The sequence below is a fragment of the Hyperoodon ampullatus genome (genome assembly GCF_949752795.1).
Source record: "Hyperoodon ampullatus genome assembly, chromosome: 1".
In the NCBI taxonomy this organism is placed as follows: domain Eukaryota; kingdom Metazoa; phylum Chordata; class Mammalia; order Artiodactyla; family Ziphiidae; genus Hyperoodon; species Hyperoodon ampullatus.
Genome location: NC_136914.1, coordinates 12,009,326 through 12,081,414, shown reverse-complemented (window position 1 = coordinate 12,081,414; position 72,089 = coordinate 12,009,326). Strand labels below are relative to the sequence as shown.

General features: G+C 37.5%; 1 protein-coding gene across 2 annotated transcripts; it reads left to right on the top strand.

Moving 5' to 3' along the window:
* Positions 1-11,933: 11,933 nt before the first annotated feature.
* IL15 (interleukin 15) lies at positions 11,934-71,383 on the top strand (the record flags this gene model as incomplete). Of its 2 annotated transcripts, XM_079716063.1 has the most annotated exons (6): positions 11,934-11,999; positions 52,309-52,406; positions 53,732-53,816; positions 59,083-59,127; positions 61,234-61,371; positions 71,273-71,383. In XM_079716063.1, 6 exons carry the CDS (start codon positions 11,934-11,936, stop codon positions 71,381-71,383), a joined length of 543 nt encoding a protein of 180 aa, XP_079572189.1. The 2 variants fall into 2 exon arrangements, with proteins under 2 accessions (XP_079572189.1, XP_079572190.1); XM_079716064.1 differs by lacking the exons at positions 11,934-11,999; positions 52,309-52,406 and adding an exon at positions 52,979-53,007.
* Positions 71,384-72,089: the final 706 nt, after the last annotated feature.

The window sequence follows — 72,089 nt, the reverse complement described above, 5'->3', positions numbered from 1 at the left end:
TGTGGGGTGAGCCTGCAGTGGCAGAGGCTGGTGTGACATTGCACCAACCTGAGGCATGTTGTATGTTCTCCTGGGGCAGTTGTCCCTGGATCACGGGACCCTGGAAGTGGCGGGCTGCACAGGCTCCCAGGAGCGGAGGTGTGGAGAGTGACTTGTGCTTGCACACAGGCTTCTTGGTGGCTGCAGTAGCAGCCTTAGCGTTTCAAGCCCATCTCTGGTGTCCGCGCTGATAGCCATGGCCTGCGCCCTTCTCTGGAGCTCGTTTAGTCTGTGCTCTGAATTCCCTCTCCTTGTGCACCCCAAAACAATGGTCTCTTAACTGTTAGGCAGGTGCAGACTTCTTCCCAGTCTCCCTCCCGGCTAGCTGTGTTGCACTAGCCCCCTTCAGGCTCTGTTCACGCAGCCAACCCCAGTCCTCTCCCTGGGATTTGAACTACGAAGCCAGAGCCTCAGCTCCCAGCCCCCACCTGCCCCAGCGGGTGAGCAGACAAGCCTCTCAGGCTGGTGAGTGCCGGTCGGCACTGATCCTCTGTGTGGGAATCTCTCTGCATTGCCCTCTGCACCCCTGTTGCTGCGCTCTCCTCCGTGGCTCCGAACCTTCCCCACTCTGCCACCCGAAGTCTCCGCCCACGAAGGGGCTCCTAGTGTGTGGAAACCTTTCCTCCTTCACAGCTCCCTCCCACTGGTGCAGGTCCTGTCCCTATCCTTTTGTCGCTGTTTTTCTTTTTTCTTTTGCCCTACCCAAGTACATGGGGAGTTGCTTACCTTTTGGGAAGTCTGTGGTCTTCTGCCAGCATTCAGTAGGTGTTCTGTAGGAGTTCTTCCACATGTAGATGTATTTCTGATGTATTTGTGGGGAGGAAGGTGATCTCCGCGTCTTACTCCTCCACCATCTTGAAGACCTTCCCCTTAACATAGAACTTTAAACAGTATTTTCTTTCATCTTGAGAAATGATGAGGACATTGGTTTCTAAGCAACTATTTAAGAGAGTATTGAAGACAGAGATAAGAGTAACAGCTCATTTTCACTGAGTTCTTACTACGTGCTAAGCAGTATTCTAAGTTCTTTATTTGTTTTGCTTATTTAAACAGTAGTAGACTCTACGTTATTTACTTATCTTTGCTTCCTATATCTTTCTGCTTCCTCCAAAAATTATCTCAAGCAGGATCAATGAAGGGTGAATTCTTCAGAGATATTATATGCCTGTGGCTGTATTAATTTTGTCTGCACATTTAAATAATGGTTTCCCTGGATATTTAGTTCTAGGTACAAGGTTATTTTTCTTCAACATTGTAGGGTCTCTGCTCCATTGTCTTCTTGCATCTGTTGTTTCTTTCAAGAACCTGATCTCTGTCTGATCTTTGTCCACTTTCACGCTAATGAATATTTCTGAAGTTTCTGCTTGGCTTGACTGTTCTTGAATGCCACTAAAATATTCCTGACTGAGTTTGGGTTTGTTTTTAATTTATGTTCTTTGCCACTCTATTGTCTTCTTTATTTTGAGGTCTTATATTTGCAATTTTAGAAAAAAAATTGATGATTATTTTCTCATTTATGCCCCCCTCCCTTTTTTTTTGCCAGACCACAAGTGGACAGATGTTGAAATTTCTGCTTTCATCCTCTATGTCATTTGAGTCTTCCTTCATTTTCCCCTTCTAGTCGTTCGTCCCTGAAACCTTTGAGGACAGTGCCTGATCTAACCATGTAGCTCATTCTTTCACTGTCCAGCAGTATTCATTCTGGCATTCAAGCTATTTACTTAATTCCTTACTTTATCACTTATTTTTAAAATATTTACTATACCCAGTTATTTCTTCATCATTTCTTCCTCCTGATTCATGTTTCCAAAATACTTCTTACTGTTCTACAGGGAATTTATTATTTTTTAAAATTCTGGTTTAAATCCTTATCTGTTCCAGTAGGCTTTCCCCATCTGGCTTACATTTTTCCAGTCTTTGTCACTCTTTTATGGAGTTCCCACTATATATTCTTCCCTATAAGTTGATCTTTCTTCAATTGAGATCATTGTTAGCCTAGTATTATCAGCCAAAAGACAAAGCCCTTGGCTGTAGCTGTGGTTCTCCAAATGTGTTGGTTGGGGCACCCTTCAGGTTGAAGACCCTTTACTGTTGCCTTCTGGATTTAACAGCTCCACAACTCTCCACTCTTCCGATACCTTGTTACCAAAGGATCCTTCCCAGTCTCTTGCTGTTGGTGTCCCACTGTCTGGTAGTAGTGATGGAAAGAGCAATTACTTGGACTCAGGGTATGGGCTTGTACAATTATGTTGACAGTTTTCTGAGTGCCCCACAATCCAGGCCCAGCCAGCAAGTGTCAGTCAAGTGAAGCAGGCATCTCCTAATCCTATCTTTGAGGGAAGATGAGGGAGGGAACAGGATACAGCAACTAGAACCTCCCTCCTCATCTCATCCTCCACTTCTGGTCCCCAACTGTCTAGCTTTGGGCTGCCAAACTGAGATCCAATTTCCTTCTCTCTCTCAGGGGATTTTCACAGTTGTGGCATTAGTTCCTGAGCATGCCTTGGCATTCTAAAAACCATCTGATTTCTCCAGAACCCATGAGGCAGATTTCCAAAGAGGGAGCCAGCTGCCCTTGCTGATTCTTAATCTAACTAGGAACTGCCTAAGATTAATCATTCTCCTTTCTCCCAACTGATTTATTCAAGAAACAGTAAATGTGTAAATATATAATAATATTTGCCATTATTATCATGAAGCCACATTGGACCAAGATCCCAGAGGTCCCAGTATAAAAGCCAGAGTGTGATGTCGTGGCCACAGTGTAAAGGAGATTGTGAAATTTCCATCTTCCCCATTCCTCAGAGGTAGAAAGCTGTTAATTAGGTGACAATGAGTTAGAATGAAGCAGAGTTTATTCAGAGAAGTTATTGGTGACATGTTTACCTGAGTTGTTCTGACTCAGAAAGTAGTTATTTGGAAATAAGTGGAGCGAAGTAAGTGGCATTGCAGCAACATTTTGCCAGTGGTGCTGCTGGTGTTAGATCTAAGATGTGAAATTAAAACGATTCAAAATCTACCAGTACTTCCCTTTAGTTATCATCATTACATATGGAGTTGAAAGCCCCAAGCGTATTGTAACCCTAGATTTTAGGGATGAGTAGACCTGTTTTGTAATTGAAGCTAATATGTCAAAGCAGCACAGTGCAGAGCACATGTCTCGTGCTCCCTATTAGCTGAATGAACTGCTGGTGAGGGATTAAACTGGGCATCCAAGACACATGGTAGAACCCAGTTTTACCTATTTGTGTAACACTGGACAAGACATTCAGTTTCTCTTCACTTTTTTTTCTCTTCTGGAAAATTAAGATGTTTAGACCAGAGGAATTCCTTCAGGTTCAAATCAGATGGTATTGAGGATTAATATAACATGGAGGAATTTGACAATATGCTGGTAACTGACCTGTGACCTTTATTAAGGTGTACTTAGGTACTGGAAGGGACTTTAGACACCATCCAATTACACCTCCCTATTTTAAAGATAAAGAAATGAAGGTTAAGAAACATGAACTTCCTTGCTCTGGTCACATAGCTGTCTACAGACAGAACCAAGACCAGGGCTGTAGTCTGTAGGCTTCCAGTCCATTCCATGGTTTTGATAAGTTTAGAGAGGCTCCAGATTTCATCAAGGAGCCTTCAATCTCAATATTACATGAACATCATAACGTTCTAATGATGAATAGAAGGAAAAGATGGTAGTGTGCATCGAGTCTAGTAAAAGAAAAGATGGTGACCACTGCCATTGTTTACACGAGTCCAAAGAGACAGATTCTATTTCTATAAAAATTAATGTTGTGGTCCCAGCACATGGTAGTGACACATTTAATGCTAATTGTTTAGAAGGCTATGTCCTATAGCCTAATGGAGATAATTTTCTTTCTTTTTTTTGGCCGCGCCATACGTGGCTTCCGGGATCTTAGTTCCTGGACCAGGGATCGTACCCATGGCCCTTCAGTGGAAGTGCAGAGTCCTAACCACTGGACCACCAGGGATTTCCCTGGTGATAATTTTTTATGTTGTAGATATATTCTGCAAGACTTTACAGTTTCCTTTGTTCTCATTCCATGTTTGTCAAACTATCTTCTTGTGAGTAATTTGGTCATTTAAGTTAATAGTGCAGCCTCTGTTATTTAGGGATGGCTCTGGTGCAAGAAGCACCTACCCACATTTACCTCTTCATAACCCCCTCTGAAAACAAACGAAAAAGCCCTCAAAAGAAATCTAACACTTTACAAAAATGCAGTCATCTTGGGCATCCTGAACAAGTACACCCAGCAAAAAGGGTCAGAATCTTAAAAGACTATAAAAAATATGTAATCCCATAGAAATAATTGAGTATTTCCATCCCGTAGAGGCACACTGAATATTTGATGATGTCTATACAGCCCGTTTTCTTGGCACAAAAGCTGAGGAGCATGGAAGAAGTAGAAAGCAGAGAAAAACGGAAAGCAAAGATTAGAAAGAATAAAGGAATGGCAATCTATTCATAGTGGTAGTTTTAGTAACTAGTATTTAAATAAGAATAGTTAAGGAGACCAATGAAAGAAAAGGTAAAGAACTAAAACTGATTAAGTCTCCCCATCTGGGGGTAGCCATTCTGTTAGCTGTGTCCCAGGTAAGGACACAGCCCTGGTGGAGAAGAAAGAACCAGTGGTGCTGAAAAGGTAGACAAGTTCTACCATACAGTCCAGGGAAAAGAAGGCCAGCAGCCACATGGACCACACTAGAACTCAGGAGTGTAAGCACTCTGTCAATTTTTTTTTATAAAGGAGACACAATTACATGCTTTTAAATTTATTTTATTTTATTTTATGTTTTTGACCACACTGCGTGTGGCATGTGAGATCTTAGTTCCCCCACCAGGGATCAAACCTGGGCCTCCTGCAGTAGAAGCCTGGAGTCTTAACCACTGGACCGCCAGGGAAGTCCCTCTGCCAATTTTTAAATAAACTTTATTAATAGAGACAGCCAGTTTCCTAGGAGTTTTGTAAGCACTACTGCTTTGCTCTGTAGACTTGAGAAGTTTAGTCTGCTTGTCAGGAAGGAGCCCACCAGCAATGCCGTAGAAACAAGACATTTGGGATTACTATAGCAAATCTATGGCCACGGTGTTGATTCAGGGATTCAAAGTTCAGGGTGAATCATTTGATCCATTTCATAAAGAGCCAAATATTTGGAATGAGAAATACCAGAGGCCTAATCAGCAAGAAAAATAAAACAATAGGAGAATGGTAACCAGCTCTAGTGAACTGGAAACAGGGTACTGAGGAATTATTGGTCTAAAGTACATCTGTATTTAATAAATAAAAGAGCAACTTTGCCTCAGCTTTTTAAAAAAAATTTTTTATTTTTGCTTAATTGTAAGTGTTGTTTCTGAGGATTGTGGTAATCATACCTCTTTGCTTCTGTTAGGGATTGGTGAGAAGCGAGAGATGTTTGAATCCAGTTATTTGCCAGCGAGAGATGTGCTATATAATTAAGCTGTGGTTTTCACTGATAGGTTATTATCAGTAGGTAATAAGAAATTGTGCATCATTATAAATTGTCATATGGCGCATTTCATGCTACAACAGATGAGGTATGTGTTCCGTGGCTGCACCAAGCAATCATGTAGAGATTGGTGCTGTTATGGCGGTTATAAATCACAACATACACATTAATAGTTAAACAAGTATCTATAGAGGCAGAACTGGAAAACTGTTTAGTAATGATTGGCTTATTTTTATGATGAAGAATAATTTTTTATAGAGCTTTTTATATAAATACCTGAAGAAGGCAAAAGCAGAACATCATTTTTAGACACATACTTAGGAACTTTTTGGTTTGGGGCTCATTTATCTTTAACTGCAAATATTTGAAGGATCAGAAAGTCACCAAAATAGCTTTCCATGTATAATTTTAGAGTTTAAAATTATATATATTTCATATTCCAGTTATATGAAGATACTGCATAGTAGGACTAAAAAGGCCCACGCTGGCCACTACTAAATTCAAGTCTATCTGGTTTTCTCTTTCGGAAGCCACAAGTTAACAAGGGAATGTCTTGGCTTCTGGGATACAAGGAAAATATTGCTGTGTTCTTGAAAGGCTAAAGCTACAAGTCTTCTCTCCCATCTTTCTCTTTCCTTTCTCTTGGTATTATTCCTTTGTTATTCTTCTCCACTTCTCTTTCTTTCCTCATCATGATTTTTCTGTTCTTCAAAACTGAGCTCAAGTATACTCACTATAAAAACCTCATCTGGACTGACCCAGCTGTCTTTTCCCCTTCAATTCTTTTGTCTTAGATTTTGCCCTACTCATGGAAAAGTTTATCAGACTTCTCTGTGAGAATTTAAAAATCCTATCAAGGGGTTTATGTGTCCCCAACTAGACCACTGCAATCTAACGTATGAAAATGTTTGTTCCCAGAATTTGACCCAATAAAGAGCTTGCCCCAGAATGTAAATTCACCACATCATTAGCACATGTTTAGTTCATCCGACTAGTTCATCCGACATTTCTTTTTTCCTAGTAAGACTTTTCTGAAGAAGGAATTAGTGCAAGCTTTTTTTTTTTGCTTTAAATTTAATTTTTTTTTTTTTGGCCACATTGCACAGCTTGTGGGATTGAACCTGGGGCCCCGGCAGTGAGAACGGAGTGCTAACGCTTGGACCACTAGGGAATTCCCAGTGCAAGCTTTCTTCATTGTAAACTGGCACTTGAATAACACTGAACTAGACTGTGAGGAAGTTACAGGCCACTTTGTCTCTTTCTAGTCCTATGGGAGGGGTGGAAAACCTGATTGTGAGGAACGAGATGACTGGTTCTTGGTGAGGTGTTACATTCACAGTAGTGATGACGGCTGAGAGGTAACATTTTACGTGTTCACTGTGTCCTATGTAGTCTGCATGAAGGAGCTCACGTGAACCTCACAATGACCCAGTGAGGTAGGTATTCTTATTTTCCCTATTCTACAGATGAGGAAACTGAGGCTCTGAGAGATTAACTTTCCCTAAAACTTACCATTAGTAAGTGTCTAAGTTGGAATTCCACCCAGATATGTCTGAAACTAATTTCTGTACTATACCTAGGTCAGTGCTATCCAGAAGTTTCTGCAGTGATGAAAATGTTCTCTGTCTGCCATGTCCAGTATGGTAGCCACTAACCACGTGTGACTTTTGGGCACTTGAAATGTGGCCGTCTCAACTGAGGATGTCAATTTCTAGTTTTATTTTACTTTAATTGGTTTACATTTATTTTAATACAGCCACATATGGCTAGTGGCTATTGTATTGGACAGCACAGCTTCAGATACTTTTTAACTGTTTCTGGCTATAGGCTAATAAGGGGAAAACCAAACCAGGAAAATACATTAAGAGAAAGTGCAGTTCTTTCTCCATTTCTAGAGCTTCCCTGGATCCCACATTTTTTAAAAAAATGTTGTTTTTAGAAGGAAAGGAAGGAAGGAAGGAAGGAGGCAAGGAAGGAAGGAAGGAGGGAAGGAGGGAGGGAGGGAGGGAGGAAGGAAGGAAGGGAGGAAGGAAGGGAGGAAGGGAGGAAGGGAGGAAGGAAGGGAGGAAGGGCTGTTTTAAATCTATTGCTGTTTAGAAGCAATAGGATTCAATTAAAAAGCAAACAAATGATTGGCTCCTCTGGTTCAGGCACTCTGCTAGGCTTCAGGCCTTATGAATAAATGAATAAGATATGGTTCCCATCTTGAAGGAGTTCACAGTCTCAGTAACTTTGTAGAGGATGTTATACATTTTTTTCCAGAGTTTCTTCATATATGACTAGACAAAATATTTAAATGTCTGCTATTTATTACTTTACAGTGTTTTGCTTTTAATTTTTAATATGTTAATTTTTTGAAGAGGTTATCCATTTCTATCGTTTAAAATTCAAAGGTCAAAATGCTTTTAATTTCCTCCTGTAGAAACAACTAGCGCTATCATTTTCTAACGTGTGTCTTTACAAATATTTTGTGCACACACAAGAAAATGTACACATATATTTAATCCTTCCCCTTTTTAAAAACACTTACATACTTCTGCCTAACCTTGCTGTTTGGACTTGAAAAATATACCTTGGATATTTTTTCATTCTAGTACTTAAAGAATTTCTCATTTTCTTTCTATGGATGCATAATATTTCATTAAATAGACATATCATAACTTAAACATTCCTCTATTGTTATTTTTGTTTCCTCTATTGTTTTTTATTGTTTATTGTTCCTCCATTGTTATTTCCATTCTTTCGCCATTACAGGAAATACTGACATGAGTAACTTTAACAATTATATTCTCATGTGAGCTAAAGTGAACTGCATTCATGTTTCCCAGAACATATTCCACAGAATACAAGTCTCAGAAGATGTTCAATATAAAAAGTGGCTTCTGAGGCTACATAACTTCTGGTGACTCTGTGTATTCATTGGAGGTTCACAGTGCACATTGTCAAATTAAAGGGGGTCCCGCCATAATCTATGTCAGATTAATCCAAGTGTTTCTCAACCATACATTTTCTCAAGAAAGAGCATATACTCTTTTTGTAGGTTGGGTTCCCTGGGAAGCAGACTCTGAGATAGAAATGTACATGCAGGAGACTCAATGGGGCATGTTCTCAGGAACAACACTTGATGGAAGTGAGGGGGAATGGAAGTAAGTGGGTAGAGGGAGAAGTTGAACTGGAATGCAGTTGCAGCAGAAGCCTCAGCCAGTCAGTCCCACGGGGAGTGCTGTGAAGCAGTGATGACCCTTCAGGGGTATTCCAACTCCAGGGAAGGAGGCCAGGCCCCCAGGGAGAGGTTGTGACCTTGTGCTGGGCAGCTGTCTTCCACTGAGGGCATTTCTGCAGAGAGGCTGAGCTCTGAGCTCTCAGCTGGGGTAATGAGTGCCTCAGTGTTCACTACAACTCTGAATAGCATCTTTGCATCTTTTATGAAAATGTGTATCAATTCTTAGATACCCTTGCTGGTCAGAGAAAGGCATTTGGTCTCTTTGGGACCTTTTTTTTTTTTCCTCTATGAAATATGGATGCCTGGCTGGATGTTCTTTGGAGTATCTAACATTCTTTGCTTCTAATTCCATTTAATATGTACTAATTAAAGTCCAAGATAGATAAAAGACAATTTTCCCAAACATGTGGTTGGCCACATAGAGGCCAATAATCTGATTAAGTCAGCCTTAATCTGTTATCATGGCTGTGCAGTGATGGAGAACGAGCATGGTTATAGCACTTTCAAGAATTCTGTCACTTAACTTGAGGCAGATTATTAGGGCAAAATGGCAGCAGAGCTGAATTGAAGTTGTTTTTTTTTTTTAATATTTTGGTTACCCCTTGTTAGGTGTTTCCTGAAGAAGCTAGACAGCTATCTTCCTAGAAATATTAACCCTTATTGCTAATAATTGAAAGATTAAACTACATAGGGTATGGAAGGCAAGAGTCCATCTAGCTTTAAACCACAGACTTAGGTGCTGGTATTCATCCTCCCTTTTGAAGCTCAGGGTAAACAGGTGTAGCCAAAAAGCCATAGCAGTTCTCAGGGTCTTTCTATTTGAGAATCAGATGGGTCTAAGTGCCCATCCTGTGCCTTTCAGGGTATTTGCTAATTTCATACTCATGCCTCCTGCAGAATTCATCAGTTGTGGTGGCTATTGAAAAAGCTTATTTCTTGGTTGAAGAGGAAAAATGTCCAAGGAAGAGGTCTCTCTTAGGTGTGCCTGATAGGGTTGATGAAGGTTTGTAGAGAGGATGGAAAAATATCCAAGAAAAATCTCAAAGAAAAAGTTCTTATGAGATAATAGAAGTGGGAAGTAAAACCAGGACTAAGGAGTTGGCTCTTATATGAACGTGATGCAGAGAAGAAAGCAAAAAAAGAAAAAAAGAAAAAAAAAAGCTAGGATTGATGGCTGTGTCTAAGATCAACTTTTAAACTGAATAAACATTTTTCTCAAAAACCTTAATCTTTTTTTCTTTCAACAAAAAGTTTCATACGTATTCTTATTATTCTTCTCATTACTATATAATAGTAATGAATGAGGTGAGAGATTGTTAAAAAGAGAGTTTGAAAGGGAATAAACTAGAAAAGTCATTGCTAGAGAGTGGAGAAATGATGGAATAGGAATTTGCCTTAAATTGATCCAAAATGAGTTACTCTTTTCTGAACAATCATTGCCTCTTCCCTTTTCCTCTGTAACAGGTGGTATCAAAGACCTATTTGTGCTAACTCTTCAATGTTTCTGGAATGACTTCCCTCATAATCCATTTGTAATTATCCATTTGCAAAATTGTCAGATCCTATAGCATTTTGGTCGCTTCAAATTATTGAATTGTCTAGTCCATTTAAAATTCCAGTCTCATCTCCGTATATTCCCTCAGCTCAAGTTGGGCCTGTGGGACCAGTTGGGGGAAGAGGGTGTGATCTATGTCTTCATGCTTTCTAACCTCCTTCTGATTTTAACTGCAGGAAGTTGGGGACTGAGAGGGTGGCATAGGGCAGACAGGCCAAATGGCTCCTGACTGAACTAGGCTATCCTCTGTTGGTTGGTGCTTCTCTTCCTGGATAACAAGAATGAATCATTAAAAGCTTCTGTGTAGGAGGTTCCAAAGTTGGGCTCTCCTGTGGGCCATGTGTGTGAGTTCTTCCACACACCTGTAGTGGCCTCCATACCAGCCCTCTGTAGGTGATTAGGCTTAACCTCTTCCTACCCTCTCATCAGTTTCCCTTGGTGGTACAGCCCACCAGGTCTGATTTTGAGTCCCCTTGCAAGGAGGCCAGTCTTGATCCATGGGAAACTCACACAGTTTTGCTGGATCAAACCCTGGAAACAAAATTTGATACTTTTCTTCATTGTTTTTTTCTTTAGTCATGTAGTTTTAAGAACAAATCAACCATCTCATGAGCTGATATGATGTCTAGTCAGGGGATATGATGCCAATCTGTATTATTCAGCTCAGACTGCCATAACAAAATAGCACACCTGGACTTCTGGAGGCTGGAAGGTACAAGATCAAGCTGCCAGATGATTGAGTTCTCTGGTGAGGACTCCCTTCCTAGCTTGCAGATGGCTCCCTTCTCACTGTGTCCTCATGTGGTGGAGAGAGAGAGGAAGGAAGCAAGCTCTCTGATGTCACTTATCATAATGGCACTAATCCCATCATGAGGGCTCCACCCTTATAACCTCATTTAAACCTAATTACCTCCCAAAGCCCCGTCTCCAAATACCATCACAATGGGGCTTAGGGCTTCAACATAAGAATTTGGGGGAGACATAATTCAGTTTCTAGCACAGTCTTTTGTGTATAATCCCATAGCACTTTCCGTCATGTTCCTCGCTGATGATTCCAATCATTTCCTTTCCTTTCCCATACTGGTATTTTAGTCCTCTGTATATGGACTGGGAATGGGGTCTTGGGGTGGAGTTGATGGTTTGGAGGTAGTAGAAATAGTAAGGGTTTGCCTACCTCTGAGTTCTCCCTGGAGCAGGTGGCTGGACCTAACTACAAAATTCTTTTTAGAATGTGGGAAACTTAATGCTTCTTTATCCCCAACATTTGGTTCTGGTCACCAGTTCCAGGGCAAGAGTAAAAAAATCTTTATTTTAAATGATGTATGATACTTTCTTTTCCCAAATGAAGCAGCTATAGTCAACATGGATGTGAGTTAAATTCTGAGGAAGACTGAAGATTTTAGGAAAAAATAATTTTAAAAAGTTTCTATTGACTTCTGAAGCTTTCTCCATATGAGTCTTCCTGTCTTTTCTAGCATCATCAGATGCAGAAGTAATAATAAATTCAAGGAAGTGAAGATTATTCAATACATAATTTTTAATCCTTGTATCCTACCTTTGATTCCTACAGAATCCATTCCTACATATGGTCATGTGGTTCTTTAAAACAATGTCCCATCATGTGCTATGTTGGTGACGTCACCGGAAGCAAAGAAGTCAGTGTTAGAAGAGAGCAAACGTACAGGAGGTCATGTAAGTAAAGGTTTTAAGAATTACATCATACAGTATAGACCCATTTATGTAATAATGTATAATTAATAATACTGAAGATCTGGCAAACCGGGGATGTTATATATATATATCTGGAATTTTAAAAAATGAGCACCTTAGTTAAAAACAAAAATGCCATTTGTTATAGAATGTTGAAAACATTTTCTGAGGACAGAGAACACTGCACATAACAGAGGTGGGCAAATTTTTTCTGAAGAAAACCAGACAGACTTTGCCAGCCAAATGATCTCTGTTGCAACCACTAAACTCTGCCCTTATTGCCGTAGACATGGATGGGCATGGATTTGTCCCAACAAAACTTTATTTACAAAAACAAATGGCCAGTGAAGTTTGGCCTGTGGGTCGTAGTTTGCCAACACTTGGCATATTAGATGAAGACATTCTGCATCTCACTTTTTTCTATTATTAAGTTAATGTTAAAGGAACTGGGGTGCTTAAAATTAAATAATAAATGTAATGCAACTATCAAATTTCTGAATGTTTTACAAGTGTAAGGAAATTAGAGAATAATGTAGATTAGAGTTGTTGAATGACTATTTGAAACTTTTGAAAAATGTTTGAGAATGATGTAAAATCAAGTACAGTCTCAAGAACTAAACAAAATAAAGCTGCAGAAATGGAAATCCAAGGAACTGACTTCTTGATAAAGCGAACACATGCATTTAAATTTTACTTTCAGTTATAATATTTAACTCCTTTAGAAAAATTTCTGAATCATTTGTATAGATCAGGATAAGCAGTAGAGTAAATACAGGGGTTTATGAAAAGTGAAACTCTTTATAAGAATCCTAAGAGGAAAAAAGTAATTCCTCTCTTGTGCAATCATTTCTGGCATCAGAAAATAATGAAGTAAATATAAACTGGAAGAAAAAGTGCGAAGAAAATGTCCTCTGCTTATAATTGCCTACAAAGTAAAACATATCCTCTAACTTCATGTGCTTCTTTGAAATTGCTCTGTTTCCTAGATTTTTTATAGGGAATCCCCTAAACTCGAGAAACAACTTACTGACAGTCTTAGGGTTAAACACATTTTATGTATTTGCTAGTGGCTCAAAGAAGAAGCAGGAGGGCATTTTTGATGTTGAGGAGTTTTTGTAATAGCAACATAGCAAATAGCAACATAGCTCTAAATCGTCTTGTCACTGTCTGTGAAAATAAATAAACATATTATTTTTTAAAATTCCATTATGATCAATTCTGGGGCAAAAGCCAGGGGAATTTTCTTTAAGTGGAATCATACTTGAAATGTGCAAGAAACTAAACAGGAATCTCCCCTCAGTTGTTTTGAAATCATAAAAAAGTGCTTTCTCTTTTTCAGAATTCTCCTTGATTCCTAGTTTTTGAGTAGGTTGTTTCTTGAGTTTAGGGATTCTTAATAAAAATTCAGAGCAGCTTCCTTTGCGGTACTTAAAAACAGAAGCTTCCTTTTGGGTACTTAAGTAATCATATTATGTTGTGGTTATTTGTGGAGGCCTGTGATAGCTGTTCTTATCTGGTGTGAGGTAGGGTCTCAAGATTTTATTTTTATTTTTTTGTTTTATTTCTTATTATCTTTCTGATTATCAAAGTAACATGTGCTCACTATAGTATGAGTGAAAACTACAGAAAAGTGTAAAGTGGGAAAAACATCACCAGTAATGCAATAACTAAGAGGCAGCTTATTACATGATTCTTTCCAGGGCTATTTTTTCTACATGGTTGATATAAAAATTATTGAAAATTTGCCTTGTACTTTTGTCTATTTAACAATAAACTGTGACATTTCCCTGTGATATTACATAAGTTAATATTATTTTTAATGTGTATATAATACTCCAATTTAAAATATATCACAACCTATTATAATCTCATTAATTTGTGGTTATTAAAATAATACTTCAGTAAATATATTTTTGAATAAATCCCTGACCAGATTTCTGAAAATTTTATTAGGCAAATTTTCTAGGAGGAGAATTAAAATGTTTAAAGTTGTAAATATTTTAATGGTGCTCAGAACATACTCCAGAAAATATGTACAAATTTATATCTTTGTCATCCCTTTGTGAGTCTTGGTGACATTGCATCCTCATCAGTGCTGGCATTAACAGCTTTTTTTTTTTAACATCTTTATTGGAGTATAATTGCTTTACAATGGTGTGTTAGTTTCTGCTGTATAACAAAGTGAATCAACTCTACATAAACATATATTCCCATATCTCCTCCCTCTTGAGTCTCCCTCCCACTCTCCCTATCCCACCCCTCTAGGTGGACACAAAGCACGGAGCTGATCTCCCTGTGCTATGTGGCTGCTTCCCACTAGCTATCTATTTTACATTTGGTAGTGTATATATGTCCATGCCACTCTCTCACTTCATCCCAGCTTACACTTCCCCCTCCCTGTGTCCTCAAGTCCATTCTCTACATCTGTGTCTTTATTCCTGTCCTGCCCCTAGGTTCTTCAGAACCATATTTTTTTCTTTTTTTAGATTCCATATATATGTGTTAGCATACTGTATTTGTTTTTCTCTTTCTGACTTACTGCACTCTGTATGACAGTCTCTAGGTCCATCCATCTCACTACAAATAACTCAATTTCATTTCTTTTTATGGCTGAGTAATATTCCATTGTATATATGTGCCACATCTTCTTTATCCATTCATCTGACGATGGACAAAACAATCCTTCCTGGTTCCATAATGAGCAGTGGATTGGACCAAATGTAATTCTCTTGGAAATCATGTAGAATGGGATTGTGGAAAGACCCACAAACTAGGTCTAAAGCAAAACTCAGAGATAGTGAAAAGCTCTAAAATCCAAACCATGTGGAGTATAGGCAAAAGCAACTGAGGCTAGAGAATTTGCACAGGAAGTTCCACAGGAGGGACAGAGAGGAATGGAAGTATGGAGGGGGCCCAGTGATGACAGCTGTCAACAATCACCAACAAGAAGGAAAGAGCCCAGTTCTGAGTGGGGACTAAGGTTGAACAGGGATTCATTGCTGGGAGAAATGGAGAAAAATTCTTTGTGCCCATGGGTGGAAGATCTCAGAAAGCACATCTTTCTAAAAGGAGGGAAATACGTTGGTAGGAAGGGGCTGTGTCCCTCAGTGGTAGCTTCCAGTGACAAAGCTGGAAGAGGTCAGAACTGGTGCGTAGCAGCTTCTTGTAATCTCTAATGGATTCCACAGGGTACATCCTGACAAGTGGGGTGGGTGCACTTGCTCACATCCTGAGTTTCCTGCCCGGGGTTTCCTCCTGACATGGAAATGTGGACAAGTTAACGGGCTGTCTGGCTAATCTTTGACCAATGGGATGCAGGAATTAGTAACACATTCTCGCCCCTTCCTCTGTCTGGAGGTGACTCTTCTGTAGCTCTGTGCACATACGAATGGCAAGCCCCATGACACGTTCTTCTATGGGTTTCACCCCTTTCCTGCTGCTTTCCCATTTTCACCTTCTCTTGCTTTCCCGGAATTGCACTATTTAATAGAATCCTTTTTCTGTGCCTAATGATGATTTCATATCTTTATTGTTTGCCTGAATTCCATTGGAATTTCTTCTCTGATTCCTGAGTTATTCAAAAAGTGTATCGCTTATTTTTCAGACTATTGAGAATTTCACACAATTGAGAATTGAGAAAATAAATTGAGTTAATTTTTTGGTATTGATTTTACAGCCAGAATTCTGTCAGATAATAAACACTGAATAATTTTAGTCCTTTAACTGTAATGACTTGCTTTTTGGTCCTTCCATTTACTTTCAGCCTGTCTTTGTCCTTATGTTACAAGTGTGCCTTCAAAAACCACAGGTTTTACATTTTTGTTTTTAATTTAATCTGGCAATCTTAGCCTTTTACATAGAGCATTTAAACCATTTTCATTTAATATAATTACTCATATAGCTGTGTTTATATCTACCAGTCTACTCTTTGTTTCCATTTGACCCATCTCTTTACGTAGTTTTGTTCTTCCTTTCTTGCCTTAATTGAGATTAATCGACTTTTTACTATCCCTGTTTCCTCTACTAATTCATTAATTAATATTATTTTACACTTTGTATTTGTTACCTTAAATATTACATGTATCTTTAAAATTGTAACTCAAGATACAACTCAAGATTAGGTGTTACCTAGATATTACAGCATGCATCATTTGCAAGTTACATCCTATCCAATGATTCTTTTTTCAAGAAGAGATTATTTCAGTGTGATTTAAACCCTTCCAGAGGAATACAAACTCAAATTATTTTAATGAAGGGAGACAATCACTGGCACCTAAACTTGGTCAAAATTTCAGAAGAAGAAAACTATTCCCAGTTTTATTTAAGAATATCAATGAAAAACTCTTCAGAAAATTATTAGCAGCAGCTCATTAAAGGGGTTATATATCATGATGAAGTAGGATTCATTCCAAGGATGAAAGATTATGAATTCTTTTAAAATAATTCATCATAATAGTTGATCTAAGGGGAAAAAATCCCGTGTTAATTTCTACTCATTTGACAAAATTCAACAGCCATTCTGGACGTTTCAAAAAAAAGAGACAGCTCAATAATGAAAGAGCTAAACATTTTATAAGCATGGCAGACTGACAGACCGTGTGTTCACACATACACACGCGTAAACTCAGCCCAGTGATAGCATTGTAAATAATGACCAAACTCTAGAGACACTTCTGCTACTTCTGCTCAAAGTACAAACAAGATAAGTGTGTCCACCTCTCTCACCCCTGCTGGTGATGCTGTACCAGTGTTGTTAGTTAACAAAGCCAGATGAGAGAAAGAAATTTGAGGTATGAAACTTAGAAAGGTGGAAGTAAAACTGTTATTTGTAAATGACTTAATACTTAGAAAATCCAAAAGAATCTAGCTGAAAATTTTCTATTACTCAATTCCACCATCTAAAGGAGAAAGAGAGAGATAAAAAGATAAATCTGACTCATTAAAAAAAAAAATCCTTTTGCTGGCAAAAACCAAACCAAACCAAAACAAAAACTCTGGGGAAATGCTAAAGGAGAATAATAAGCTGGGAAAAAATATCTGCTTCTCAAATCACCAGGAGTTTTCTCTCTAAATATATTTTAGGAATTGTGGGAGTGTGGAGAAATACAAAGCAACAGAACAGTGGGCAAAGATGAATGAACAGTTTGCATAAGAAAATACAAATAGTATTTTGATTCATAAAAAATATTTAACCTCATGTAAAATGCTAGTTGTTATTTAATTTTATTTAAGGAATGTGGGAATATAAGTATATATTTCTAAATTTGCTTGCATTTCATAAGGAAACTTTTAAGCATTTGCAAGAACTAAAAATGGTTGCCTAAATCAAGAGCGGAGGTGGAGGGAAAAATAGGTTAACAGGGACAAGAATCAGGGTACAATTTCTAAATGAATACCTTTTCCTATTGTTTTGTTTTTCAACCGTGTAAATACATTACCTTTACAAAAAATATAATAAACTATTTTTGATTATGTTTCAGCTGTACAACGTTATAATTTGACATCTGTATACATAGAGATCACCCCCAAAAGTCAATAAAATGTAATTTTTTCCCAAATTTGAAAAGTGAGAAATGCATTTCATTTTAATTTGCTTTCTTGATTACTGTAGGTATTGGATTCCTTAAAGTGTTCATCTGTTGTTTGCATTTTCACTGAAATTATTTGTTTGTTATTTATATTTAGATATATTTTTGTTTTTCTTAACTAAATTTTATAATCCTTTCATATATAAGGAACAAGTACATTTTAACATATTTATTTCACTTTTTTCACTCTGTTCACCCTATCATTTTATTATACTTTAACTTATAGAACATATTAATTTTTATTTTGTCAAATTTGTCAATTTATTTTGTTGATTTTTTTAAAATTGCTTTAAAGCCTATCCAGAAATCAGATTCTTACTTATATTTTTTTTTCAGATGTCTTTTTTTTTCACCATATGAATTTGTCATATGGTGAGATGAGAATATAATTTTTCTCCTAAATCGCTAACCAATGCCTTCATAGAAACTTTGTTAAATAATAACTCTTTCCTCACCTGCTGCTTTAAGATTCAGTGTTACGATATTTCATTGAGTCAGCTATCAGTATTTCAGTAAGAAACTTATTTTCATTTTGTGATAAATTTTAACATCCACTAGGTCTAGTTCCTCTTTATTACTTTTCTATTTCAAAATTATTCTCGCTATTTTCACCAGTGGATTTTCCCAGATGAACTTAAAGATCGTAATGTCAATTTCACCTCCGCTTTCATTTCTTGTGAAATAATTTGGAAAAAATGATATCTCTGTAATACACAGTGTTTCTATCCAGAAATAAAGTACACTTCTCAAATTATTTGTCTTTTTTTGCTTTTTAATTTAGTTTTATTGATTTTCATATAGCTCTAGTATATTCCTTAACATATTTATTCCTAAGTGATTTAGATAATTTCCTTTATATATTGCTAAGATATAGAATGATGAATATGAAAATTATTGGTTATTTAACTTTTATTTATCATTTATTTTGTTCCAAACCATCTCAAAGAACTTACCATTTCAGTCCTTATGGTGTCTTAGGTACTATGCTTAGTTTTTTTTTTTTTTTCCTTTTTTTTTTTTTTGTGGTACGCGGGCCTCTCACTGTTGTGGCCTCTCCCGTTGCGGAGCACAGGCTCCAGACGCGCAGGCTCAGCGGCCATGGCTCATGGGCCCAGCTGCTCCGTGGCATGTGGGATCTTCCTGGACCGGGGCACGAACCCGCGTCCCCTGCATCGGCAGGCGGACTCTCAACCACTGCACCACCAGGGAAGCCCCAGCTGAGGTTCTTTTCACGTGAAGTGAGATCTCTTTCCAGTTCTAGTCTCTGCTGTGCTGTATTTTCCAGAAATTCCTTGAAGTGGAATGTGAATGATACCTTCTCTTAGTTTCTAGTACTAATAATTTACATCTATTTTATACGCTTAGTTTTGTTAAGCAGTTGTACAGTTTATAAGTAATCGTCTTATCATTTTGAATGGTTATAACTAGAGTTTCTTATTTTTCTGCTTTATGTTATTAACCAGAAATTCCAGAAAGTTCCAAAGAAAAGCCACCAGGGTATCTTATTCTTTCTCCTGAATACAACAGGGACACTTACAGTGATTTATTAGTAGGTCTGAAGTTGGTATTAGTTTAAAGAAGATTTGATTATGTTAAGAAATAATTATTCTATTCCTTTTATTAAGAATTTTTTTTTTTTTTAGAGAATGGATGCTGAATTTTGTGAAATGCATTGTGAAGCACTGTTGGTGCAGTGTTTAAGAGATTGGGCTGGGGGCTTCCCTGGTGGCGCAGTGGTTGAGAGTCCGCCTGCTGATGCAGGGGACACGGGTTCGTGCCTTGGTCCGGAAAAAAAAAAAAAAAAAAAGAGAGATTGGGCTGGCTGGAATTTGAAGCCCAGATCTACCACTTAGGAACATTGTATTTAACTCAGGCTAGCTACTGATGTTCTCAGTTTCGTCATTTGTAAAATGGAGACAGCAGATGTTGGAGCACCACTGGTTTAATTCACACCCTATTTTTTTTTTCAGTGTGCCACTCTCATGCACCTTCAAAAAAAAATGTATTTGCTTCGTCCAGTCAGCATGATTAAGGAACAAGTTTGTCTTCTGCTTTTTAAGGCTCTGTTTATTCAGGAAGGAAAGGTGGAGTTGAGTTAACTACTAATTTAAAAAAAAATTTTTTTTAGTTCTCATAGTAGGTGATAATGTGGAGCGTGTTTATTTTTGTCTTGGTGTCCTAATGTGCATAATATTCAAAAAGTTGTCAAAATACTTTGATTGGTTAGTCATATGCACATATATACTGAGGGCTAGTCATGATGCATATAAGCATGAACTTCATTACCATCACCTACCATTAGTAAGCTTACTTATTTAATCCTCTATCTTATCTTAATTTTAATTTTCTGACACAGTAGTTTATTTTAATTTTCTGTGGAAACCTAACCTTACATTGTTCACATTTTTATGGGACAATTGAGCTTTCTCTGTCACTGTTATGTAAAGCTCATGCTACAGGACTATAATTTGTGCATTAAAAAAGTATACAGAAAGGATATATACCTTTTAATACATATTAAACCACTTTGTGGTTTTATTAAAATTTGTTAAATGATTGATTTTGTAATAGAGATAATGCTTAGTGCTAAATATGCCAGAAAAATATATGCACATCCTTGTTAAGAGGTATTTTCTTTAGAGTGGAGGACATTTTGAAAAATAGATACTGCAGGTCCTCTGAGCCTCAGTCTACCTATCCAGCCCATGCTTTTAAGCTATCTCTGCTGTACTTGGATCATCTGCCTTTATGCCACCTCACCACTACCTCTCCCCTGCAGGTCTGGCTCTCCTTAGCCATCCTCTATGTTCTCTTGTGGATTTTGGCAGAAACTTCCGGGTTCCTTCCAGTGAGGAGGCTTGGGTGTGTTAAGTCAATCCTTCTCTCTGCCTAATTACTCCTCACCTTTATTTTTCTCTCACATTTGGCTGCCTGTGGAGTGGGGCTACCCTTCCTGTTGGTATCCATCAGGAATTCCAAAGTTGGGGCACAGGACTAAGCCTTGCCACCAAACGCACTCTCAACCCATTCCACTACGGGCACCGACCCCTAAAGGGAGAATTTGTTGCACACCTGTCTTCTTCTACCTGTTTCTCTTAGCTTTCCCACCCTCCTGGCTGAAACATTTACTTACATCACATCTTTCTGATCCTGAGGGCAACCTGTTGCCTACCCTTCATAGACAGGTAGTGTTTTCACTCTCTACTGTAGAAGAAACTGTAGACCAACTTTCATTTTCAAGGAGCCTCAGGAAAGCCAGGCAGTAGGAATTTTCCAAACAGGAGGTCACACTGGTTTAATTCTGAAAAGAGTAAAGTACAGTGCTAAAAACATGGAAATAAGCCAGGCTGCCTGGTTTCCTGCCCTGGTGTTGCCACTCAGTAGCTGTATAACTTTGGCCCAAGAATCTCTGTTCCTCAGATTTCTCATATTTAGAATGATGATAATAACAGTCCCTTCCTTATAAAGTTGTTGTAACAAAAAATTGGTTAATACTATGTAAATAGCTCAGAACAGTAACTAAGTAGTCAGTACTTGATATTTGTTAGTAATTACTCTTTTACTATGATTATTAGTAATAGTAAAAAAATCCTTTTATATATTTGAAGATGTAGAATGTTAGTAGAATACAATAAAGTGATGGGTCTAACTGCAGGGAGATAAGTAACTTCTAATTGGCAACCATTTAAATGGAAAATAAAGTTGGAAATGCATGTGCCTGATTAAGTAGGACTTTGAAAATGCCATATAATTTAGACATACAATAGTAAGCAATAGGAAAACTTGATAAAATTTAAGTGATTTATGATGAGAATAAAGTTGTTTTAAATTAACCCATGAGGAGCACAGACAGAATCAAAGAGTGAAATAGAGAATGTAGTTATGGGAATTCAGCCTTAAGGTGATGCAAACCTAGATTAAATTGTGGCAAATGGCAGTGGTGACACAGAAAATCATAGAAATAGTTGTCAGGGCTCAGACAGAGACTCTGGCCATGGTTATTTCTGACCCAAAGGTCATGGTTTAATTCAGTTGAATTTAAGAGAAATGGAGAGTTAGAAGAGGGTGTTGTCTGGGCAGAAAAACTTTGATTTTAGATTAATTAAGTTTGAGATAGTGATAGGCTATTCAGGTGGACATATCCATTGATCAGGGATGGGCAAACTTTTTCGTGTAAAAGGTCAGATAGTAAATATTTTAGTCTTTGTGGGCTAGATATGGTCTCTGTTACATATTCTTTTAAAAATTTCTTCTTTTACGAATTTTAATTTTTTTAAGTAAAAATGCAGAACAAAAGCTGCAACCTGATTTGCCCCATCAAGCCATAGTTTGCAAACCCCTGCTAGAATTTATTATCAAAGAACAGAACCATAGCAGAGATGTCTGGGCTAGAGATCTAGAATTCTTAATCTTTAACATATATATGTTTTGAAAAGTCATTGCTGAATATGGATACTATATGTAGTATTCTAATTAAAATCAAATTGTATGGTGAAAATAAAATGACATAAATATTTAAATTAAAAGTTTTTCTCCCAGAAACAGATTTTATAAAATCATGTCCTACTTCTCGTGAGCCCTGTAAAGTTACTTTCTAAGGACTTCTAGCGACTAAATACAAAAGTAATTTCAATAAAATTAATATAGATATGTTTTTTAAAATATTGGTTAGAATTTAGCATAATAGTTTCTGAAAATTTCTAATTTCATAATTCTAAGGAAATTAATGCAAATAAAGTTTCACTGGGTGTCACAGAAACAAAAAGTGCTACTTTTTTTTTATGAGAGCATCATGATAAATGATAGAACAAAACAGCACATAATTGTAGCCAACTGCACTTGGCAAGGAATAGGGATTATTTATGTTTTAACTATGGGATTAGAGGGTGTTATATTCTTTTAAAACTGACCTAAATAAATGCATTATAGAAAGAATTTAGTAAAACAACTTGAGTTCTTTAATTCTATCTAAATTAACCAAAATCAATGGCATAATTTAAAGAAGCCTCTTAAACTAGCTAAAATTAATGAGTCCATTTATTTCCCTCAATTCAAGTAGATCACTGGAGAGTAATTATATTTTCCTGACTGAATTTTTTTGATCTTAAGTTTAGCCGAGGCATTTTGCTTCTTACAACAGATTTCTAGAGAGATTTAATCTTTCCCCATTAGAACTAAGACATTATTTTATTTGTTTTCTTAAAATGATACCTTATTTCAGATAAACTTTTGATATCTACGAAGAGTATTACTTTCTTATAGATGCAGAGTTCAGATTACAGAAAGTAGTTTTAAATTCAATATTGTGTTTAGTTTTAGGTACTAAATTTTGAGAAAGACATTGATGAATTAGGTTTTACTTAAAAGAAGACAACCAGGAATATAAACTATCTATGTACTAACTTAAGTGAAAAATAGCCAAAACAACTAGCATCGAAAAGAAAGACTTTGGAGGGGCTGGGCATGGGGGTGGGCTACATGTATATCAGTTTTCTTAAATATTTAAAATAATAGAGGAAACAACAGGTTTATTCGTCCATCCATTTATCCATCCATCCACCCACCCATCCATCCATCCATCCATCCAACCTTTTCAAAATTGACTTTCTGTTTGTCATCTTGCATGCGCTTAAGATACAAAGATGAGTAAGACATCCCCCCCCAAAGTAGCTCACAGACTAATGAGGATACTCACAGTTTTGTGGGCAGTTATTAGCTAGGTAAACTAATCAGCCTTGGTTTTCTTCTCTATAAGTCTGGATAATAGTAATAACTAGCTCATAAAATTATGGTTAGGGAAAAAATGAGGTTGTGAAAAGTACTGCAAAGTGCTATAGAAAGTTAGATGATTTCATATTATAGACTGAGGGATATATTGGCAAGAGATTACTAACTCATATTTTCTAAATCTTGTGATTTAGAAATTTATATATGGTGAATCAGTTATGTATTGCTGGGTAACAAACCATCCAAACTGTATTGACTTAAAGCCACAGTGCTTTATTCTCATGATTCTGTTTGTTGACTGGTCAGTTTCTCTGCTGGTCTTGTCTGCGCTTATTCAAGATTCCTTACTCACATATCTGGGACCTTGGGGCTGGCTGTGGTCTGAGTTTTTCTCTCTGTGTAGTTTTTTCATTTAGCAGTCTAGCTGGATTTTCTTTCAAGACAGCAGAAGCATTCAAAAGATGGAGAAAACAGGGAGGCAAGGCCTCTTACAACCTAGCCTTGGAAGTTGCATTTTATTTTTGTCACATCCTCTCAGTCACAGCAAGTTATAGGGACAGGGCCAGCCCAGGTTAATGGGAGGGAAAATAGACTTCACCTTTCTATGGAAGGAGTGGTGATGTCATACTGTACAAGGGCACAGGGATGGAGGGATTGTTGTGGCCATCTTTGCAACGTGGTGAGTTTTCATTTCACATTTGACAGAATATAAGTCTTTATACAATGGCTGGCAATTGCATTTTCTTTTTTGTATTTCAGTGATCATTAATAGCAAATAATAATATGAAGTAAGATAAAGGAAATATTGCAGCATCTTCTAACTGATGCATTATGAGTAAAGGTTCTGTCTGTATCTATGAGGAAAAAATCTACTAATTTGAGAGTTTTGAAGTCTCATTAGTTGATCTTCAGTGGTTCAGCAATGGAAGTAAATCTTGCCTATTACTAGCTATCACTTTTATTCCTTCATGACAAAAAGATAAATATATTTTAATTCAATTTTTCTTTTATTTCAGTGCATAGCTGAGGCTTAGAGAGCACAGAGTGGTGATGGGGAACAATTTTGTTTTATTTTTTTGTTCTAATCTAGTAGTTTCAATGTCATTTCTAACTGGTTAGTCTCCTTACTTTTTAAATGACATAACAAAATATCATTTTATTGCATTCATCTATCTTTGTTGTTTTGTGGTCTCAGTGACTTTATAATTTATATACCTCATCTTGAGGGTATGTATAACAAAAGAGAAACAAATTTCTCCATTTTGCTAAAAACAAAGATTTCAAACATTTGGAAGTGGCAATAATTTTTCTGAAAAGTATTAACAGGATACAGATTGAACAAAAGACTCAGTATATAAAAGCAGGAGTGCTCCTAACCATTTCTGGTTTGGTGCTGCCCAGTTTAAAAAAAAAAACACATAAAAGCAGTGATAACAAAGTAAAAATATTCCAGTTTATAGGCAATTATATATGTCGATTATAGTCTCTCGTTCTAGGGAAAGTCTTTCATTTTCTTGAAAATGCAATACAATTCCTTATCTTCGGGCCTTTAAATATTCTGCTGCTTTTGGAGAGAATGTTTTATATATGTCTGTTAGGTCAGATGGCTGACCTAACATGTAGTTTAAGTCAAGTGTTTCCTTATTGATTTTCTGTCTGGATGATCTATCCGTTGATATAATTGGGGTGTTAAAGTTCTCTACTATTACTGTATTTCTTTCCTTTTCTCCCCTTAGGTATATTAATATTTGCTTTATATATTTAGGTGCTCCTATGTTGGGTGCATAAATATTTACAAATGTTGTATCCTCTTGTTGGATTGACCCCTTTATCATTATGTAATGACCTTTCCTTAACTCAAGTCCATTTAGCTCATGTATATAAAATACTTTGCTGTCATCCTGACAGCAGTCTCATATATTCACTCTCTTTTCAATTTTATTATATGGTTTATCCTCTTTCAAAGTACTCTAGTTTCTTATCCCATTCCTAATATTTCAACATAATTAATTTTCTGCCCTTTTCTCTCAATCCACATTTCCACTTTCATAGCTATGCATTATTTTGACCAAACAATGTAAGCAAATTGAACATTCACAAAGTACTTAATCTTTCCTGTTTGGATCCTAAAATTTAGAGAGTTTTGCTGAAGTTGATATTAGATTTGCACAGGTTTAGGTAATTCTTCAGCTGTTCTTTATTGTAATAGAGAACTACAACCTAGAGCACTTCTGACTTTTATTTTTCAGCATTCTAATCCTGTTTAAGGATATCTAGTTTGGTTTTTAAATTATTATTATTTTTTATGCTCAGCTGACATGGAGCATGTATAAGATGAAAATACAAATTAACCAAAATGATTTTCAAATATATTTTGTGAATCATCTGATTATTTTATTATGTGATCTCATATGAAACTTCATTTTAATTTCACAGACCTGTTAAGTCTGTTCAAGGTGTAGGGGACCTAGGCAGAAGTAATATCCAAACAATTTTGCAGAGGATTTCAGAAAGGCTGACTTACAAAATGTGTCAGATATCTTTGAAGTTTCATAAAATAAAGTATTTAAAAGCACAGTGATTGCATCTTAAATTCTTACTGCATGCCAAATACTGTGCTAGGCACATTGCATGCATCCTCTCTTTACTCCTCATTACAACTTCTTATGACTTATATTATCATCTTTGTTTTTTACAAGCTTTGGAAGTTAAATAAATTGCCCTATGTATTAGTTTTCTATGCTGTGTAATAAATCATTACAAACTTAGTGGCTTAAAATAATGCCCATTAATTATATCACAGTTATGTAGATCAGAAGTCCAGACAAGCTTTACTGGGTATTTTACTCAGGGTCTCACAAGGTAGAAGTCAAGGTGTTTGCCAGGCCGGGCTTTTATGTGGAGGCTCTGAAAAAAATCCATTGCCAAGCATAATTCAGCATAATTCATTGTGAGCATAATTCAGTTCCTGTGGTTGTACGAGTGAGGTCCTTGTTTCCTTGATAGTTGTCAGCAGGGGCTACACACCACTCCTAGAAGCTACCAGTATTCCTTCTTACATGGCTCCCTTAATTGTGGGAGGCCAACAAAGGCATGTGTAGTCCTTCTCATGACTTGAGTCTCTTTGACTTCCCTTTGTGCCACCAGCTAGAAAAAGTTCTCTGATTTTAAGGGCTCACATGACTAGATTAGTCATCCTCCCCGCCTCCCCCAACCCCCAGTATAATCTCCCTGTTAAGGTCAACTGTGCTGTATAACATCACATATCCACAGTGGTGATATCTCATCATCTGTGCATTTAAGGTGGGATTTTGTGGGGGTGAGGCGTATAATTTTGCTTGCCATGCCTTATTGCTCAAAATAGTAATTGACTGAGTTGGAGCTCAAGCCTGGGTTTGGTTGAACTACAGAACTTGGTCCCTATACCACATTCATCAGAGGGCCTGATTTTATACATGGACATTATGGAAATGAGCCTTATTGCTACATAGCCAGACTGTGTTGGTACTACATACTGCTGTGAAAAGTACTGCATTAGAGGGTGCCAGTACAAGCTTTACATGTATGCTGGTCCTGTAAAATAGGAGATCCAGATGGTCAAGAATCACATAAATTATGTTTTGTTATGCTCTGCATATTTCTGTGATTTGCACTTAACATCGGTTTTATTTCAAGCTTTGGTTTCTGCTTGTACCTTGTCTCCCCTCTGCTTATCTTATGAACATACTTTAAAGACTTGGTTATCTAAGTGTCAAGCTCATTTCAGTTTCTTTGTGAAATTTGAGTGAAATTGTCGTTTTTCTCCTGTATTCATACTCTTTTCAGAGGTAGCTGAGTTGAGTGGCTATAATTCCTATAGCAATGTGCTAAGGGAACTGCAAAAAACATAAAGTCAATTAAGAAAAATCCCATTCTCGAGCATACCAAGCTACCATTAACTAGAAACCACATGGAATTTTATGAAGTAGAATATTTGGTACACACACACACACACACACACACACACACACACACATATGCCAGATAGTGTTATTTTGGTGATTTTAAATAACATAAGCTAATATATGGTATATATACCCCTAGGAATGTTGAGTGTAACTTTTTCTGAGAGAACTATTGAGTCCTTTGTTGACAGCTTTTGAATCTTCTTTTTTTCCCCCATTAAGACAATGAGAGAATCTGTTTTTCCCACCCATGATTTATAGATCAGACAGAGCCTCACAGACTATAACCAGCTCAGCTGTATTACAAGCAATGTAGTTTATGAGTGAAACAGAGTCCAACCCTGGTTTACTCAATAATTAAGTAATTAGGAACAAGTCGCTAGATATCTCTGAACCTCATTGTCCCCAACTATTAAATGAGCAGTTCCAAAAATTTTTTTTCTTTTAAACACATTTGTGACATACTTTGGCCAGTTTCCAAGTTGCTAGAGATTTTTAATTTATTTTGGTTTTACTACCTAGAAATTTGTTTGTTAGATCTCAAAAAACATATGAAAAAAAAATTACAGATGAATGTGTGTGACTAGTATAATAAAATTGATTGGAATGTGCATGGGGCTTGCCATACTTAATCGAGTTACAGGATTGTTTTTCTTTCTTCACACAATGAAACTCTTTCTTGGCTTCCAATTTTGCACACTCTGCTCTTCTCAAGTGTTTTGTTTTCTCTTTCTTTTTTCTTTTCTTTTTTTGCTTTTTCTCTCATTTCACCAGAACTCTCTTTTATTTTGATTGTTATTTGGTCATGATCTAGACATGATTGTTTTTACTTTGATGAGATGTTCATATTTCTGCTATCTAAGAGAAATTACCAAAATATTAAAACACAGGAATCATGATAGCAGACCACGGCCAGAGTGGTTCTTACACATTGTCTTAGCAAAGTTGTTTTTGCTTTTCTTTGTGAAATATGTTGTATGAAACACCAGTATTGTCATTCTGATGGGTTCTCCCCCAAATTGATGGTCCAGTTGTGACAAGTCAAAGCATCCGTAGGATGTTTTAAACTTTTTTAAAAAATTAAGTGAATGGTTAAACTAGAAATGGGCTCTGAGCTATAACTTCTCTCCCTAGAAGGGAGGATATTATGAGCTATATGCACCTAGGGAATTATTTTTCTGGTAATAAAGTTTGGAAAATTGCAATCCAAACAGAACAAAACTATTCATGCTGCCATTCAGTATGTAGGGAACAAAAAGAGTTTTCACTAGGCAAGAACCTTTACTACTATATGTTTGCAGTGATGCCTTAGTGCAAGGGGAAGCAGCTGTTTATCTCTTTTTCTTTTGGTTTTATTTTCATTTTACACTGCCATTCTGTCAGTGCATGGCTTCATAAAGCTGTAGGATTCTGATAGGAAAACTACCAAGTCCATGTGCTTTGCAAGTCAATGTGTTGATTTTCTGGCTGGATAATAATATTTTATTGTAGCTGGAGGGAGCGTGTGACTACATGTGTTAGAGGCAGGAAACCTAATGCCACCAATACCATGTCCAGAAGTGAGCTATCTCCTGTGTTTTATGTGCTTCACTCTACTGAATGAATATTGTGTCACTGCTTTTATTTTTTGTTGTTGTTCTTTGACTATCGGAGACTTGTCAGATGGTTCTGTTTCTGTCGAACACTTGATGGAAAGTTTTGCTGTAAAGCTTCCTGCATGGAGATGGCTTTATATCTTGGCTATAAAGGAAAGTCCCATAAAAGTTGATCATAAATGGTCTTTATGAGTTGCTGCCCTGTGTGCTATTAAAAAGCTCAGAACCTGAGAGTTAGTTTTAACTCAGAGCTGTGTTTGCCCAGTGTATTTGGATGCATCCTTCATCTTACCACTTTCTTCCTACAGAACATACATCCCACCAGCCTTTCTTCGGGGCTCAATAGTCTCATTCAGCTCATCCTTGCTGCACATTGGAACCAAGCTTTTGGGGTGTTTGCCTTGGCTATTTGCATTGTCAAGGACCAAACATCATTTATGTTCAGTAATTCACCTCTTTTATTACTCTAGGCATAGCTCCTAAGAAGTGTTTCATGCCAGGGAATCCCCATGAGTATTCATTGAACATTTGGGGGAGATTTTTAAAAATTGAAATGAGCATAATTTAATGCCAGTTTTCCCTTATTAAAACTTCTCCTTCTCCATTTACATTTTGTGGTTATGTCACCTGGCTTTGTATCCTTACTGGCTGACATCTCTGATACTCAGCCTAGCCAGTGCACACCCATATTCTCCCTGTAATTCTGTGACTATAAGCGTTCCTGTTTTGCCATAATTAAGCAGAGCCTGAGAGAGTGCCTGGTTCCATCATTGTACATTTTCCTTCTTTCCCCGGAACACCTTTTGATCCTTACTCTGAACGCTTACGTGAGATGCACTGTGAAACATGATACCTTTCCTTCCTTTATTTTCTTATGAGTTGGCATGTCTAAGTAACCCAAGTAAAAAGAAGAAGATTATTTTTTAAGAGGGTAATAAAAGTCATAGTAATCTTTTGCTTTTCCTGGAAACAGATTGCCCAGCATCCAAAGGGAATCTAAACAATACAGATATTTCTTGACTTTTCCTTTAAAAATATAAAGGGTGGGTGGCAGTCCGGACAGTCTATTTCCTTGTGCCTTAATGACACACGATAGCCCAGATGTTGAGATTCTCTAAGTGGGAAAAGAATTTTCTTTCATCTTCTTTTCTGCTAATGGTGTTTATTTGATGTAAATGTTCAGTTTTAGCACGATAATGGGTGCCCGAAGGAATCAAAGTGAAATAACAAGATTCTTAACATATTTTTCATTCCCGTATAATTTAAGTTTTATGTACTTCTGTTGGAAACTGAGAAAACATTTTTTTTTTCCAAAGGCCATTACTCTGCATGGCCTTTTACCCTATTATGAGGCTTTCCTTCTTTTCAGATAATAACCCACAGACTCTTCAGGTGCTTAAGTTAAGTCATTAATTGCTTGATATGAGATTGTTAGTTCAGAGAGCTTATTCTCTCCATTGGTTTTTTATAACTCCCCAATATTAAGTGATCCATTTTGTTGTTTCTGAGGCCAAGAATCATTATTTTCTTTTGGCATCATACAGATTGTGTATTTCAATTGAATTCACAAATTTATAGCTCATGTTGAAGTAATTTCTGCTGAAGAGTGATTTTTTTAGACAGTTGTTCAAATTTTTTAATTAAGAGTCAACATTAGATATGTTTGATACATTTGAATGGGTATAATATACTCTAAGGATTATTAATGTAAGACTCTGTTCTTTAAATGTACTTTTCTTCCTTCAGAAATAGTTTTTGCCATATTATGAGTTTTTTCTGAACACTTGTTAATGTTAACAACAAAGAAAGTTCAACAAAGACAAGTTCAATAATATAGATATTATCTTGCTATATGAGTGACTAACACAGTAATATCTAGCTTTGTTCTCCTTATGAATACCTTCTTCTTAAATGCAGATCCATAAGAAAATGTGAACAACTAGAAAAACTTTACTTAATAATGACTCTAAATTTTCTCTGTTAAGTCTAACCTTGGAAAATATTGACAATTGAATGCCACAAAAATTTTAATTTTATCTAGTTACAAATTTTTCCCCATCAAACTTTTTTAAAATTTTAATCCTTAATTAATGATGCTTAATAATTCTATTAATTTATTAGATGTGTTTGTTTCTTTTTATTTTTTTTTTTTTTTTTTTTTTTTTTTTTTTTTTTTTTTTTTTTTTTTTTTGCGGTACGCGGGCCTCTCACTGTTGTGGCCTCTCCCGTTGCGGAGCACAGGCTCCGGACGCGCAGGCTCAGCGGCCATGGCTCACGGGCCCAGCCGCTCCGCGGCATATGGGATCCTCCCAGACCGGGACACGAACCCGTATCCCCTGCATCGGCAGGCGGACTCCCAACCACCGCGCCACCAGGGAGGCCCTCTTTTTATTTTTATTTATTTATTTTTGGCTCTGTTGGGTCTTCGTTTCTGTGCGAGGGCTTTCTCTAGTTGCGGCAAGTGGGGGCCACTCTTCATCGTGGTGCGCGGGCCTCTCACTATCACGACGCATGGGCCTCTCACTATCGCGGCCACTCTTGTTGCGGAGCACAGGCTCCAGATGTGCAGGCTCAGTAGTTGTGGCTCACGGGCCTAGTTGCTCCGAGGCATGTGGGATCTTCCCAGACCAGGGCTCGAACCCGTGTCCCCTGCATTGGCAAGCAGATTCTCAACCACTGCGCCACCAGGGAAGCCCCATCAAACTTTTGATCAAAACTACTTAAGGTATAAGATACTAGCTAGAATTTTCTTTCAGAAAGTCAGTGCTGGGACTTCCCGGCTGGTCCAGTGGTTAAGACTCCCCACTTCCATTGCAGGAGGCACAGGTTCTATCCCTGGTCGGGGAACTAAGATCCCTGCATGCCACGTGATGCAGTCCTCCCCGCCAAAAAAAGTCAGCACTATTTATCTCTGCATGTCTACAGCACACTTCCACAATGTATAGTCAAACTAAAAAACATATAAGCTCTATAAGAGCAGAGATTTTATCACAGTCTGTGCAACGGCAAAGATGAGTGTGTGCGTGTGTGTGTGTGTGCTCACACACACACACATACACACACAGAAACACACCCGCAATGGAAAGCCAACATTGGGAAGTTCCCTGGACAGTTAGGGAATGGTGAGAGACACTGTGATGTAATAGAAGCAGTGTGGGAACCTGGCACAAATTGTTTAATAACTTCTGGCTCACTTTTATCTTATCTATATATTAGGACAATATTCCCAAGTTGACTTTCACATTCAGTCATTGGAATAATAGCTGTTTGCAGGTGGAGAAGGTGATGCTGAAGGGGTAGAATAGGCTTTAGGCTGGAGGGGGGTGGTACAAATTTTCTGGAAAAAAAACATTGCTTACTTTTCACTTTTATCAATAGTTAGAATTCTAAAGGGGATATAACCCAAACATACTGTGAACGGATTTGTAGAGAGATTGAGTAAAGACTAGCTTTAGTAGGCCAGTCAAAATAGAGAAATACCATGAATATTATATAAAGCAAATTATATATATAATAATATATATAATATATATATATATATATAAATATATATATTATAATATATATATATTTAAGGAAGCAACAGTAACAAAATGGCCACAAGCCAGATGGAAGCTCTTATTGGGCATATGTTCTGGGGAGGCTGGGAAATTTTATGCTAGGATCTCAACTAATTATGACCCAATCCTCTGCTTATCCATCTAATAATTAACATGTGGGTGCAGCATGAAATCAACTACAAATTCTCACTCTTGAAGAATCAACAGTCTCTCCTGTAAAAAGAATGACTGTTACAAAAGACAACCCTCAGAATGGGAGAAAATATTTGCATATGAAACAACTGACAAAGGATTAAGCTCCAAAATTTACAAGCAGCTCGTGCAGCTCAATATCAAAATAAACAACCCAATCCAAAAATGGGCAGAAGATCTAAATAGACATTTCTCCAAAGAAGATATACAGATTGCCAACAAACACATGAAAGGATGCTTAACATCACTAATCATTAGAGAAATGCAAATCAAAACTATAATGAGGTATCACCTCACACTGGTCAGGATGGCCATCATCAAAAAATCTACAAACAATAAATCCTGGAGAGGGTGTGGAGAAAAGGGAACCCTCATATACTGTTGGTGGGAATGTAAATTGATACAGCCACTATGGAGAACAGTATGGAGGTTCCTTCAAAAACTCAAAATAGAACTACAATATGACCTAGCAATCCCACTACTGGGCATATAACCTGAGAAAACCATAACTCAAAAAGAGTCATGTACCACAATGTTCATTGCAGCACTATTTACAATAGTCAGAACATGGAAGCAACCTAAGTGTCCATCGACAGATGAATGGATAAAGAAGATGTGGCACATATATACAATGGAATATTACTCAGCCGTAAAAAAAATGAAATTGAGTTATTTGTAGTGAGGTGGATAGACCTAGAGTCTGTCATACAGAGTGAAGTAAGAAAGAGAAAAACAAATACTGTATGCTAACACATATATATGAAATCTAAAAAAAAATTAAAAACTGGTCATGAAGAACCTAGGGGCAAGACAGGAATAAAGATGCAGACCTGCTAGAGAATGGACCTGGGGACATGGGGAGGGGGAAGGGTAAGCTGGGACAAAGTGAGAGAGTGGTAGTTTATATATGGACATATACACACTACCAAATGTAAAATAGATAGCTAGTGGGAAGCAGTCGCATAGCACAGGGAGATCAGCTCGGTGCTTTGTGACCAGCTAGATGGGTGGGATAGGGAGGGTGGGAGGGAGGGAGACACAAGAGGGAAGAGATATGAGGATATGTGTATATGTATAACTGATTCACTTTTTTATCAAGCAGAAACTAACACACAATTGTAAAGCAATTATACTCCAATAAAAATGTTAAAAAAAAAAAAGAATATCTGTTGATGACTATAAACAAAACTCATTTATTATAGTCGAAGGGCTGTCTCTCAGGTTAGGGTAACATTTTATCTAATATGTAAACAACTGGCTGAGTGTCATAGTAGCTGATGTTAAAAAATGATATGTGAGGGCTTCCCTGGTGGCTCAGTGGTTGAGAGTCCGCCTGCCGATGCAGGGGACACGGGTTCGTGCCCCGGTCCGGGAAGATCCCACATGCAGCGGAGCGGCTGGGCCTGTGAGCCATGGCCACTGAGCCTGCGCGTCCAGAGCCTGTGCTCCGCAATGGGAGAGGCCACAACAGTGAGAGGCCCGCATACCGCAAAACAAACAAACAAACAAAATGATATGTGATTTGTTTCCTTCAGTTATGGATTTAATTACTAATTCCTGTCAAGGACAATTGTTAGGTAACATCACTCTCTAAGAATCTAAAGTTGTATTCCACCTCCCAGATTCTTTACCTTGAATTTGAAGGTTAAATGCAGTGCAGCTCCAACCCGCCTATTTAAATGTATTTTCTGTGACTTCCTTCAATACTTTCCAGTTGGTGGCTCCTCTTAAGTTTTCTCATCCTTGGATGGTATAATTTATGCTGGGTCTATATTAGCTGGAATAGCCTCCTTCTTCCTATTTCAGTTATATTCACTCTTCAGAACTAATCTCAATTGCCATGCCATCCAAAAGCCTTCTCCATTTGCAGCAGCCTTTATCCATTCTTATTTATTATTCATTTATTCATTTATTCATGTATTCACAATCACTCCACAAATATTTATTGAGTACTCTCTATGTTACAGGTGCTCTCCTCTCCTAAACGTGCATTTTTATTGCACGTATAGTCATATCCAAGCAGTTATACTGAGTTTGTTGTTTAATGTTTATTTTACCTCCACCATAAAACTGAACCCACAATGGCAATAATTAGGTCTTTTTTAAAAAAAAGTAAAGCATGAAATAGTGTAAGACATGACCAGGCATAAAATTATGAGGATGGTTCTGTGTCTCCTGTTGGCTACTACCTAGTTCTTGGGTAATTCAAATCAGTGAACATTTATTAAACTTCTATTGTGTTTATTGCAATGTTAGGCACTATAGGAGATAAACAAATGTATTTTCTGTATGTGTTATGGATATGCAGTAAAAAAATCATTTTATGAAGCCAACAATCTAGAAGAAAGGGATCCTGAGACCTCTAGAGGATTTAATGTTTTAGCTTCAGATGATTTCATCTAAATTTTTGGATATGTGTTTATGTGCATTTTCCTGAGGAGATAGTGCATAGCTTTTAGATGTTAAAAGTGTCACTGATCATTAAAAAAAAAGGTTAAAGAGCTCATGTTTTCAGTTTGTATAAAACAAGCTCCCAAATAAAGAACAAGAGCCACCGAAGAACAACAATATTCTAAGCTGGGTTTTTGTCTGCATACACTCAGATTTCCTCTTTCATATGGTAATGATTTTTAATATTTTCTATAGAGAGAATAGAAGGAAAAGTTATTCATTTCTCTAGCAAAGTAGATTGAAATTTCTTTTTTATTATTGATGGTTTAGGAAGTATTCATTTACCTTCAGAACACATTACTGGAAGTACCACTTTTCTAACTTCCTCCAGGGCTTCATGCTCAGGCAGTCCCTCTTGTTTGGAGGGAAGCCTCAGAGAAGTCCAGCTTTGGGGTTTCACTTGGCCTGATCTCAGATGGGCCAGTGCCTCTGCAGTTGGTCCAGCCTGACCACCTCCTCACTGTTCCTCTTGCCTCCCCATTCCCACCCCTGTGGGCAGACCCAACTGTGAGAGGAGGGAAACGCTCATCAGCACATATCTAAATAAAGTATCTATGTAAAGTAGCTGAGAGCCTGAGACATAGTGGCCTTGAAACATCTAGGCATCAGGCTTGGTATTCATGTCCTTAGAGTAACAGATAAGGTCCAGATTCTCCAGGAGGTCTGCTGGGGTTAGATTGTCATTGGAGTCCAGATAGATTGAGGGGAGTGCTGGCAGCCTGCCTGCTGATAGGACCTGCTGCAAACCCAGGATGACAACTAGAAGGTAGAACGTGACTACCAGGCTGGGGCCACCCTCCATGCCCCCACTACAGGGCTGCGGCTGTTGCTTCCTCACTAAAGGCAATGTAGGATAGAAGCATTAGAGCATAAGCACCACTAATTTCATGGTAAATCTGACTCATTCTCAGTGCTCAGTATGTTAGCACTTAACCATTATTATTTAGTCTTTCATTGTCAAATAATTTTTCAGTAAATCCTTAGGAATTTTGCAGTGAATGCCTTTGTGTGTGTGTGTGTGTGTGTGTGTGTGTGTGTGTGTGTGGTACGCGGGCCTCTCACTGTTGTGGCCTCTCCCGTTGCAGAGCACAGGCTCCAGACGCGCAGGCTCAGCGGCCATGGCTCATAGGCCCAGCCGCTCCGCGGCATGTGGGATCTTCCCAGACCAGGGCACGAACCCGTGTCCCCTGCATTGGCAGGCGGACTCTCAACCACTGCGCCACCAGGGAAGCCCTGAATGCCTTTTTTGATCTTACATAATTTTTAAAATTTTCCAGAGTAGTTCTCCTTCTCCACTTTATGCCAAACAGGGTAGGACTCCAGATGCCCTAAGCTTTTACTAAAACAGATTTTGAAATGGGTTGTTCCAGGGAATACTTATGTGTAATACTTCATGACCATATTAAGATCAAATCACATTGAGATACAAATGCTGTATTTCCTTTATTCATAAATATCATTTGCAATAGATGCCATGCTATGGCCATATTCTCCTTCAGGAATGACAAATTTGCTACCCCGACGGCTTGGAGTGCTACTTGCTAGGGTCTTCACCTGACAGTCCTCTCTGGGAGAACCTCTCCTTGTCCAAGGTCACACCCACTCCCAGGGCAGTGTGCATCCAGAGTTCTTTGCAGGGAGCGGAGTGTTACCAAGGCCCTCTTTTCTCCAACTTGGACAACAACAAGGGCCATCCCAGCTTCAGAGCTCCACAGAGCCCAGAGAGTGACTGCATAATGAATGGCCTTACTTTTCCTTCCTTCCCCCAAAGAGAGCAATCTTGAAGGCACTTCCCAATATACACCCTGCACATAAATCTGTCTCAGGGTCTCCTTCCCAGAGAACTTACCTTGAAACAGCATCATTTTCTTTAAGAAGCACAATCTTTTTACTAATAGCTTTTCTGGAGATGAGGATAGAGATCATTTATAAGATGCGACCCTATTTCAGAAATGTGCAAATTGAAAAAATGTGTTTTGTACATTCAAGGAGATTGTGCTGAGTCCACGAGGGGGCTGTAATTGCTTGCTGTATGATCATGTTAGCTGTGACCAATAACCCCAAGCAATTAGAAGCCTTTCACCGAAGCCATTATCTGAAGAAAGGTTGAAGATTGTTGTTCTTCCCTTTTCTCACTGCAGTTTTCTCTTTACATGCTCTCCTAGCTTGATGTTGTCTGAACTTACGGTTTTAAGCCCATGCGTTACATCTTCAGCCCTGCCATGTCTTGAGCTTCTAATTTGCATATTCATCTTTCAGACCATTTTCTTTGATATCCCACCAGCCTCCCAAAGTTAACATGTCAAACGCTGGGTGAGTCATCTTCCCCACAGATCAGCCCTGTCTTGTGTCCAGGCTCAGTTAGTGGCCCCACTACCCTATTATTTCAAAACCCAAAACCTGTGAGTCATTCTAGACTCTTCCCCCTCTTCACCCCGCCCCATTCTACATACCCAGACAGCCAACAAGACCTGCCAATTTTGCTGGAAAATATTGCTCCAATCAGTAATACTACTACTACTTCTCAATTCCTATTACTGCTTCTTCAGTGTAGAGCCTTCTGTGAACTATGTAGTATAATAATGTTTGATTTGTTTTGCTACCTTCAGTCTTGCTTCCTTTATATATATTCTCTGCAGGGTGGTCAAGATGATGTAAATCAAATGCAACCTTGATTGTGCATTGAACTCATGAGCACAGTGAACAGCAAATTCTCCTGTCAAGCAGGGTTCTCCATGACAACCCATTTATCATTGACCATACTACTTTCACTCCCTTTCTCCAACTTGATGGGCTGATAAAATTGAAGTGCCTGGAGTCTACCTGAATGCTTCATAGTGTTTCATGCCTCCATACCTTCGCCCATTATTTTCCCTCTGCCTGGAAAGCCCCTTTCTCCTTTCTTAGATTGGCTAATTTTAATTATCCTCTAAGGTAATCAATTTTTGTCATCTCCTCTAGGATGCTTTCTCTACCTACAAATCTGTGGTACCCAGACTGGTTTAGCATTTACAGTATTATAATGAAAGTATGTGTGTGTTTCTATAATTTCTTCTAGGACAGGGACTGCTTATTCACCTTTGTAACTCTAGTGCCAGGCACACAGAGGATGCTCAATACATGTCTGGTGAACAGAGCTGGATAATGAAGACAATAGGTCTCTGGTTCCCTTTGCATTTACTTACTTATTGCTCATTTGGTATATTATCAACATTCCCATAATTATTTCTAGGATCTTTATCTTGAAATTCAGCTCTCTTCTCAACATCTTGATAAAATTGGGTATCTAATAATCGTAAAATTTAATCTTTTCAAAACTGAACTCCTGACTTTTTCCTCAGATCATCTCCTCTCCCAGTCTCCCTCATTTTAATAAACAGTAACCCGGATCTCCCCATTTCGGGCCAAAGCCTTCAACGTCATCCTTGACACTTCTCTTTCTTTCATGCCTAGCATCCAATTCATCAGAAAATCCTGTATCTTCAAAACATACACTTTTCTCCATCTCCATTACCATTATCCTGGATTATTGTAGCAGCTTCCCACTCATCTCCCTATACCCACACTTGCCCATGCAGTCTTTCTCAATATGGTAGCCAGAGCGTGGCTTTAAAAATTGAAGCCATGGGACTTCCCTGGCGGTCCAGTGGTTAAGACTCCGAGCTTCCATTGCAGGGGGCACGGGTTCAATCCCTGGTTGGGGAAGTAAGATCCCACACACACAAAAAAAATATCAAAGTCAGTTTACACGCTATCTGTGCTCAACATGCTCCAGATGGGTTTTCCAGTGAAAGCCTAAGTCCTTACCTGATGGCATACCTCCTGCCACTGTCCCCTATTCTCCTCTCGCCTTGCCTCCCGAATTTCTGGCTGAATTAGAGCCTCCTTGCTGTTCCCAGCATGCCTCTCCCACAAGGTCTTTGTATTCCTTGTTGCCTCTGCCTGGAAATCTGTTTCCTCAGACACCATTTTCTTATTCTCTTCCTTTAGATCTCTGCTTCCATTTATTTATTTATTTATTTTAACGTGTTTATTGGAGTATAATTGCTTTACAATGGTGTGTTAGTTTCTGCTTTATAACAAAGTGAATCAGTTATACATATACATATGTCCCCATATCTCTGCTTCCATTTAATGTCACCTTATTGGTGAGCTCTTTCTTGCCCATCCTTTGTAAAAAAGAGGTTAACTTCACAAGTACTGTATTTATTGTTCTCCACGGTAATTGAGTTCACTAACAGTCATGCTTTATAATTGCTCATTTACTTGTTTCCTAACTTCCTGTTTTGTTTTGTTTTGTTTTGTTTTCAGTGCTGTGTCCTTAGAAGAATGACTGACACATAATAAGGGCTCAATAAATATTTGATGAATTAGTGAATGAAAGAAGCAGGACTAAACTCCAGTCATGTTCCTTCTTATCATGTATAACGTTGGGCAAATTGCTTAACTTCTCTGAGTTTTACTCTCTCTTCATTTGTGAAATAAGGCTGATAATAATGACAACTGCCATATTTTTCTGAAGGATTGTTGATGGGATGCCCATGTAATATTAAAAGATGATGTTGTGAGTCCTTACCATGCCTCGTGCACAATATAAAATTTAATCTTTACCATAATCTTCACAGTAATCATAGGAGGTGTGTTCTATGATCATCTTCATTTTGCTGATTTGGGGGGGAAAAAAAAGAACTAATGTATATGCATGTTTTGGAATCACCTAGAGAGTAAATGAGTGTCAGGATTAGGACCCATACAGTGTGACCACATCAGTGTTGACTGGCAACCCTAAGTGTGCGTCTTCTCATTCTGTGCCTGTACTTAGTGAAAATGACCCCAGATAGGAATCTTGCACGTTTGTAGTAGACACTCTTTATCAGTTGGAGAATGTTTCCACTTTTTTTGTTTTAAGAATTTATGCTGAATTTTGTCAAATATTTTCCATCTACAAAGGCAACTGTATGACTTTTCTCTTTTAAGCTGTTAATGTAGTCAATACACTAATAAACTTCCTGATGTTGACCATCTTTTCAAGAATAAACCTGCTTATTTAATTTTATTCTCTTAACACTCTGCTTGGTGAATTTTGTTAATATTTTATTTTGGTTATTAGCATCTATGTTCATATAAGAGATTGCTATATAATTTTCTTTCCTGGGATATCATTACATAGTTTTGATATCAGATTTTGGTGCCCATGAATTAGAATAATCCTATATTACCTTAAGGATTTGTAAATTCCTTGACTGTTTTGCAAAAACCTTCATAATGAAATCAGAATCTTTTTATTACATATATTTTGACTAATCTTTAAGTTTTCCTTATCTTTGTGAGTCCATTTTTATATTTCTTAGAAAGCCAATGTTCAAATTGATTTGCATGAACATATAATTTATAAAAATTATACTAATAATGGCCTCTTTTGCTTTTTAATATATATGTGTATAATTTGACACTTTCTTTCCTTTTTAGTTTTGACCAGATTTCTTATTCAAAGATCCATCTCTTGGTTTTACTAACTACCATTTTCTACTTTATTAACTTCTGTTTTTATCTTTAGTAACACTTAACTCTCTTTTTAAAATTATTTTTATGGATTCTTGAGATTAATGCATAATACAATATTTCAAACTAATTATTTTCTGTGAAAGTCTGTACACTTCTCTATGTTATGCTTTTGCCATAATAATTTTTTTAGTGAAGTTGCCGGAGTCCAGCTCCAGCGAGTCCAGGGATACCCGAGGGATGGATAGCGTCGGCGAAGGAAATAATTCTATTACACTTCTTAAAGTATCAGCATTGTATGTTTCTCTTTCTCATGTCTTTATTCTTCATTCTTCCTCTATTGTTTACAATCACAGGTTTATATATTGTAGTTGATTACATTACCAGGTACGTGGCCAAACAATCTTAGCACAATCAAACCTCAAAATATTCTATAAAGATTTATTAAAACAAATATCCCCTAGTTTCTAGATGTCCTATTAAAATATTTCCCCAAGTTCCCATTAATCACAGGTTGTTTCTTAGTAACCAAGTCAAGCAGTTATATGATTATTTCAATTGTAAAAGTTAAAGCTACTTGTTCCTATTTTTCTTCTTGCACGAGCAACCTTTTACAATGGTTCCATGAAAATATTTACAATGTACCTGCATGCTCTTTCTCGTTGTTTTCTTCAACTGAGACAGTGTTTTCTCCCTATCCTGGCAACGAATTCTGCTCTAGTCATTTGTTTTTCTATAATTAATCTTCCTTTATAATAGAACCATAAATTTCCTATGTCGTCATCAGGAACTCCGGCCCATGGCCATAACTCCATACTAGAGGATGTTTTTCATAAAAACATCCCCTTAGTTCCAGGCTCTTAATTCTTTACCTATTTCCCCGGGGCTTTAGTGGGTACTTCCCATTCTGTAGTAGTTTCAGGAGGAGGAGTCCTAGAGGAATTTTTCTTTCACGTGGAGCAACATCCCCCCAAAATTGCCCCTGTATGTAAAACATAACAACGGAGCTATAGTCCACCTTCCTGGCACGGCGCTGCCTTGCAGTTTCGCCTTCCATTGCTCATGACTTTGTCATGGTGCAGTGGCTCCAGGATGGCTTCCGACATGAAGTGTTATTTTCAAATTGATTTTCTCTTTTATAAACCAGCATTATTTAAAAGGATAATTTACAAGTGGATAGATTTTTTAAATTTTTCTATTTTTTATTATTGATTTTTAATTCAATATATTGATATTTTAATTCAATATTATCAATTCAATCATCCAGTATTTTTTAATTAAGATTTATTTATTATTTATTTATTTCATTTATTTTTGGCTGCGTCGGGTCTTAGTTGTGGCACGCGGGATCTTTGTTGAGGCATGTGGGATCTTTCATTGCAGCACGCGGGCTTCTCTCATTGTGGCATGCAGGTTTTCTCTTCTCTAGTTGTGGCACACAGGCTCCAGGGTGCGTGGGCTCTGTAGTTGTGGCACACGGGTTCCAGAGCCCATGGGCTCTGTAGTTTGTGGTACACAGGCTCTAGTTGAGGTGCACAAGCTCAGTAGTTGTGGCACACGGACTTAGTTGCCCCGTGGCATGTGGGATCTTAGTTCCCTGACCAGGGATAGAACCCATGTCCCCTGCATTGTAAGGTGGATTCTCTACCATTGGACCACCACGGAAGTCCCAATCATCCAAGATTATTGATATTATTGATTTGTGATTACAAAATGTGGCAGGTGTGATTTCAGATTTTTGTAATTTTTTTGAGATGTTACTTTAGATTTAGCACGTAACATTTTAGGTCTATGTCATAAACAACTTTTGATGAATGTTCTATGTGTTTATTTTCTATGTGCTATTTCTGTAAGGTGGAATATTTTCATCTAACTATAGTTAACCTAATATACATATATACTACATAAAACATTGCTCATTGTGTTTTAAAATTTACCACAGGCAGTGGTGTGCTGGAGACAGTTGTAATTGGCTTGTGAGAGCCAGTGGTTAAATATGCAGGAATTTTGTGAACCAGTTGTTAAAAAACTGTGGCTTGAAATCAGTAGGGTGGGGTGTTACACAACAGAAATTGGCAAATGCTACAAGGCAGTGTTGTTGTTGTTAATGTTGTTCTTGTTGTTTTCTGAGAGCCAGCTAACTTGCATACCCAGACCATAGCCCTACTCATTTTTGTTTATGTTTAAATTTCTGAACAGTGTTTAATAACTACTTGTTTTTCTATTAGATTTTCCTCTATATAATTTGAAGCTATATTATTAGAAGCATAAAGGTTCATGGTTGCTATATCCTTTTGTAGGTTGTAACTTTTATTCATGTGCATTATTGCTTAGAATTCTCATTGAACTTCTCTCTTGAATTCTAATTTTCTGGTATTATTATTATTACTATACTCATATTTGCTTAGCATATGTTTTTATGTACTTTTTTGTTTTCAAGCTTTTGGTAACATTTTATTTTTGTTCCATTTCTTATAAATAGCATATTTAAAATTTTATCTGTCTGTCTTTCTGTCTCTATTTTTTTAAACCCAATGTAAGTGTCTTTTAGTAAGCAAATGTAGTTTTTATCACATCTTTTCATGTGTGGGTGACTGGACTTGTATGTTTAGATTTACTTCTGCTCCATTACTTTTTATATAGGAACATTTTACTGTGAATTCTTTGTTTAATTTTCTCCTTTTATGCCTACCACTGCCTTCTGTTAGATTGCTTAAGTTTTCTTTGCCTTATTTTATTTTATTTTTTGGCTTAAAATTATGATATATCTAGGGTTTTATTTTCCTGTATTGAACTTTTCTCTTGATTTGTGCAATTAATCATCATGAGTGTGTTGCATGTTCACCAAATAAAATAATAATCTTAGCATGAGTTTACTTCCTTTTCTTCTTTTCTCACAATATTTACCACATGGAGCTTATCTGTGATTTTCCTTCCACATTGCCATTTGGAAAAGTACATATTAGGTCAGGAGTTGCCTGGTGTTGAGGTTGGGAATGGAGTGACTGTAAAGGTGCGTGAGATAAATTTTTGTGATTATAAATGATTTGTTTTCTATCATTGTTGTAGGGATGATTTCATGGGTGTATACAGTTGTCAAAACCTGCATATCATATACCTAAAATGGATGTACTTTATTACCTTGAAGTTATACCTCAATAAAATTGATTTTAACAGCATAGTGGAGAATGTCAGAAATAACCAGAAATCATTAGCAAGATGTCGAGAAGGGCCATTAAAGGCTGCATCTCAAAAAATTATAATGGCACTTTTTTTTCAGCAATACTTTTTAGCTTGGAATTGGAAATTGGCCAACTAAAAGTAGCAGAAATATAAAATGTGGAGGAAACGTAGGTGCTATTTAGGATGGTATTACGGTGGCCAACTGGGACACCTGCTGGACAGGGAGGCAAGTGCAGGTAAGAGGCTGATAGTGTGAGAATGAGGGCAATGTAGTTGTAAAGAAATGAAAAAGTCCAACAAACATGTAATATGTGCTTGTTTTGTACCTAGTATGCTTTTATATTTTGGAGGTACAGTAATGAACAAGATAAACAAGGTTTCTAACCACAAGAATCTCACAGTTTTGCAAAATAAATGAATGAATCAGATTTAAAAGATGGACTTTTAAAAAATGTTGCCATTTGTTATTTATACCCAAGTATAAATATTATATGTTTTATTCTCCATAATTTCTTATATACACATCTTTCCTTTTCTTGGATAACTTTTTTATTTTCTTGGAATGCATTTTCACATCATTATTTCACAGACATTCTATGGATCTTAAATTTTCTGTTATCAAATGACTCTGTTCTCTAAATATACACAACCCTTGTTTGTATATGTTCTTGTTCAGGCTCTTTCCTGCAACTAGAATGTTGTTTCTTTCCTTTTACTCATATCTAAAATCTATCCATTCTTCAAGGTATGATTCCAATAACACTTCCTTTATGAAGCCCTATAATTAAAAAAAGAAACCTCTATTACCTAGACATATCTCCCTTACACTCCCTTACATATACTCTAAAATCCCTTGCCTTTCTCTTGGTTGTACTTGCTTGGCATACACAACTGTAATTAAATCCAGTTCTCTACTTATCCCAGGCCTAGCTATTCTTTGTATGTAGTAACGTGGCTGTAGAAAACACACACAAGCATACTGAGTAATCTTACTTTCTGACCATTCATGACCAATAGGCTAGGCTTTTATAAAATACTTAACAGTCAGTCCATATGTCCTACCAACCTCCCAGAATCCTTCTCACTGGAATCCATCTGGCTGAGAAATGCACACTACCAGGAAGGACCCTGAGTCAGAATGATTGGCCAGAGACAACCTGGAAACTAATCCCATCACCATAAAACACGAGACTGCAAACCATGTGGCAGAGAAGTTCTCTTAGATTCCCTTACCCTGCTGCTCTCTGCCCGGGCGCCCCTTCCCAATAAAGTTTCTTGCTTTGTCAGCATGTGTGTCTCCTCGCACAATTCATTTCCGAGTGTTAGACTAGAGCCCACCTGTGGGCCCTGGAAGGGGTCCCCCTTCCTGCAACAAATTCACTGTCCTCCATACCTTGATAGCTATTTCATATATTCTCCTGTCCTCAACCCATAACACCTCCCCAGTCTCACTCTCTGCTGATGACTTTTTGTCCTAATTGAGAAAATCAAAGCAATGTTGAGAACTTTCACCATCACATCTACCTCCCGCTCAGTCCATACATCTCAGCCTTCCTTACACTCAGCCTTCCTTGCCGAGATAATAGATGACGATTTTTCACCCCCCTTGTGTACGAAATACTCTTTTGGTGTTCTGAGCACTCAATTTCAATGTGAGGAGGGTGGATTTGCCCTACTACCAACAAGCAGTTCTCAGATACCAGCAGGGTGTCCAAGAATTCAACTCAGTTCAGACACTTTTTCCCCAGATAAAGAGTCAGATTCCACAGGTTGAGGGCTCGGTCCTCCAGACTGCCCTCCCACCCCACCAGCCTCCCACCACCTGCCTTCAGTTGCCTATTGAAAGTCCAGGTTGTTATCTATGCTTCTGACCAACTGGCTATAAATCAGAGCTTCCCAAGACCCTCAGTTTACTGGTTTATTATTAAAGAATATAACTCAGGAATAGGCAGATGGCATAGGGCAAGGTATGGGGGAAGGGCACCATGAGCTCCATGCCTTCTCCAAGTGTGCCTCTCTCCCAACACCTCCACATGGTCCCCAAACCCGGAAGCTCTCTGAACCCTGAACTTTTGGGTTTTTATGGAGGTTTCATTACATAGGCATGATTGATTAAATAATTGATCATTGGTGATTGAACTCAATCTCCAGTTCCTCTCTCCACTCCCAAGGTGGGGGACAGATATAGGACTGAAAGTTTCAACGTTCTAATCACACAGTTGGTTTTCCCAACCACCAGCCCATATCCTTGGGTGGAGTCCAAAAGTTACCTTATTATCGTAATAAAAGACTTCATCACTCTCAAAGACTCTTGATCACTCGTGTCACTAGGAAATTCCTAGGGTTTTAGGAGCGATGGGCCAGAAATGAGGACAAAGACCAAATATATATTTTATTATAAATCACAATATCACAGATATCATCCTCATCCTCAGCTTGCCTATTCAAGAACATCACTCTGGCAATTGTTCTTCTCTCTTACATCTTCAGTTTTTCCCTCAGCATACAAATGTGCTGTTATTTCCCTCACTTTCTACCATCTATTATCACCTTTTGGAGTGGTATTCTTCGAAACAGTCGGCACTAGCAATTTACAATCCTTTCCTCTCACTTTCTCTTCTACCCATTTCAGGTAGACTTCTGCCTCCATTACCGCCCTCTAAGTGCTCTTTTCAGAGTCACCCATGACCTCCACATTGCTAAGCCCACTGGTCATCATTCAGTCTGTGTCTTCCCTGACCCATCAGCGCATCTGACATGATCATCATTTCCTTTTCCTGGGTATACTTTTCTCACTTGATCTCTAGAACATCACACTCTCTTCATTTCTCCTTTTCTCACTTGTCTGTCATTTGGGTTTTTCTTTATGACTCTCTCTTTTTTTTTTTTCTCTGACTAATTACCCTGGCTCAGTCTTTGGTCCTTTTCTCTCCCTTTTCTCTAACTGTCTCTTGGTCATCCCAACCAGTGTCATGAATTCCTTACCTATTTCAGGCCCAACCACTTTCCTGAATTCAAGATTTACGTCTCCTACTGCCTATTTGACATTTCCATGTGTGTATCTAGTGGACCTCTCAAGCTCAACATATCCAACACTAAAACTCCTGATTGGCCCCCTCCCTTCAAAATATCTGCTCCACTCATAGCCTGCCCTGTTTCCGTTGATGGAAGCTCCATTTCTCAGGTGCTCAGGGTAAAAGACTTGAGTAATTCTTTCTCATTTCACTCACAACCAGTCTGTCAGGAAATCCTTTTGCTTCTGTCATAAAAGTGTTTCCAGATTCTAACCATATGACCCTCTCCACTGCCACCCGCCTTGTTCAACATCACCATCTCTCACTTAAATTCTTAGAGCTGTATGATTCCCTGCTTCCATACTTGCCCACCCCTACATCCTATCCTTACACAGGAGCCAAGAAGGATTCTTACAAAGGTCACTCAGATGACATCAATTATCTGCTCAAAATGCTGCAGTGGTTTCTCACTTCAGATTCTTACAGTGCCTGCAATGGTGTGACCTTATCCCCATTTCCCCCTACCTTTCTGACCTCACCTCAGACTGCTCTCTGCCTCGCTCTCTCCACTGGTGTCTTTTCTGATCCTCAGACTCATAGGTGTGCAGCTGCCTTTGGGGCTTTGCTCCAGCTGTATCCTCTGCTTCGAATGTTCTTCATTCAGATGTCCTTGAAGCTCATGCCCTCTCTGCTTTTAAGTCTTTGATCTAATTTCATCTTCACTGAACCCTGCCCTGACTACCCTTCTTAAAGTTGCAAGCTCATCCTTTTTACTTTATTCTGTTTGCTTTTTCCTATATCATTTAACCACTTTCTAACGAAATATATAATCAGTTTATTTATGTATACTATATATGGTCTGTCTTTCTCCCGGGAACCAAGGTTCTTTGTCTCCTACATTCACTGATGTACTCCAAGGTCATACAGAAATGCTTAGCACATAGTGAGTACTCAACAAATATATTGGATCAAGGACAGCCATGCTATCTTACATTCTTTATATTCCACATAAGCAATCAACCTTGGCTTGCCCTCAATTTTAGTTTTTTTGAGTGATTAGATACATATGTTTGCCAAATAAACCAATACTTATATCTCTTCTTTCCTTGCTACGTCTATTTAAGTTTATTTTAAATGTGTGACTAGGCAAGTAAATAATTAAACAGAATAAACAAAACAGTGGTGTGCTAGATTGTATTTCCTCACTGGGAAAAACTCTACTATTGGTATAGAACATAACGTTTACACTTATTTTCACATGTCATTCCAGAATTAAAGCTGCCACCCCACTGTGTGGATTGTCCTCTCTTCATGGTGTCTTACTCTTGGGCAGTGACATCAGGCTAAGATAAGAGTACTGCCATAAGATCAGTGGGTACCCTGCAATGAGACCCAGTCACAGGAGTTAAAAAAGTCCTGCTTAAACTCTGAGAGCTCCTTGAGGGTAGGGTTGGGATTTGGTCTTTATTTTTCCTGGATCTAGGTACCAGGTGAATGAAGGACAAAACCAAAGATGCTGATGGTGAGGGCCTTTCATGACTATATGCAAATTGTATAGCAGGGTTAAACACTGCTTCCATAATTCTTCAAAAATATGACATAAAAGGAAGTGGACAATTTATTTCATTCCTACACTTCTCAGAAAGTAATTAACCTGGTTTCAGCCACTTGTCTCTAACAGGTATTTTGTGGGAGTCAAATGAGATGATGTATGTGAAAGGACTCAAGTTCTGTTTCACGTCAGAACAGTTTGAAACACCTGTTTTTTTTTTAATTGAAGTATAGTTAATTTACAACATCATGTTAATTTCTGCTGCACAGCAAAGTAACTCAGTTATACACACACACACACACACACACACACACACACACACACATATATATATACATTCTTTTTTATATTCCTTTCCATTATGGTTTATCTCAGGATATTGAATATAGTTCCTTGTGCTCTACAGTAAGACCTTGTTGTTTATCCATTCTATGTATAATATTTTGCATCTACTAACCCCAAGTTCCACTCCATCCCTCCCCTAGCTGCCCGTCCCCTTGGCAACCACAAGTGAAAGACCTGTTTGTAAACTATCAAAGAGCAGTGGCTTTTTATGATTCACATGGGATGGGTCAGATGTTTCCTAGAGTAAGGGGCCTCCACTTCTCAACCATAAAGTTTGTAATATTCTTGCATCTCTCCTCCGCCTGTGCAACCTGGATTTTAAGGTAGAATTCTGATAGCGACACGTATGACATTTACCTGAAGCAAGTCACTTAATGTCTCAGAACCTCAATTTCTTCACTGTAAAATAAGAGTAGTATCTCTCACATAAAGATATTGCCAGGATGGAATGTGGTAATGTATGTGAGATAATTTTGTAAACCTAAAAGCACTCGGTAAACAATACTTATTCTAATTAATATTGCCATCATTAATGATATTACATTAAATGTTAACATTGAGTCCTGGTCAAAGAGAAAGTTGTAGAGTATTTTACCTTTTCAGGTCTTCTTCACATACATGGACTATACACACACATTCCTAGTAAAGTTTTTGATCCACAGAACTACATACAGTAAGTGTAGAAGGTTGAAAGCTTCCAAAGCTGTTATGAAAAATCAGTCTTTGCTGTCAGCCCAGAAAACTACGTCCGTTTTTTTGCCAAATAACGATCAAAGCTGTAAAAATTTCCTTTCAGTTAACACTGGTTTCCATTATTGTTATTTGTTAGAAGTCTTTGAGGCCATTTCCTACTAATTCCACCATGCTTGGCATGGAGCATTCTGGCTAAAGCTCTTAGTTGTCCTTGACTGATTGTAGTTGGACAAGGCAGTGAAAGTCTCATTGGTAAGATTTTAACATCCTGCCCGTGTGGAGACTCACTGATGTAAAAGCCCAAGATTGAAATCCTCATTGTTTACACAATCAGCTTCATGAGGCCTATTAACAATTATATCACCCTTTGTACTGCTTGGTCCCAAGTCAGAAATTTTGTTTTTTGAACAATGTGGAGTGGGGGGATCCTGCAACTAAAAAGGAGGTAGGGAATTTAAGAGACTTTGGGTGAAATTACAAAGATAATTTTAAAGTTTAGCAAAAAATTTGGAGTACTGAGATAACATAGACAAAGAGAATGATTATAAGATGAGAATAACAAAGAGAGGTTGCTTTAATTAAACTGATTAATGGATGGTTTAGATTGTACGTAACAGGAGGATTAGACTTAATATTTGGTTGTGGAAAAAAGGGCAATTTTATTGGATATATTTTTACAGTATCTTTAATACCTAGCTAAATCCTAGTTTTTCTTTTAAAGAGTTATACATCATATATTATAATCATTTTTATATTTTAAAAACATCTGAAAAATAAAATAATTTTAGTCTACAGAACTTATTTTCAGTGAAAGCTTATGTCAGGAGATGTGGTGGATTTTGGTTTTTGAAGGGGAGGTCAACAAATACATACTATTTTAGAAGGATGGCAAAAATAATTGTTTATATTTTATATATTTTGGTTTAAAATTTTTCTTTAATAAAATGGAATTGAATATGGGAATGTGTAATCTTCACATTCTTCACCACTTTGAATTAAAGAAAACAAATTTTGTTACTTATGAAATTCTCAAGTGATGTTTCAATTAACAGTGATTTAAAGACTTGAAGACATCTATTCCATGTCTGTAGAAGTAGCTACTTCTGTTATAAATTACATTAACAGTCAGTAGCTTATATACATAAGATATTTGGCTGCTTCTGCTTTTCATTAATATGGTTTTGGAATTTAACCAATTCAGGAACATAATATAGTGGAAAGGCCTTGGGCTCTGTAATCAGACAGACCTGGTCTCAAATCCTGGCAGTCTTGTATTTGCTGTGGGACCTGGGCAGCTCACTCAAATGCTGCTAACCCTACACCATAGGATTGTTCTGAGGATTAAATGTGATACACATATCAAGTGACAAATAGAGTGCCCGTGGAAAAGTAGGTTTTCAGTAAATATTAATTCTCTTCCCTTCCTTTCCCCCCATTTGTCCACTTGTGTTTTTAATGGATCATCTTTACTCTGGGTTGTGTTGTAGGAAGTATTCTGGATGGATGGCTGCTGGAAACCCAATGCCTTAGCCAGCTCTTCTTCAATACTTAAGGATTTACTCTGGCATTGAGTAATGAGAATTTTGGTAAGAAAAATTCAATGAAGATAGTATATGGACTTTTCTTAAAAGGTCACTTGTATCTCAGATACTTCATAGTAAGTTATATGGCTCTTCTCTAAAGATTTTGGGAAGTCACAGAGGTACGTTCACATATGGATTGTTGTTGTCTTGAAAATAAGTAAAACAGGTTCTTAAAGTCTGTTAACACCCTGATGTGCCCTTCATGTTGTTGTAAATGTATTATTTCACTTATCTCACCCTGTTTTGTTCTTTAAGTGTCTATGTACTCAGTAAGTTGTATAGTCTTTAACAGGTCTGGGTGTTATTCATCCCTTCAGTGTAGACTACATGAAGCACAGATTCTTAGAGGTTAAGTGGTTAAGTCAACACTGCTGTCTGAAACTATAAAGGTTTTGACAATGTTAAAGAGGCAGGCAGAGGTATTGAAACTCTGAGAAGTTCTAAGATAAGTGATTTTCCTAAATCACCCAGAAAAATTATTATATATTGACTCTCAGGGTGACATAGAGTATCTTTGGTTGGTTCCATTTCTATCCAATTTTTCTCCAAATGATATTAATTTTTAATTTCATCATCACATGAAATTAATATATAACTAGTACACCTATATTAGTAATTCATGTTACTAATTTGTGTTGTATGAAATATGTTGGACATATTAGGAAAGAAGGATGAAAAGGATGTTAAGGATAATAAAAACAAATTAAGTGGTAATATTAGCATATATGTAAATTAGTAAATATGTATATTTTCTTTAAATTATTGTCATTGAAATGCATCTGGAAAAATATGTATTGAAGAATTTTGTACATAGGAGACAGAGTTGAAGGTAGGGAGGAAAGCAAAAAAAGTAAACTCTAATTTCATTAATTCTGATAAGGAATTCTGAAATCTTGATATATTTACATTTTGGAACCTAAAAATATGATAATTTAAAAATTATTTTAAATCTCTTTTTTTCAATTTTATTAATTTTTTATACAGCAGGTTATTATTAGTTATCCATTTTATACATATTAGTGTATATATGTCAATCCCAATCTCCCAGTTCATCGCACCACCACCACCACCACCCCCGCCACTTTCCCCCCTTGGTGTCCATACATTTGTTCTCTACATTTGTGTCTCTATTTCTGCCCTGCAAACCGGTTCATCTGTACCATTTTTCTAGATTCCACATATATGCGTTAATATACGATATTTGTTTTTCTCTTTCTGACTTACTTCACTCTTATGACAGTCTCTAGATACATCCATGTCTCTACAAATGACCCAATTTTGTTCCTTTTTAACTAAAAAATTTTTAACTAAAAAAGTTTAACTAAAAAGTTTAACCACTTTGTCTATGATTATATTTTTCAGAAACCGTATTTGAGAAGTACTTCCATCCAGTGCTACTTGTGTTTACTTCTGAACAGTCATTTTTTAACTGAGGCTGGCATTCATGTCTTCATTGTGGGGTAATTTTATCTTTCAGCATAAAATCATCATGTTAATAACCATGATCATTGTTCTTCAATATCTTCTCTATTAAATTGGTTTATGTTCAGTTTGCTTAAATCCTTAGGTACTCAGTATTTGGGGTATGATAGAGGACAGATTATGGGAGATTCAGAGGAGGTTTGGTAAACATCCTACAGAGCATTTCTATATTCTTGTAATATTCCAAATGAGTATTATATCCTGCAAATATATTAGACTTCTTGGTATCTAACTAAAATTGGAAGTACACTCTTTATTAATATCCTGTGTGATTTTCACACCAGTAAAAAAAATTAGATATTGAGGGCTCACCCACATCACTTTTTTATCTGTCCCTGGCACTGACTTCTCCTATCCTTTGAGCCTTATGTTAGTTCAGTTTAAAACATTTCTTTCTTTATTGAGGCCTTTTGTTTTTCTTCCTAATAAACTTTCATATTTTTCCATGCCTATTAACTTTTTCTTCTCTGTTAGATGCAACCAATACACTGCACTCACCCAACCTATAGTTATGTAATTTCTCAGTTCAGTTTTACTCTATAATGCCTTCATGCTGTGGGGAACCATAGATTTGTGCAGGTAAATCCTCCTCTCAAAAGAAAAAAATAGTATTGGCTCTCATGCTTCTGTACAGGATCCATCAAGGAGAGACTATTTTTCCTGAAGCTCTAAGAATTATTCTACAGTTACTTGGTCAGTGTATGTGTCTTTTGTCCTGATATTAAGTTACTGTTTTACAAACAATAAGTAAGCTATATGATCTAGTTTTATGACTAGATTAGGCTCAAGTCCATAACGTTTATGGAGAAAGCTGATACAAGGAGCATGCAAGGGGCATGTTTAACCTATTGTAAAGAATATTTACTGTCAAGATCATTACATGAAAAAGATAATTGCTTATTTTAAGAATTTTACCCATTTATTAGACATAAAAGTCTGATGGGACCTCTACTTAAAGAAAAGTAATAATTCATTCAAAAACATTACTGAGCACTGCCACACATCATGCACTGTTTTTATTTCATTGTGATAAATTGCACCAGGTTATTTATAAGTCACGCCTTCAAATTAGGCTTTTCTTTAATGCAGGTTGGTCATCAGGCTAGCCTAAAGCATCAGAGTTGTACTATATGTTCAGTTTTTATATTCATCTACAAGGCTGTCGAATACACAAAGGCAAGGATAGCACTCATCTTTTCACTTGTTGGATTAAAAAAAGTCTTGATTGCTCTTTTGCCTAGAGTATTCATCAAGACAATATTATGTTCATTCAAAATGCTTTGCTCTTTGGTTTTGCTTTCAGTTGTATCAGTGCAGGTCTTCCTAAAACAGAAGCAAACTGGCAGCATGTAATAAGTGATTTGAAAAGAATTGAAGATCTTATTCAAGTGAGTACTCATTTTTCCATAAAATATCTGGTATAATTGCTATGGAGTATGTTATTCCTTGTGTTTTGCTGTCAATCTTAGTGAAATCTCACTTGAAACAAAAATGTTTCTGTAGAATTGGTAAGCCTCGTAGCACCTCAAATGAACTCTTTTATTTAGAATTTTCAGACCCTAATTATCTTTAAAACTCAATATATGAGTGGCCCAGCATGAAGAGCTCTCCATCACCACCCGCCAGAGAGACTCCCTTTTCCTATCCAAGAAACCAGGCGGCTTTGTGGACCTTGTGCGGGGAATGGCCTGACTCAGGGAAGGGCTGTCTGTTCCATGGGCTAGAGAATGCTTCTCCCACCTGGAGACACCAGCTGACCTGGCAGAACCTGTAGAGGGGAGAAATATGGGCTGTACTATTGTGTGGGTGATACAACAGGGACCAGTGAGAGTCCCAGGTCAGCAGGTGTACCAAACCTTTCAAATTAGCACCACAAAGATTCTGAAAACTGAACCGTCATTGGAATCACAGCATGCAAACATAAGTCAGAACCTCTATGCTAAGCCTACACGGGGTGGCTGCATGTTAAAACAGAAGATTTAAATAGGACCAGGGTCTCCTGACATAATAGCCCAAATACCAGAATACAATTGAAAAATCACTTTTAATACCAAGAAGCAGGAAAAATCACAACTTGAAAGAGAAGAGATTCAGAAACAGACTCTGAAACTGAGATGGATTAGATGTTGGAATTATTTGACAAGGATTTTAAAGCAGGTATCATGAAGATGTGCCAGCAAGCAATTACGAATATCCTTGAAACAACTGAAAAAAAAAAAAAAAAAGAAAGTCTTAGCAAAGAAATACAATATGTAAAATGCACCAAATGGAAATTACAGAACTAAGAAATACAACAAGTGGAATATGAAACAAACTGGAGAGGCTCATTAGCAGAAAGAATATGACAAAGGAAAGACAGTCAACTTGAGGCTAGAATAATAGAAACAAAATAGACTGAAAAAAAAGCAAATAAAGCTTCAGGGATCTTTGGGACAGTAAAAGATCCATCATTCCTAGCATTATCATCCTAGAAGGAGAGGAGAAAAAGAATACAAATAAAAGACAGAGATTGGCCAAATTGATAACAAAAGACAAACCAACTTTATGCTGTCTATGAGGAATTCACTTCAAATATACATGTATATACAAATATATACATATTATATATGTGTATATATAATATATACATATATAATATATATATAATATATATAATATGTATATATAATGTATATACAAATATAAACATATAATATGTATACATAATATATACACAAATACATACATATATAATATGTATATATGTAATATATATACAAATCTATACATATATAATATGTATATATATAATGACATAGGTAGGTTGAAATTAAAAGAAGAGAAACCCATGCTGTAGTGGGTTGAATAATGTCCCTCCAAAATTCATGTCCACCTAGGACCTCAGAATGTATCCTTATTTGGAAATGGGATCTTTGCAAATATAATTAGTTAAGGTGAGGTTATAGTGGAGTGGGGTGGTCCCAAATCTAATGACTTGTGTCCTTATAAGAAGAGAACAGGATACATAGACACAGGGAAGAAGGCCGTATGAAAACCGAGGCAGCTACAAGCCAAAGGAGATTGGAATGATACAGATACTAGCCAAGGAAGGCCAAGGATCGCCTGGAGCTGCAAAGGGTTTGAGAGCCATAAGGAAGGACAGTTCTCTAGAGCCTTCAGAGGGAACAGGCCCAATTGACTCCTTGGCTTTGAACTGTAAGTGAATGAATTGTTGTTTGAAGACACTTACTTTGGGGCTTCCCTGGTGGCGCAGTGGTTGAGAGTCCGCCTGCCGATGCAGGGGACACGGGTTTGTGCCCCGGTCTGGGAAGATCCCACATGCCATGGAGCAGCTGGGCCCGTGAGCCATGGCCGCTGAGCCTGCGTGTCCGGAGCCTGTGCACCGCAACAGGAGAGGCCACAACAGTGAGAGGCCCACGTACCGAAAAAAAAAAAAAAGAAGACACTTTGTGATACCTTGCTACAGCAGCTCTAGGAAACTGAGGCACATGCACATAATAATTCACACAATAATTTTAAAAATCAGAAGTGGCTATATTCATATCAGATAATGTAGACTTCACAGCAAATAAAATTACTAGAATCACGAGAGATATTACATCATGGTAAAAGATGAGTCCACCAGGAAAACATAATGATCTTAAATGTGTACCTACCAAACAGCAGAGCCTCAAAATGTAAGAAGCAAAAACTGAAATAGAACTGAAAGGTGAAGCAGACGAATCCATAAATATATTAATAGTTGACTTTAGTACCTCCTCAGTGACAAATAGAACTACTAGACAGAAAATCAGAAAGGATATAGAAGAACTGGATGACACAGTCAACCAACAATATCTCATTTCCATAGAAAAACACTTCATCCAACCACAGTGAATAAACTTTTTTTCAGGCATCACTCACCAAGACTGAACATATCCTGGGCCATAAAACAAACTTTAGCACATTTACCAGAACTGAAATCATGCAGAATATGTTATCCAACCACAGTGGAATCAAGTAGAAGTCAATTACATAAATACAACAGGAAAATCTCCAAACACTTGGAAATTAAATGAGACACTTATAAACATTCCATGGGTCAAAGAGCAGGTCTCAAAGGATATTTAAAAATATAGAACTGAATGGAGACAAATATGCAACATAGGAAGTTTTGTGGGATTTAGCTAAAGCTTTACTTAGTGGGAAATTGATAAAACTAAATGATTACCTTAGAAAAGAGGAAAGATCTCAGTTCACCAATCTAAGTTACTGTCTCAAGAAACTGGGAAAAGAGCAAAATAAGCCCAACACATGCAGAAGGAAGGAAGTAATAAAAAGGAAGGAAGGAAGGAATGAAACTGAAATCAGGAAAACAATAGACAAAAATCAACAAAACATAAAGCTCTTTACTTCGGGAAAAAAATCAATAAAGTCGATAAACCTTTAGAAAACCTGACAAAGATAAAAGAGATGACACATACCATTAGTATCAGGACTGAAATTGGGGTCTTACTACAGACCCTACAACCATTAAAAGGATACTAAAGAAAAACTATGAACAACTTTATTCTCCTAAATTTGATAATTTGGAGGAAATGGACAATTTCCTCAAAAACCACAAACTACCAAAATGTAACAAATGCAAGACCTATTCAGTATTCGAAAATCAATGTAATCCACTATATGGGTAGACTAAAGTAGGAAATCATATGATCATATCAATTGATGCAGAAAAGACATTTAAAAACTGCAGCACCTCTTCAATGATAAACATGATAAACATTTCTCAGCATACAAGGAATAAAGGAGAAGCTCCTTCAGTTTGTTATAGAGCATGTACAGAAAACCTAGAGCTGACGTTAGACTTAATGGGGACTGACTGCTTTTCCCCTAAAATTGGGACCAATGCAAGGATGTCGTTTCTTACCACTCTTATTCAACAAAGTATTGAAACTTTAGCTCAATTGACAAGGCAAGAAAAAAAGAAATAAAAGGCTAAGGCAAGAAAAATAAATAATAAGTATGCATATTAGAAAGGAAGAAATTATAAATCACCCTAAGTCTTTTTTGGAGAGAAAGTACCAATAAATGGCTGTATTTTATTTAGGGAATGCAAATTAAAGCCTCAATGATGTGTCACCTATATGAATATTTAAAATAAAAAATATTGATAATACCAAATGCTGGCAAGGATGTGGAGAAACTGGATCATTTATATATTGCTGGTGAGAATGTAAAATTGTACAGCCACTCTAAAATAGTTTGGCTGTTTCTTATAAAACAAAACACGCATTTGCCATATGATCCAACAGTTACACTCAAACATTTATATCAGAGATATGAAAACATGCATTCACACAAAAACATGCATATGAATGTTAATAGAACTTTATTTATAATAGCTAAAAACTGGAAAGAACCCAAATGTCCTTCAACAGGTCAACAGTTAAGCTTCGGTACATTATATCAAACAATGATAGTGAGCAATAATAAGGAACAAATTACTGATACAACAAGTTGTGTGGATCTCCAGAGTATTATGCTGTGTGAAAAAAAGCCAGTGGGGTATACAAACTGTAGTTCGTCCATACAATGGAATATTACTCAGTGATAAAAAGAAATAAGCTGTTTAGCCATGAAAAGGTATGGAGGAACCTTAAAAGCATATTGCTAAGTGAAAGAAGCCAATCAAAACAGGCTACATACTATTTGATATGATACTATATGATTCCAACTATATGACACTCTGGAAAAGGTTGGATACAATACAACAGGGGATAAGGGAAAGGGAAGGATAAAGAGATGGAGCACAAGTGATTTTTAGGGCAGCGGAACTATTTTGTATGACACTGTAATGATCAACGCACGTCATTATACATTTGTCAAGAGCTATAGGTGTACAACACCAAGAGTGAACCCTAATGGAATCTATGGACTTTAGTTGAAAATGTATCAATATTGACTCATCAATTGTAATAGATGTACCACGCTAATGCGAGATGTTAATAATAGGGGAAACTTGGGAGGGGGCCAAGGGGCCATATGGGAACTTTCTGTACTTTCTGCTCATGTTCTGTAAACCTACGACTGCTTAAAAAATAAAGTCTATTAAGTTTTTTAATAAGCCTATTTCAAAAGGTTACATGCTGTATGACTCCATTTATATAACATTCTTGAAACGAGGTCATAGGAATGGAGAGCAGAGAAGTGGTTGCTGGGGATTAGATGGATGGTAGAAGGTGGGAGGAGCATATCTGGAGGAAGTTGATTGTGGCTGTACAGCAGTAGCAGGAGGATTCTGTATCTTAACTGTGGTAGTGGTTACATGAATTGACACCTCTGATAAAATAGCATGGAACTACACACACACGCACACACACACACTAGTGCACATAAAACTGGTGAAATCTGAACAAAGTGGGTGGATTGCATCCATGTCAATTTCCTGGTTGTGCTATTGTCCTGTATTATGCAGGACCTCAACACTGTAGGAAACGGTGAAGGCACACACAGGATTTGCCTGTATTTTCTCTTACAATTTCATATGAATCTAAGATTATCTCAAAATAAAGAATTTCATTGAAAAAAGTTTTAGTGTTTTCAGTAGGTTGTTCTCATTATATCTAAAGCAGGGATCGTTTTTCATATTACCGAATTTTGTTTCCATTTCAGTCTATACATATGGATGCCACTTTATATACTGAAAGCAATGCTCATGTGAGTATAGTTTGTTTTCAATATTGCTATATTTTCCAATTTTCAAAGGTCTAAGAAGTATATTTTCATAAAGTTACTGGACGGTGTATAGTTTTAAAATCTAACTTGTGGCATGTTCTTACGACATATGGTCAATGAATTTTATATGTAATTGTTGAGTTTATAGGACTTGGGGAGAAAGAGCTACATAGATGCTGTTTTCATTGTAGCATCATTGCCGAATCAAAACATAAACTTTTCCCATCAATGTCAAACAAAATATAGTATATATTTCTGTGATGCAATTAAATCATGATGCTCTTTTCATTGTAGCATCATTGCCGAATCAAAACATAAACGTTTCCCATCAATGTCAAGCAAAATATAGTATATATTTCTGTGATGCAATTAAATCATGATGCAGTTAAATTCAAGAATCAAGTTAACTCAGGCAATTTAAAAGTATCCAATATACCAGTTGTTTCCACTGCTGTAGCATATTATCACTTTTAATCATATTTTTTACAAATTGTTTAAATACATTCATGCTCTACATTTTGCCCGAATCTTTACAGTTGTCAAAAAGGGATTCTGACTGGTTACTCTCTATGTCAGAAAAAAAAATAAACACAACCCACAAAGTCTATCAGAATTCAAAACTGATCTTGAACTTGTTTCATTAATATGCTGCTGACGTTGCCTTAGTCATATAGGATTTCAGCTGAGTTGCTAGTCTTTTCCCTCTGAATTGGCTACAAAAAACCAAGAAACAAATCCCTGACATCTTCACTTCATGAAAAACAAACTGTGTTTTGTGCATTCAGAACAGTGAGTCCTCTCTCTATTATTCCTTAAGTAGAATTTCTCTGCAATAGAAGGTTTTCCTCTATCAAGACTTTCTAAGCATTGGAAAGAAGCCACAGCCAGAAACTAGAAAGAACAGATATCCATCACTCACTTGGATAGTGCTGCTGTGCTAGAAATTGTTTCCCTCTTTTGGCTTCAGCATGTTTTCCACTTTACTTTGCATTTTCTTCAAAGTAGAAAGCAGTCAGTTAACCACCAGCACTCCGAATCCTGAGATTGCTTTTTTTGTAAGAAGATAACCTCGCAACCCGTGGGTTGTAGAAAGTAGTTGAGATTGGAATTTAAACCCTGACTCAGCCACTTGCAAGCTTTGTTACCTTGGAAGATACTAAATATTTCTGAACCTCAGTTTTATTATTTATTTTATTTTATTTATTATTTAGTTTCTTATCGACATGGTGACAGCATTTATTACCCTTTCAATCCGGAGAAGCTGCTGTGGGGGAATAAGGAATATGGCCAGTCCCAGGGGCGTGGCTCTCATCCTTCCTTCCTTCTTCCTTCCTTCCTTCCTTCCTTCCTTCCTTCCTTCTGTAAGCACCTGTTAAGTGCTTGCAGAGTCCCAGGCACTATACATGGCATTTAGAACAGGAAATCAGACACGTCGTGGTCAAATTCCCACATGCTCATTAAATGCTTCTTTTATTTGAAGTTTAAGTTTTTGTTAAAGTAATCCTCTTGGGAAATGTATTTTTGTGGGACCTGAAAGGTACCTTTCTGATATGGCCAGCCTGTGAATAGACCATACACCTGCTTTGATTTTTCTAAGAAATTTCTTGGAATCACGTCTGCCTCTGGAACTTTGGAACTTGCAGGAATAGTATGATTAGCAGCCACCACTGTTTAAAATGTTAACAATATGATCTGATTCTAAGAAATTCTTCCATATGCACCATCTCTTTTAATGTTCTGAGAGTCTTAGGTCAGTATTATCCGCCCTTTACACAGAGGAAATGTGCTTAGTGAGGAAAAAGTGGCCTGTTATTTCCACATTTTCTAGTTTTATCTACTTTCTTCTATACAGTATCACCATCCTTCCTGTTTTGTTCTCAATTTGTTTTGGTTTTGATTTCAAAGCCAAAAGAGAAGAAAAAAATCAAGCTGCTTCCTCTGTAAAACTTTTTAGGGGTATTGTGTTTCTTTATAAAATAGCTGGATTGACTTTTAAAAAAATCAAAATTACATCTGTGTGAAACTAATAATGGGAAAATAATTGTCTTTTTTTTTCTTTTTCAAAATGGTTCTTTGTATCCCTTTTAGCCCAGTTGCAAAGTAACAGCGATGAAATGCTTTCTCCTGGAGTTACATGTTATTTTGCATGAGTCCAGAAATTCCGACATTAATGATACAGTAGAAAACCTTATCATCCTAGCAAACAGCAGTTTATCTTCCATTGAGGTGAGTTATCCAATAGTTATGCAGAGCTACATTGGATGCTCTTGGCTTGATTGGGAGAAATCATTAGCTGGATGGGATGTAATGGGCAAGGAGACCCTCTGAAGGGGCACTTGGGAAAGTGAGTTAATTCCAGTGGAGTGGCATCCAGAAGCAGCACCATCACTAGTGTGCACACACTCCTAAACTGTTTATTGATTTATTCATTCAACAAACATTGACTGCATGCTCTAGGCCATGTACCTTAGTGCTGGAATGACAAGGGTGAACCAGACAGTCAGGTCACTGACCTCAAGGTGTTGATCATTAGGTGCAGTGGATAGACATTAATCTAATTACATAATTGATGAGCATCCATAGTAGTAATCCACATTTACTTGGCTTATTACTCTGTGCCAGATACTGTTCTTCAAGGGTTAGATGGTAATTTGTTGAATTCTCGCAATCAATCTGTGAGATAGTTATCACTATTTCTGTTTAAGGTTGAAGGAATTGGGGCTCTTGGGGCTTGAATCTCTTCCTCCAATTCACACAGCTAGTAAAATGGGGAGCCAGGAGTCCCTGAGCAGTTTTACTCCAGAGTCTGCCTTCTTATCTACTCAAAGAATAAATGCTGCAAAAGGATAATAATAAAAATATTAATAATTGGAGTATAATTTGGGCCATCCCAGGCAACAGGAGCAATATAGGCCTCCAGGAGAGCAAATACCAGGGACCCCCTGGGGCATTGGCTATGCAAAGGCCCTACAAAGGATTATGGCTTTCAGGGCAAAACACTAGTGGCCAAAGCAAGGTGATTAGAAAAAGTTTTATAAACCAAAGAGGTATAATCATAATTTTTTCATTTCACAAATACTTTTTGGGCCCCATTGTAGGCCCTCAAGATAACAGAAGTGAAAAAACGCGCATAGTTCCTGCTCTTACGGAAGGAAGAAGCATACAGAAATCAATCAATAAGCAAATGAATAATAAGTCAGGTGTTTATTAAGTGGAAGGACAAAAAAAAAAAGAGGCAGGTAAGGCGACTGGGAATCTACTCTAGAGAAGGTTTACCTACTCAGCTGACATTTGGCAAAGGCGTGAGAGGGAAAGAGCTTTAAGGATGCCGGGGAAAGTATGTTCATGCAGAGGCAACTGAAAGAGCAGACGCCCCGAGCTAGTGTGGCTGGACACCTTGGATTTTCCCTAAAAGTGCCAGGTGCTTCAGTGTCACTGTGTCAGTGATGTTACCTCTTTATAACCGCAGCCACTCCCCCACCTCAGCACGCCCCACCCCCTTCTCTGTATGTCCCTCTATCTTAAATACTACATATCTTACTTGATGGATATTGTCTGTTTTTTCCTACTAGAATGGCAGCTTCAGAGGGGGAGGGTTTTTTGTTTGTTTGTATCCCAACTCCCAGAACAATGCTTGGCATCTACTAGATTCTCGATCTATTTCTGAAATGAATATATTAATGTTTAAAATACTCTTGTGATATGTTATCTCTCTGTTATTGGTTGAAAAACTGACCCATGCAACACATAACTCACAGCAGTGTCAATGGGGAACACTTTAATGTGCATTTTTATAGTCACCCTCATCATGACATAGTGTGGCCGGACTGCACAGTCAGAAGACCTAAACGCAGAGCATTTCATTGATTATGTCAAATGAAATGAGTCATTTAATATCTCTACCTTCCTATCTGGCATAACTATTTTCAGGATCAAATAGGACAGCATTATATGGAATATGATAGCACCTAGCATAGAGTATGTGCTTGATAACCACTGGTGAATCTGAATTTTAAATGCTTCATGGATGGAAAATCTAATTTTGAATTTTGCTGGTACAGCTTTCATGGTTGAGATGATCCCTGAAAAGTTTAACTTTAATTGCTACATTTGCAATATTCTAGTTATTCATGAAACTTTATTTTTTTATTTCTTATTTTTTTCAACATCTTTATTGGAGTATAATTGCTTTACAATGGTGTGTTAGTTTCTGCTTTATAACAAAGTGAATCAGCTATACATAAACATATATCTCCACATCTCCTCCCTCTTGCGTCTCCCTCCCATTCTCCCTATCCCACCCCTCTAGGTGGTCACAAAGTACCGAGCTGATCTCCCTGTGCTATGCAGCTGCTTCCCACTAGCTATCTATTTTACATTTGGCCACTCTCTCACTTCATCCCAGCTTACCCTTCCCACTCCCCGTGTCCTGAAGTCCATTCTCTATATCTGTGTCTTCATTCCTGCCCTGCCCCTAGGTTCTTCAGAACCTTTTTTTTTTTTTTTTTTAGATTCCATGTACATGTGTTAGCATATGGTATTTGTTTTTCTCTTTCTGACTTACTTCACTCTGTATAACAGACTCTAGGTCCATCTACCTCACTGCAAATAACTCAATGTCATTTCTTTTTATGGCTGAGTAATATTGCATTGTATATGTGTGCCACATCTTCTTTATCCATTCATCTGTCGATGGACACTTAGGTTGCTTCCATGTCCTTTCTATTGTAAATAGTGCTGCAATGAACATTGAGGTACATGACTCTTTTTGAATTATGGTTTTCTCAGGGTATATGCCCTGAGTAGTGGGACTGCTGGGTCATATGGTACTTCTGCTTTTAAAGGAACTTCCATACTGTTCTACATAGCGGCTGTATCAATTTACATCCCCACCAACTGTGCAAGAGGGTTCCGTTTCTCCACACCCTCTCCAGCATTTATTGTTTGTAGATTTTTTGATGATGGGCATAATGACTGGTGTGAGGTGACACCTCATTGCAGTTTTGATTTGCATTTCTCTAAAGATTAGTGATATTGAGCATCCTTTCATGTGTTTGTTGGCAATCTGTACATTTTCTTTGGAGAAATGTCTATTTAGGTCTTCTGCCCATTTTTGGATTGGATTGATTGTCTTTTTGATATTGAACAGCATCAGCTGCTTGTAAATTTTGGAGATTAATCCTTTGTCAGTTGCTTCATTTGCAAATATTTTTCCCATTCTGAAGGTTGTCTTTTCATCTTGTTTATGTTTTCCTTTGCTGTGCAAAAGCTTTTAAGTTTCATTAGGTCCCATTTGTTTATTTTTGTTTTTATTTGCATTTCTCTAGGAGGTGGGTCAAAAAGGATCTTGCTGTGATTTATGTCATAGAGTGTTATGCCTATGCTTTCCTCTAGCTCTCCAGTTTTCCCAGCACCACTTATTGAAGATAATGTCTTTTCTCCATTGTATATTCTTGCCTCCTTTATCAAAAATAGGGTGACCATATGTGTGGGTTTATCTCTGGGCTTTCTATCCTGTTCCATTGATCTATATTTCTGTTTTTGTGCAAGTACCATACTGTCTTGATTACTGTAGCTTTGTAGTATTGTCTGAAGTCTGGGAGCCTGATTCTTCCAGCTCTGTTTTTCTTTCTCTAGATTGCTTTGGCTATTCGGGATCTTTTGTGTTTCCAAACAAATTGGGAAATTTTTGGTTCTAGTTCTGTGAAAAATGCCATTGGTAGTTTGATAGGGATGGCATTGAATCTGTAGATTGCTTTGGGTAGTATAGTCATTTTCTCAATGTTGATTCTTCCAATCCAAGGACACGGTATATCTCTCCATCTATTTGTATCATGTTTAATTTCTTTCATCAGTGTCTTATAATTTTCTGCATACAGGTCTTTTGTCTCCTTAGGTAGGTTTATTCCTAGGTATTTTATTCTTTTTGTTTCAATGGTAAATGGGCATGTTTCCTTAATTTCTCTTTCAGATTTTTCACCATTACTGTATAGGAATGCAAGAGATTTCTGTGCATTAATTTTGTATCCTGCTACTTTACCAGATTCATTGATTAGCTCTCGTAGTTTTCTGGTAGCGTCTTTAGGACTCTCTATGTATAGTATTATGTCATCTGCAAACAGTGAAAGCTTTACTTCTCTTTTCTGATTTGGATTCCTTTTATTTTTTTTTCTTCTTGATTGCTGTGGCTAAAACTTCCAAAACTATGTTGAATAATAGTGATGAGAGTGGACAGCCTTGTCTTGTTCCTGATCTTAGAGGAAATGGTTTCAGTTTTTCACCATTAAGAACAATGTTGGCTGTAGGTTTGTCATAAATGGCCTTTATTATGTTGAGGTAACTTCGCTCTATGCCTGCTTTCTGGAGAGTTTTTATCATAAATGGGTGCTGAATTTTGTCAAAAGCTTTTTCTGCATCTATTGGGATGATCATATTGTTTTTCTCCTTCAATTTGTTATTATGGTTTATCACATTGATTGATTTGCATATATTGAAGAATGCTTGCATTCCAGGGATAAACCCCACTTGATCATGGTGTATGATCCTTTTAATGTGCTATTGGATTCTGTTTGCTAGTATCTGGTTGAGGATTTTTGCATGTATGTTCATCAGTGATATTAGCCTGTAGTTTTCTCTCTTTGTGACATCTTTGTCTGCTTTTGGTATCAGGGTGATGATGGCCTCATAGAATGAGTTTGGGAGTGTTCCTCCCTCTGCTATATTTTGGAGGAGTTTGAGATGGATAGGTGTTAGCTCTTCTCTAAATGTTTGACAGAATTTGCCCATGAAGCCATCTGGTCCTGAGCTTTTGTTTTTTGGAAGATTTTTAATCACAGTTTCAATTTCAGTGCTTGAGATTGATCTGTTTATGTTTTCTATTTCTTACTGATTCAGTCTCAGAAGGTTGTGTTGTTCTAAGAATTTGTCCATTTCTTCCACATTGTCCATTTTGTTGGTACATAGTTGCTAGTAGTAATCTCTTATGACCCTTCATATTTCTGCAGTGTCAGCTGTTACTCCTCCTTTTTCATTTCTAATTCTATTTGTTTGAGTCTTATCCCTTTCTTTCTAGATGAGTCTGGCTAATGATTTATCAACTTTGTTTATCTCCTCAAAGAACCAACTTTTAGGTTTATTGATCTTTGCTATTATTTCCTTCATTTCTTTTTCATTTATTTCTGATCTGATCTTTATGATTTCTTTCCTTCTGCTAACTTTAGGTTTTTTTGTTCTTCTTTCTAATTGCTTTAAGTGTAAGGTTAGGTTGTTTGTTTGAGATTTTTCTTGTTCTTTGAGGTAGGATTGTATTGCTATAAACTTCCCTCTTAGAGCTGCTTTTGCTGCATCCCATAAGTTTGGGTCATTGTGTTTTCATTGTCATTTGTTTCTAGGTATTTTTTGATTTCCTCTTTGAGTTCTACAGTGATCTTTTGGTTATTTAGTAGTGTATTGTTTAGCCTCCATTTTTTTGTAATTTTTTTACAGTTTTTTTCCTGTAGTTGACATCAAGTCTCACAGCATTGTAGTTGGAAAAAGATACTTGATATGTTTTCCATTTTCTTAAATTTATCAAGGCTTCATTTATGACCCAAGATATGACATATCCTGGAGAATGTTCCATGAGCACTTGAGAAGAAAGTGTATTCTGTTGTTTTTGTATGAAATGTCCTATAAATATCAATTAAGTCCATCTTGTTTAATGTATCATTTAATGCTTGTGTTTCCTTATTTATTTTCATTTTGGATGATCTGTCCATTGGTGAAAGTGGGGTGTTAAAGTCTCCTACTATGAATGTGTTACTGTCAATTTCCCCTTTTATGGCTGTTAGCATTTCCCTTATGTATTGAGGTGCTCCTGTGTTGGGTGCATAAATATTTACAATTGTTATATCTTCTTCTTGGATTGATCCCTTGATCATTATGTAGTGTCCTTCTTTGTCTCTTATAATAATCTTTATTTTAAAGTCTATTTCATCTGATATGAGAATTGCTACACCCTCTTTCTTTTGATTTCCATTTGCATGGAATATCTTTTTCCATCCCCTCACGTTCAGTCTGTATGTGTCCCTAGGTCTGAAGTGGGTCTCTTGTACACAGCATATATATGGGTCTTGCTTTTGTATTCATTCAGCCAGTCTGTGTCTTTTGGTTGGAGCATTTAATCCATTTACATTTAAGGTAGTTATCAATATCTGTGTTCCTATTACCATTTTCTTAATTGTTTTGAGTTTGTTATTGTAGGTCTTTTCCTTCTCTTGTGTTTCCTGCCTAGAGAAGTTCTTTTAGCATTTGTTGTAAAGCTGGTTTCGTGGTGCTGAATTCTCTTAGCTTTTGCTTCTCTCTAAAGGTTTTAATTTCTCCATCGAATCTGAATGAGATCCTTGCTGCATAGATTAATCTTGGTTGTAAATTTTTCCCTTTCATCATTTTAAATATGTCCTGCCATTCCCTCCTAGCTTGCAGAGTTTCTGCTGAAACATCAGCTGTTAACCTTATGGGGATTCCCTTGTATGTTATTTGCTGTTTTTCCCTTGATGCTTTTAATATTTTTTCTTTCTATTTAATTTTTGAAAGTTTTCTTAATATGTGTCTTGGCATGTTTCTCCTTGGATTTATCCTGTGTGGGATTCTCTGTGCTTCTTGGACTTGATTAACTATTTCCTTTCCCATATTAGGGAAGTTTTCAACTGTAATCTCTTCAAATATTTTCTCAGTCCCTGTCTTTTTCTCTTCTTCTTCTGGGACCCCTGTAATTCGAATGTTGGTGCATTTAATACTGTCCCAGAGGTCTCTGACACTGTCCTCAATTCTTTTTATTCTTTTTTCTTTAGTCTGCTCTGTGGTAGTTATTTTCACTATTTTATCTTCCAGGTCACTTATCTGTTCTTCTGCCTCAGCTATTCTGCTATTGATTCCTTCTAGAGAATTTTTAATTTCATTTATTGTGTTGTTCATCATTGTTTGCTTTTTAGTTCTCCTAGGCCCTTGTTAAACATTTCTTGTATTTTCTCCATTCTATTTCCAAGATTTTGGATCATCTTTACTCTCATTCATTACTCTAAATTCTTTTTCAGGTAGACTGCTTCTTTCCTCTTCATTTGTTTGGTCTGGTGGGTTTTAATCTTGCTCCTTCATCTGCTGTGTGTTTCTCTGTCTTCTCATTTTGCTTAACTTACTGTGTTTGGGGTCTTCTTTTCACAGGCTCCAGGTTTGTCGTTCCAGTTGTTTTTGGTGTCTGCTCCCAGTGCATAAGGTTGATTCAGTGGGTTTTGTAGGCTTCCTGGTGGAGGGGACTGGTGCCTGTGTTCTGGTGAATGAGTCTGAATCTTGTCTTTCTGGTGGGCAGGACAGCACCTGGTGGTATGTTTTGGGGTGTCTGTGACCTTATTATTATTTTAGGCAGCCTCTCTGCTAATGGGTGGGGTTGTGTTCCTGTCTTGCTACTTGTTTGGCATAGGGTGTCCATCACTCTAGTTTGCTGCTCATTGAGTGGAGCTGGGTCTTATTGTTGAGATGGAGATCTCTTGGAGAGTTTTCGCTATTAGATACTACATGGAGCTAGGAGGTCTTTGGTGGACCAGTGCCCTGAACTCAGCCCTCCCACCTCAGAGGCACAGGCCTGACTCCTGGCTGGAGCATGAAGACCCTGTCAGCCACACGGCTCAGAAGAAGATGGAGAAAAAAAGAGAGAAAGAAAGAAAGAAAAAGTAAAATAAACTAAAAAGTTATTAAAATAAAAAAATTTTTAATAAAACATTTGAAAACTAATTTAAAAAAGAAAGAAAGAAAGAAGAGAGGTTCCAAACCAAAAAACAAATCCACCAATGAAAACAAGCACTAAAAACTATTCTAAAAAGACCCAAAAACCAAAAGAAAATGGAGAGCCAGAACCCTAGGACAAATGGTAAAAGCAAAAATATACAGACAAAATCACACAAAGACACATACACACTCACAAAAGAGAAAAACAAAAAAAAAGTATATATATTAAAAAAAAGGAAGAGAGCAACCAAATCAATAAACAAATCTACCAGTGATAATAAACTCTAAATACTAAAGTAAGATAAACGTAAAACTAGAAACAAATTAGATGCAGAAAGCAAACCACAGGTCTACAGTTGCCCAACGTCCACCACCTCAATTTTGGGATGATTCGTTGTCTATTCAGGTATTCCAGAGATGCAGCATACATCAAGGTGATTGTGGAGGTTTAATCCGCTGCTCCTGAGGCTGCTGGGAGAGATTTCCCTTTCTCTTCTTTGTTTGCACAGCTCCCGGGGTTCAGCTTTGGATTTGGCCCTGCCCCTTCCTACAGTCACCTGAGGGTGTCAGTTCTTTGCTCAGGTAGGGTGGGGTTAAAGGAGCAGCTGATTAGTGGGCTCTGGCTCACTCAGGCCGAGGGGAGGGAGGGGTACGGAATGCGGGGCGAGCCTGCGGTGGCAGAGGCCTACATGACATTGTAACAGCCTGAGGTGGGCCATGTGTTCTCCCGGGGAAGTTGTCCCTGGATGACGGGACCCTGGCAGTGGCGGGCTGCACAGGCTCCCGGGAAGGGAGGTGTGGATAGTGACCTGTGCTTGTACACAGGCTTCTTGGTGGCTGCAGGAGAAGCCTTAACATCTCATGCCTGTCTCTGGTGTCCACACTGATAGCTGTGGCTAGCACCCATCTCTGGAGCTCGTTTAGACAGTGCTCTGAATCCCCTCTCCTCACGCACCCCAAAACAATGGTCTCTTGCCTCTTTGGCAGTTCCAGACATTTTCCCAGACTCCCTCCCAGCTAGCTGTGGTGCACTAGCCCCCTTCAGGCTGTGTTCATGCAGCCAACCCCAATCCTCACCCTGGGGTCTGACCTCCGATGCTGGAGCCTCAGCTCCCAGCCCCCACCTGCCCTGGCAGGTGAGCAGACAAGCCTCTCGGGCTGGTGAGTGCTGGTCAGCACCAATCCTCTGTGCGGGAATCTCTCTGCTTTGCCCTCTGCACCCCTGTTGCTGTGCTGTCCTCCTTGGCTCCAATGCTTACCCCCTGCATCCCCTCATTTCCGCCAGTAAGGGACTTCCTAGTGTTTGGAAACTTTTTCTCCTTCAGAGCTCCTTCCCAGAGGTGCAGGTCCCATCCCTATTCTTTTGTCTCTGTTTTTTCTTTTGCCCTACCCACGTATGTGGGGAGTTTCTTGCCTTTTGGGAAGTCTGAGGTCTTCTGCCAGAGTTCAGTTGGTGTTCTGTAGGATCTGTTCCACATGTAGATGTATTTCTGATGTATTTGTGGGGAGGAAGGTGATCTCCATGTGTTACTCCTCAGCCATCTTGAAGGTCTCTCTGAAACTGTTTAAATTACTATAATTTGTGGTATTCATCGAAATAGTTGAATTCAACCAATAATAATTGGGTGAATATTATGTGCCAGGCCCTATGCTAAATGCTAGGGGAGCAAAAATACATAGCCTTGCCTTCCTGGAAAAACCAAGAGAATAGTGGTATGAGAAGCATAAAGCTCCATAATATCAATATAATACATGATGTGATATAAGAGAGAGTCTAAACAAGAGGCTCTGAGAATGTAGAGAAGGGACATTTAGTGCAGCCCCAGGAGCTCCCAGGTTCAGAAAAGCTTTCCTAACGGAAACAGTGCCTGAATGATCTTAAGTGTGAGTGGTAGTAGCTAAAATAGAAGTGTGGAACAGTCAGAGAGAAAAGCAAAGACAGCGAGGCACCTAATAGCCTGATGTATGTATGGGAGCTAAAGGTGTGAGCCCAGTGTTCCTAGGGCATATCTTTGAGCTGTGGAAAACATGAAAGAAATAGGTAAGGAACCGCTCAAGGAGGGCCTGCATGCCATGCAGGGAAGCATGGACTTCATGCTGGGGTAGATGACCAGAAACTTTTGAAGGACTCTAAGCAGAAGTTCATGGTTCAATAGTTTTTTTTTTTCAATTTTTTTTCATTGTCCTTAATTCACTCTAGGAAAAATCAGCCCTTATCAAATCTCCCATAGTTCTTCCTAATATGGTAATTAATCTACCAACGAATTTATGTCTCAAGACTTCACCATATGGTTCAAATGATATGATATTTGCAGGAAAGGCATATTTTAGACTTTCCAATCTAATCCTTTCTTTTTATTTGCAGTATAAAACTGAATCAGGATGCAAAGAATGTGAGGAGCTGGAGGAAAAAAATATTAAAGAATTTTTGAAGAGTTTTGTACATATTGTGCAAATGTTCATCAACCCTTCTTGATTGCAACTAATCCTTTTCAGCATTTCTATTATTAACAAACAGCTCCCCACTGCTTAGAGGCAACAACGAAACACTCAGCATTTCAAATATGCTGCCAAAATAAATTCTTCTGGCAAGAGGATGATCAGGATCTTTGATCAGATGAACTCACAGAAATGAAGGCCGAACAATGGCATTGAGTACCATGGTGTCTATGAACGAAGGACTTATTTTATTCATTTATTTTTAATTTATTATTGAGATTGTACATATTTGTAGCATAATGTAAATTTTGAATAAAATTGTGTACATATTTTATCTTTTGAAATTGCACTGATATTTTATGTCATAAGAAAATAGAGGGTGTTTGGTTCAAGGGTGATAGTCAAATTATTTAACAACCACTGGGGCTGGGCACCACTGCTGTAGGTAAAGAGGATGCCCCAACCAATGTGGAAATTGACTACCAGCCTTCCTTTGCTTCTCCTCTAGGTGTAGCACTTGGAGGGAGAATTGACTACCAACGAGAAAGGAGGAACTAGATGTGAAACCAGTAATTTCGTTATTGATATATAACGTGCTTGTTATGAGAGAGAGAATTTGCAAGTACCCAGCATGGAATGCACATCAGTCCATCTCAGGTGGGGATGGCAATAATAAACCTTCACTGATAGGTGGAACTGTGTATCAAAAACTAATGATTGCACTGCTGTTTATATTTCATGCT